The sequence below is a fragment of the Tachypleus tridentatus genome, chromosome 13 (genome assembly GCF_004210375.1).
Source record: "Tachypleus tridentatus isolate NWPU-2018 chromosome 13, ASM421037v1, whole genome shotgun sequence".
NCBI lineage: Eukaryota > Metazoa > Arthropoda > Merostomata > Xiphosura > Limulidae > Tachypleus > Tachypleus tridentatus.
The window spans coordinates 204,014,440-204,086,528 of NC_134837.1; the positions used below are offsets into that span (position 1 = coordinate 204,014,440).

Below are 72,089 nucleotides of genomic sequence, written 5' to 3' on the forward strand. Positions count from 1 at the left end.
CCTCAGTGTGGTATTATTATTGTTAACAACGTTTAGAGACAGCTAGTCAAACGATTGATTCCAGTTATTAGTAGTTAACAACAGGTTTTTTTATTTAAACACTAGTAATTTACCTGCATTTAGCTTAGTAGTGGTTCGGTTTGTTTGTTTTAGCGCAAAGCGACTTAAAATGTTATGTGCGCTCTGGTGAATTAAATGACAAATTTTAGCATTCTCAATCTATAAACAGCTCATTTTTTCTCCAACTGTTATGAGCTGTTATGTGAACTGGACAGGTATTGCATATATGATGAAGAGAGTCCGAAACACCTCTCCCCGATTAAAATTTGACTCTCATATAAGTAAAAGTATGGTCCACAAGATAGTTTTTTTAAATAATAATTAGTTAATAACATGCATGAATTTAAACTTTTCGTTGTAAATTATTTGGAATTTTTAGTTGCTTTATTTTAATCTTTCGTTTTCATATTGCGAAGATCCTGCATCTATTTCCAAGGCTTTGAATAATTAAAACGCCACATATACAAAGGGTTGATAGTTGTCACCAGACGTCGCTAGTGACGAAGCTTTAAGTGACGTAACACTATTTTGGTATCAAAGCAATACATCTATAAGTTCATAAAGAAACAACTTCTGTTGATTGTTTAAAATATATGATTTTACGATTTATGTTCGTACCACTCTGAACACTTAAGTAAACAGAACAGAATCGCATTAGTTTTCAGTTTTTATTTCCAGTACAAAGTGTGATATACACACACATACGTTGTGTGAGATGTTGATTCTAAACGTGCAAATCTCGCTAAACAAAACACGTATTTTATCAACCTCTCTAGATATTCAATCCTTAGTTTTAACACGTATTTTATCAACCTCTCTAGATATTCAATCCTTAGTTTTAACACGTATTTTATCAACCTCTCTAGATATTCAATCCTTAGTTTTAACACGTATTTTATCAACCTCTCTAGATATTCAATCCTTAGTTTTAACACGTATTTTATCAACCTCTAGATATTCAATCCTTAGTTTTAACACGTATTTTATCAACCTCTCTAGATATTCAATCCTTAGTTTTAACACGTATTTTATCAACCTCTCTAGATATTCAATCCTTAGTTTTAACACGTATTTTATCAACCTCTCTAGATATTCAATCCTTAGTTTTAACACGTATTTTATCAACCTCTCTAGATATTCAATCCTTAGTTTTAACACGTATTTTATCAACCTCTCTAGATATTCAATCCTTAGTTTTAACACGTATTTTATCAACCTCTCTAGATATTCAATCCTTAGTTTTAACACGTATTTTATCAACCTCTCTAGATATTCAATCCTTAGTTTTAACACGTATTTTATCAACCTCTCTAGATATTCAATCCTTAGTTTTAACACGTATTTTATCAACCTCTCTAGATATTCAATCCTTAGTGTTACCAGTTCTTCTCCAAGTATTACATTAATAACGTGTGAGCTGTTACCTTTTAGATATCAAAATTTACCTCCGATCCCACAAACACATATACATGAGGACAGTGAATAAAGATCTGAATTTTGAGAATGGGAAAGTAGGGGAGATAAATTGTCTTTGTTTTTCACAAACTGTATGAATTGAAAGACGCACTAGTGATGAGAGTGACTAAACACATGGCAAACAGCGCCATTGTGGGTGTTTTCTAAACTATTTAATATCATACTTTAATTATTAACTGCATATTAAAGATCAATGGTTTCCGATTATGTTCGCCATTAGCTACAGCTGCCACTGTTCGATAAGGAACTTTAATGTATCTATAGGATAAGTTACGCTAAGGCATAACTTAATGTGTTTCTTTCTGTGTTCACATACGTAATTTATATATATATATATTTGTGAGCGAAAACATGTACAAGGCTTTGAATTAAAACAGATAAGGATTTAAAAGTTGTCTTTCCTTTTGTATCTATGAATGAACACAGACAAACCTAAAGATAAGTGTACAGAGAACAAAATACCATTCCTTTCTGTAACTAACTTTCGTTAAAAGCATAAGGCCAGGGGGTGATCTCAAAATGCTCTTACGTTTGTATCGAAGGTTCTTTCTCCCCCCTACTCCTCCATTAAGTGCTCTCATCTACTCGATTCAAACTACAGACTTAAATAACTGGTACCATTAACTACAAAACTTCGATGTTTTTCATAAAGTCACGGTAAATGAAAGACGAGCATGTTTGGAGAATACTGACAATAATTAATATTTATTTAGTAATGAAATAATTGAAAATACAATATTTTAAAAATTGATATATTTAGTTTGCTGAAGAAACCTTAGAAGGACAGGGAGAAATTTCTTTATTCAAACTTTTCAAAAGCTAACACTTTAGGCTTGGGACAAGACAAATTAGCTAAGAATTTAGGTTAAGTTGAAAGCTTCCAAACAAATAGCGTCAACTGAAATCTGGTTGAAAATAATCTTTGGTTAACTTCACTTAAAAAAGGTGACTAACAATATAGTTACACTTAAGACAGTTGACTAAAAATGTAGTATCAGCTAACAGAGTTCACTAACAATGTAGTTATAGATAACAAAGTTGACTAACAATTTAGTTACAGTTAACACAGCTAAATAACAATATAATATCAGTTAACAAATTTGACTAACAAGTTAGTTACAGTTAACAATGCTGATTAACAATATAATATCAGTTAACAAAGTTGACTAACAATTTAGTTACAGTTAACAAAGCTGATTAAGAATATAATATCAGTTAACAAAGTTGACTAAAAATATAGTTACAGTTAACAATATAATTTATTGTAGTATATACTTACAGTTACGTTTAATGTACAGTATTAATAATGTTGATAGGAATGCAATGCTTATTACTTTACAGTTATGTTTAATATACAACATTAATAATGTTCATAAGAATGTATAGAATATTACTTTATAGTTACATTTAATGTACAATATTAATAGTATTGATAGGAATGTATAGAATATTGCTTTACAGTTGTGTTTAATGTACAATATTAATAATGTTCATGAGAATGTAATGATTATTGCTTTAGAGTAATAAACCGTCGATTTGAAAGTGTATTGTTTTCCATGTTACACCTCAATTGAATGAGAAACTGTCAAGACTATGGTTTACACTCAGCTGTTTGTTATATACAGTATTTATTTGAACATTTTCTGTTAAAATTTTTGGTTTTTTTACTATCATGTTTAAATATTATTCTAAAAATGCATCTATTTTTTAACTAACGTCTTAACATTTAAATTTAATTTGAAATAGTTCACATGATTATGTTTTACTGAAGTAAAGTTTTAATAATAGCTCTCAAGTGGAAGAACTGGAAGCCAAGCGGTTACTTTCAGAGTGTTCGCTGGGGTTGTTGATAACAAAGAGGTCAACTGTCTTTGTCAGACAGCCAGCAGTGTGAAACTGTATGAATGTGGTTTTATTTTTCAAAATCTACGAAAAAACTCTGTTTATTTTATACGTGACACGTGGAGATTGCTCTTTCCGATTTATGAGTCAAAGAGAATGATCATAAAAATGCGACATGTGCATGCCCACACGCGCAGAGATGACGTACGTATAACAAAGTAATTCTGATCTCTATTAATTTGTCTGTGAATTACTTTTTATTACTTTGCTTTACAAATTGATCAATTCAATCGGAACAGATAGTTTTTCGATGTATCATTTACAGATTCGTTACTAACATCAATATTATGTTATAGTTAAGAAGTTAGCTCACACGATCCCTTCAAATGTTGTAATGTTTTCAAACGAGACTTACTATTCTATTTTATTCTCCAGAAGGAGAGCAATCAAATTTTCGAAAGCATTCGAGTTACGGAAATATTTCGATACTATATTATTGTTTCACTTCACTGGCTTACATGTAAGTTATATTCATATATAAATAAAACAACAACAATTTTTCATTCGCAAATGTAAAGACCTTTGAAATCACTGATTACTAAACATATGAACGCCTAAAATTTTGACTTGTAGTCATACGCATGGAAAACTACAACTTCCATATAGTTTTTACCGTCTGTGAATACGAAAAAATAATCTTAATATAAAATCCGTTTCGATGGCATGTGGCATACGTTTCTTTTTTGTCATACAGCATTTCAAGGTGACTGTTTTTTGATTATGTAAAACTATATTAAACAATTACGTTATCTTATGTGTATTTTCAGGATTGTTTATTTATATTTCTTTATTTAAGAAAAGCATTAATTGAAAATTAAAAATTAAAGAAGCGCTTGGTAATATATAAGATTGAGTATCATTCCCTTCAGAGTAGTTATTATGGGTCAACAAAGTGAATATATTTATCTCTTACTAAAAGCAGGCGTTAGTTGAAGTATTTATTTTGTTAAAAGAAGTACATTAGACTATTTTTGAAGGGGGTTTGGCAGAAATATATAAGTGGATTTAGGCTAGGATTAACACTATAATACAGGAGGTCTGAGGTTAGGGTTGGCGTTGTTGTAAAGGTGAGTCGAAGTTAGGTTTAACTTTGAAGTATGAGTGGGTTGAGGCTAGGCTTAACGTATATCTGCAGTCGTGATAGTTCGTTCTGATCCCAATTTACCTTCCTGTTTCAAATAGAATGGTAATTAGGCAAAGAAGTATGCTCGAATGATACGAGCGATATATTCATCCTAATAAGCATCGCTGCACTTTTGACGTTGTTCATTGTTTTATAACAATTTATTTTGTGTTTAGACGTATACATTATTAACGTCTACTTTATTTTATTAATTTATTTATTTAAAAATAATAGGAAGGAAAATACATCAATAGATATGTTAACATTTAATTAGGAAGGCAGCTACATCCATAGATCTGTGAACATTTAATTAGGAAGGAAGCTACATCCATAGCTCTGTTAACATTTAATTAGGAAGGCAGCTACATCCATAGATCTGTTAACATTTAATTAGGAAGAAAGCTACATCCATAGATCTGTTAACATTTAATTAGGAAGGAAGCTACATCCATAGATCTGTTAACATTTAATTAGGAAGGAAGCTACATCCATAGCTCTGTTAACATTTAATTAGGAAGACAGCTACATCCATAGATCTGTTAACATTTAATTAGGAAGGAAGCTACATCCATAGATCTATTAACATTTAGTTAGGAAGGAAACTACATTAAGTGATCTGAAGCATTTAATTAGGATGTAAATTGCATCCGTAGATCTGTTAGCATTTAATTAGGAATGAAAGTACAGCCATTGTTTTGCTAACATTTAATTAAGAGGGAAACTACATCGAGTGATCTGTTAACACTTAATTAGGGAAAAACTGCATTCAGTGATCTGTCAACATTTAATTAGGAAGGAAGCTACATCCATAGATCTGTTAACATTTAATTAGGAAGGAAACTACATCCATAGATCTGTTAACATTTAATTAGGAAAGAATGTACATCCAGTGATCTGTTAACATTCAATTAGGAAGGAAACTACCTCCAGTGATCTGTTAACATTTAGTTATGAAGGAAACTACATTCAGTGATCTGAAGCATTTAATTAGGATGTAAATTGCATCCGTAGATCTGTTAGCATTTAATTAGGAAAAAACTGCATCCACTGATCTGTTAATAGTTAATTAGGAAGAAAGCTACATCCATTCATCTGTTAGCATTTAATTAGGAAGGAAAGTACAGCCATTGTTTTGCTAACATTTAATTAAGAGGGAAACTACATCGAGTGATCTGTTAACACTTAATTAGGGAAAAACTGCATTCAGTGATCTGTTAACACTTAATTAGGGAAAAACTGCATTCAGTGATCTGTCAACATTTAATTAGGAAGGAAGCTACATCCATAGATCTGTTAACATTTAATTAGGAAGGAAACTACATCCATAGATCTGTTAACATTTAATTAGGAAAGAATGTACATCCAGTGATCTGTTAACATTCAATTAGGAAGGAAACTACCTCCAGTGATCTGTTAACATTTAGTTATGAAGGAAACTACATTCAGTGATCTGAAGCATTTAATTAGGATGTAAATTGCATCCGTAGATCTGTTAGCATTTAATTAGGAATGAAAGTACAGCCATTGTTTTGCTAACATTTAATTAAGAGGGAAACTACATCGAGTGATCTGTTAACATTTAATTAGGAAGGCAGCTACATCCATAGATCTGTTAACATTTGATTAGGAAGGAAACTACATCCATATATCTGTTAACATTTAATTAGGAAAGAATGTACATCCAGTGATCTGTTAACATTCAATTAGGAAGGAAACTACCTCCAGTGATCTGTTAACATTTAGTTATGAAGGAAACTACATTCAGTGATCTGAAGCATTTAATTAGGATGTAAATTGCATCCGTAGATCTGTTAGCATTTAATTAGGAAAAAACTGCATCCTGTGATCTGTTAATAGTTAATTAGGAAGAAAGCTACATCCATTCATCTGTTAGCATTTAATTAGGAAGGAAAGTGCAGCCATTGGTATGCTAACATTTAATTAGGAAGGAAACTACATCCATTCATCTGTTAACATTTAATTAGGAAGGAAACTACATCCAGTGATCTGTTAACATTTAATTAGGAAATAAAGTACATCCATTAATCTGTTAGCATTTAATCGTGAATGAAACTACATTCGGTGATCTGTTAACATTTAATTAGGAAGTAAACTACATCCAGTGATCTGTTAACATTTAATTAGGAAATAAAGTACATCCATTAATCTGTTAGCATTTAATCGTGAATGAAACTACATTCGGTGATCTGTTAACATTTAATTAGGAAGTAAACTTCATCCCTAGATCTGTTTGCATTTAAGTAGGAAGTAAAGTACATCCATGGATGTTATAACCTACTAGTTAAAGTTTAATATCTCATTATGATTAAATGTGTTTACGAATCGTCAGTAAAATGAGTAATTTCTCGACATGTCAAAGGTCAACTTAAACAACACAAAGTAAATGAATACGATGTTTGTTTCTCTGTTGTACTAACGAACCTATATACACACAATCTACACATCACACCGTCCAGTGTTAAATAAAATTACTCTTCAAATGTTACAGTGTGGAAAGAGTTTTACAAACAAAGTAATAAATCATGTTAGTTAAATAAGTCTATTGTATTTTTATGAATTTTAATTTTTCATTAAATGTTCAAACGTGAAAGAAATCAATAAAAAGTTTTTGAGCAAAATAAATACTACTTAAGGTCATGTCGACAGTTGCTTAACCTTGTATCACGTATGTGAACACTTAGTAACTTGTTGTTACTCGGCACGTTAGATATTCTAACTGAGATCTGCTTTTCTCTAGTGATTCAAAGTTAACAACTGTTTCGTCCCCGTTCTAATCTGCTCGGAAACAGTTTTCTGGTAAACGAGGTGGATTATCAAGGGGTAACAGAGCTCTGAAACTGGTCAGGAAGTCTGTGAAAATCACGCGCAAGAATAGTACTTTATTTCAATGGTTTTGGTAGGTACCAACCTAGACTATCTCCGTCGTTTGTCATTTGCTCATTGGCTGACCGGATCTCTCCAGAAAGTCGTCACTTCTGTAATTGACACTTGTGTTTGAGAAATATTTGAATTTAGGTAGTGGAAGTTTTCAATAGGAATGGTATCGTATGAACACGCGCCCTGAATGATAAAATGAGACAATCACAAGATTAGAGCCCAGGATTCTTGAATTTTAGTAACATATCCACCTTGCAACATTCGCCATCACAGATACTTTGTTTGGCTATTTCACTTTATAATGCATTGACTACCACTTTTGTAATGCGCCTACAACTGCAAGTGAGATGCATGTTAGCTGTATTACATCTTGAATCCTGGACTCTTAAAACCACAGCCCATATCTGGACACTTAACCGTAATTCATTAAGTTTTCACCTCTTGAGTCTATTAATGTTTTCAAGTCTTATTGTGTAGTTACCCAAGTGTCGCTCCTTCTCTTTAATTAGGTTAACTAATGAATTCAGTTTCGTGTAAATAACTTATGTTACGGTCCTTGTGTACTGTTACACTTATGACGTAGTCTGTGTGAAATAATTTTGATTTTTCTTTTTCTTTGGTACCTTGTTCCATTCTAAAGTAGTGGTTGCCACACTTTTGCCGCATCCATCCCCTATAAAATTGTCATTCAACACTTCATCTTGGGAAAAATTGACGTTGGACCCTCATTTCGAAACCACGGGGAGTATTAACACCTCTGGTTAAGTCTCCTGCTAGTATAGCGGTAAGTATACGGATTTAGAATGCTAAAATCAGAGGTTCGATTTCCCTCGGTGGACTCAGCAGATAGTCTCATGTGGCTTTGCTATACGAAAACACACACACAAACAATTGTTGGAACCCCTGTTTCACAGCTCATATTCATGTGTTGTGAACTTTTTAAAAAACTACGCCATCCAGAGATTCTTCCGATATGTGTAACCAAGACTTGCTTTATTCCAACGTGTGTTTTGGTGTATGACAGGGCTACTAAGTACAACATGTCTTTTATCAGAAAGGTTAACGTTTTTAAAACCTATGTAAGAGGGACTGCTAGAACCTTCGCAATTATTTCCTCCGAAAAATCTCTCTGTGGCTCAATGAGAAACTTGAAATTTAAAATGACAGAAATTCGGAAGCTGATCCCTGCGGTGAGAAATTATGTATCCATATGCCAGAAACGGAAGTTCTCTTCCTACTATCCAAATGTCAGTTTCGGTGAATATTACATAGCCATTTTTATTGGACAACAATCACAGTTATACTTTCATCTAAGTACGTTGCTGACCTTTAACCTTCGAATAATTATGTTTCTTCGGTAGATTAAGATTGAGCCCTCCTACTTTTCCTAAAATGTGAATATACTTATTTAAGTTCTTTCATCTTAATAACAGATATAGTGGTTACACTACAAAAATCCGAGGTGTGATTCACTATAGTGGATAGTATAACAGATTGTACACACAATAATTTTTACCACCTTTGAAATATCTATAAGTTTCAGTAAAAACTCACTGTTTTGCTGAGTGTTTTATATAACGAAAATTTGGTTACATGAGAATCGCTTTTAATCCTCAATAAATGTTTCACAACCTAAAATCAAAATACTTACAACTCAGTAACAATTATCACGGTAACCAAAGTAATTAATTCCAAGACACGATTAAACATTATATACGTGACAAAACTCTCAATACTCTCGGTATTTCGAGTATAAAACACTGTTTAACCAAATAAATCAACACAACGAAGTCGAAACCTGTGAAGGATTATATGAAAATTGGTTATGAGTACACCTTAGGCAAAATATAGGCTCTCTTCTCAACATTTGTGATGTCCCCGTACGTCTATCGGTGCGTAGCCCAAGTATGTATCGCCATCTAGTATTGGAACCAGTCAACAACAGCCTCATGTTATTATTATTATTATTATTCTTTTGTATACTTGGTAGTTTATTTTAATTTTAATTAATTATTGTTATTATGTTTTTATTTTATTTTTTCCACCAAGTTTTCAAAGTAGATAAAAGGTTATTAACATTTTATTTTAGGACTAAAACAACAGAGTAAACAAAGTATATAATAGATAAAACGTCATGAAATAAAAATAATCTAATTTATGATATTTCACAGAGAGTTGAAAAGTAGACTCACTGATAAGTTTTTCTATTTATTTTTAACGAATAAAAATATACCAGCTAACGTTTATATCTGTATTGCGTTTTCACTGAGTGTTGTATTTGGTGTAAGTCAGACAAGTATATTGTATATGGTGCTATACAAACACTAGTATAAGACCAAATACAAAACTCATGTTTGTTATATTGTGTGCTACATAAGCAAAAGCTTTATACTTGGTGTTATATAAGCGACAGTTTATATTGGTGTTATACAAGTGCTACTTAAAGTGTTATATTGAATGTTAGACAAGTGAAAGTATCATATTTGGTGTTATAGATTATTATATTGGTTTTATACAAATGGCAGAATTGTACTTGGTGTTAAACTAGTGTTATATTGGGTGTTACACACGTTACAGTTTTGTACTTAGAGTTATATAAATGTTACATTAAGTGCCACACAATTTAATCGTACAATGGTAGAGTATCCTGAACCAGAAGGTGTCTTAGAACTAATCATAATATCTACCAATATTTCCAATTCGGGAAAAATAAGGGTTCAGTTTCAACTATGAACACATGCAGATAGTCCACTCTGATGATTCCTGTTTAACAATAAAAGAAATAGAAAAGTAATACACGTAATTTTAATTGCATTACATTGTTGACAGATGTCTTCAGTGGATCATGTCACAGACACCTGATAACGTTTTTCGATCGTCGAGACTGATGAACACTAAAGGAAGATGACTATTTTTATATATCCTTCTTTATGATGAATGAATTATTTTTGGCTTCAGTTATCTCTTCATCTTCACTAATCACGTGCGACGAATTACGTGGATACATACTCTCTTTGGTAGCCTTAGGGTAATTAGGCTTAGTATTGGAAATATTCCTTCCTCCATAAAGACGAACATTTGTGGACACCGTACGTTCACATTGCAACTTCTGTTAAGCACTATCGACGAGGAATTAGTAGCCTAACAGTATATGTTTCATATTGGAATTTTTTTGTTGTACTTCTTGTGTTATTTAACACAACTTATTTGGAAAGCAATAAAATTATTTTTAAAACTTGTATATGATTCAGTAGAGAGCGTTGTAAGCAAAACAAAACATTAAATCGGAGAAGAATTAGTTGAATCAAAACGCAAAACCTGTTTCTCTTTTATACTACTGTCATTCTGGAACAACACTTTAATTTTTATCGCTGATAAAAATGAAGACTTATTTCTAAGCTAGGAACATAATTTTCATGACAAAAAATCTTAGGCCCGAAATATACTTGAACTCTCAAAAAGATTGTACAGATAGAATAGAAAGTAATTGGTAGAATTAGTTAGTAGTTAGTTTTGATAGGATTTGGGAAAACATTTTGTTTTTGGAATTTTGTTTGTTTGTTTTGACGTTTAATGTTAAACGGACTTTCAAATGTTTCAAATGTTTCTAGTTACAACAGGAACGTTTAACAAACTGCATTTTGTTCTGGAGTTTAAATGTTGTTTCATAGACTATATGCTTTTCTCGTTTTTGCATGTAATTCTGAAATTCGGGAAGAAATAGACAGGTATTACTGATAAATGGTCTAAATTGAAACAAATTAGTTCATTTGTAGTTTTCGAAATTTCACTTAATACACAAAATCGTGTTGACCGTCTGCCAAGTTTCACTTGCGTTGTAAAAGGTTTGAGTAAGTAATCTGATTATTATGGCCTTAGATTTCAGGATGTTTGTTCCATAAGAAGAATCCTTTCTGATTTTGAGATGAACCTTCCATTGCTTTTGATTAATCATGTTCAGACGAAGGTTTTTGTTGTTGGTGTTTTCAAACTTGATTTAGTGCATGAATATTTAAACTATAAGCGTAGCGAATTGACCAGTTCCTCATCAAACTGCCTATTAAAAACAGGTTTTCTCGTTTATCGAATTCCTTGTATGACCCTGAAAAATTCGTGGTTCTGAAACACACTGCGTCACATTTTTAAATTACGTGTTGCCAATCTTTTAGATGGTATCGAAGAATGTCAGGAAGGGCAAAATGGTTGAATAAACTTGGTTGTGACGTCGGCTTTGTAAATCAATCTCTTGTCTAGGAAACATCACACTAAAGATGTTTATCTTAAACCGATATCAAGCAAACAAAAGCTAATATATAAATATATTAATGACATTAGAAGCTAAGTAGTGAGTCCACTGACCTGCTGCTACTACACTATGTTGTTACATGGTTCATATTACCATCATATTTCATGTTGTTATAAGGTTCATATTACTACAATAAAACTCATGTTGTTACATGGTTCATATTACCGTCACATTTCATGTTGTTATAAAGTTCATATTACTACAATAAAACTCATGTTGTTACATTGTTCATATTACCACCATATAATTCACGTTGATACATGATTCTTATTATCGCCAAATAACTAACCTTGTTACATGGTTCATATTACAATCACAGTTCGTGTTATTACGTCTGGAGTAAAAGTACATTGATCCGATTAAAAAGCTTGGATTTTGTGGTTATGGGTCATATTATATATTTCATGAGATATCTCACTCTGTGTTTCTTATATTACTACAACTTATCCAATAAGACTTGATGATAATTACAGACAGATAAATCAAGACTTGATGATAGCTACAGACAAATAATCCTAACTAAAATAAGGCTTTTGCTCCTTTATTGTAAAGTACTTTCAGTTTACACAAAATTGGTCTGTATTGAGATAAGACAAACTTGGTATGGTTTCAGTTACACAAGAGGGAAGTGGATTCCGTTTGTATAAATGTGGTTTCAATATCTGCTTATCATTAAAATTATCACAAGGAACATATTTCCAAATAATAACACATATGTATACAACATATTAATAACATGTTAACAACAGATTAACAATATATTAACAACATGTGTATACAATATATTAATAGCATACTAACAGTATATTAACATATAAACAATATATTCACAACAGATTAACAATATATTAACAACGTGTGTATACAATATATTAATAGCATATTAACATATAAACAATATATTCACAACATATTAATAACATATGAACAATATATGTATACAATATATTAATAACATATTAACAACGTATGTATACAATATATAAATAACATATTAACAACGTATGTATACAATATATAAATAACATAGTAAAAATATATTAATAACATGTTACCAACATATGTATACAATATATTTGTTAAATAACTTTATTATGTCTGTTATAAGTAGTTTCCGTCCTAGAATTTCGTGGTAAAAGTTCAGGAAGTCAACAGTACAGTACATTGACCAATAGAATGTCACTGTCGAATTACATGTTATTTATTAATGTGTGGCCTACCAGATAGACTATAAGTGTGGACTACTAGCTGTTTAACAGACTATCAGTGTGGACTACTAGCTGTTTAACAGACTATCAGTGTGGACTACTATCTGTTTAACAGACTATCAGTGTGGACTACAGGTTCTGTCTTGTTCGTTTCTTCCACTTAGTAAAATGTAAGGGAATTCATCGAGTTTATGAAAATCATGCAATGTTGCGTTAAACATATAACCACATACTCCTCCACTGTAAAGATATTGAACCATTTGTGTGAGTATGTCGACATTAAAATATCGTATTATATTTATACCAAGGAAATGGTTTAAACAATATAATCCATGGTAACAGGTCAGTTAACACGAGATCTCAAAGGTTTAATTTAATTATTAGTTTGTCGGGTAAAAGGCGCTGTTGTAACACGAGTTTTTTTCTACTGTTATGTATATAAAACAACAACAACTTAATGATATATATCTTATATGTACTATAACGTGATAAGCAAAAATTAACAAACTCATTATACATATCTGAAGTCACACAATTTTACCTTCAACACGATATATAATCAGACTTAAGACAAACAACTTTACCTTAAACATGATATATGATAAACTTAAGACAAACAACTTTATTTTCGATACGATACATGGTAGACTTAAGACAACCAAATTTATCGTGAACACGATATACGATAGACTTAAGACAAACAACTTTACCTTCGATATGACTACTTGACAGACTTAAGACAAACAACTTTACCTTCGATATGACTATTTGATAAACTTAAGACAAACAACTTTACCTTCGATACGATATATGGTAGACTTAAGACAACCAAATTTATCGTAAACACGATATACGATAGACTTAAGACAAACAACTTTACCTTCGATACGATATATGATAGATTTAAGACAAACAACTTTACCTTCGATATGACTATTTGATAGACTTAAGACAAACAACTTTACCTTCGATATGACTATTTGATAGACTTAAGACAAACAACTTTACCTTCGATATGACTATTTGATAGACTTAAGACATGCAGATTTCTCTTTTTTTTATACTTCGATTTTTTTTTCCAGAAACAATCAACAATTCCAAAAATTCTCTTTTAGTCACAGCAGGAAAACATACTGAGATAGGTTTTCATTATTCCTTTATTTTGAAAAGTTTTTTCGTCCATAATAATAATACTTGTTACCAAGAAAATGTAGAACATCCGAAATTTTGTTTCTTTTAATTCGATTGACTTGAAACGATTTTCACTTTTTTTGTATGAGTTTCAATGAGACACTTTTTAAGTACATTGAATTTTGACCACCGACTGTTCTTTGACCTCTAGCCTATAAAATTCAACAATACCTGACCTTTAATCCAAATGTAGGTGGATGAACTTGAAGTTTTGGTCTCAATGAACTGTAGGATGTTGCTCTCTTTATCATGGTTTCTAGATAACTATATTTACATGCTGTGTTTGATGTCCCTACACATACAGTGCCGAAATTTCTTCCCACGCCCGTCATGAAAATTGAAGTTTAAGCCTTCGTTCACTGACGTGTCTAGAATGTGATGAAATATCTGCTCTTGTTTAGGTAAGGTAATAAAATACTATCTTATCTTTATAATCATGGTACGGAGTCTGTCTTTGTTTTGTTGTAGCGAACATAAACCATGTATAGTCATAGAAGGTATAACTGTTACCCTAACAACTTATCGTGAAACAACGTAGCATCAGCCACAATTAAAGGGTGTGGCTAAGAGCACGAGCATCCCTCTGGATGTAACCCCAGAGGAAAGGTGGAAACCCCATGAAAGGGCTTCACGTCTTTTCCCTAGTAAAAAACATATAATATTTTTTTAAATTATGTCATTGAAACAGGATACATGTTCTTGGGTTTTTCCAAGGATTTTAGTCTAAAATTTAGTACAAATCACTTGTTCGACTTGTTATTATGAATCCCCAAACTCCTCTTATACAGTGGCTTAATTTATAGTGAAGTGTAAATGACAAACCAAACTTACTGACATATGAAACTACAGCAGTAGATTTATTGACTTTAGATATGAAATCGCAATCTGTCTAGAAATGCAAAATGTTTTGGAAAAGCATGAAATAGGTATATAAAGTATAAACGTAAGAATATAATAATTTCTCTGTATTTGTGTTAAAATCATATATATAAAGTTACAGATATGGTCATATCTTTTATTGTCCACTGTTGATGGTCATCTTCTACTGGCAACTGTTGACGGTTATCTTTTACTGTGCACTACTAATGGGCATCTACCCGCTACCATTCAATATTGATGGTTACCTGTTCAGAGCAGAATAAGGGGTTTGAACATTTTTAAATTACAAGCCCTCAGTGTTAAAACAATTCAAACTACAGTAATAATACTGACTATAAAAGCATTATTGTAAAATGTTTCTACCGGAAATAATATTTTTAAGATAAGCTACAATCTTTGTTTGTAATATTTTTTTATTAAAATAAATCTTCGATTAGTAGCAAGTTATCCTAAAATATTACTCTCAAGCATTCAGATACTTTACCAATCCATCAAAGAAACCTTCCTGTCCAATCAACGTTCTTGTTTCATTCTTAATATTTCTCTCGTTTGCTGCTCGAAGGACCAAGAAAATGTTGGCAAACAACAACTGGTTACGTCGCTACTTGGTGTCGGAGAGGAACCGCCTCCTGATGTGTACGGATAAATGCAAGAAGTGGAACAAGTCAGAGACAAAGCAGAAGGTTTGTGAGATGATAAAATTAACTATCTGATGTATAACAAGTTAAGCTTAACATTTAGAGAGTAGAGACCTGTCTGGACAAACAGAACATTTAGAGAGTAGAGACCTGTCTGGACAAACAGAAGGTGTCGATGTCGAGTGTTAGCCCTGTTCTGCCGCGTATCGTTTTGTAAAACGACTGAACGTTTCCGTAAAGTCAACACACCAAGCAATTCGAGTTGGTCTTCAAGACTGACCAGTAAGTGACGTTGAAGGTGCCATTTTTTTAAGTCTGAGCCTCTGTTATAAGAAGAAATTCAGATTTTCAAAGAAACTCAAATCATGATTTAAAGGTAAGACGTCATTTTGAAACTTATTTATGTCTACACAGGTGGCTGATTTATCATGTTGGTATTCTCTCTATCTCTTTATATTCTCAAAATGTCTTCTTCTCAATCCTTGCGTTGTTTCTTATAAACTGAAGGATCAACAATCCGAGTGTAAAAACATGGGCACTTGGAAGTACTGCAAACACTCGTTAGACCGTGAAGAAAGGGACACTTGGAAGTATTGCAAACACTCGTTAGACCGTGAAGAAAGGGACACTTGGAAGTATTGCAAACACTCGTTAGACCGTGAAGAAAGGGACACTTGGAAGTATTGCAAACACTCGTTAGACCGTGAAGAAATGGACACTTGGAAGTATTTCAAACACTCGTTAGACCGTGAAGAAATGGACACTTGGAAGTATTGCAAACACTCGTTAGACCGTGAAGAAATGGACACTTGGAAGTATTTCAAACACTCGTTAGACCGTGAAGAAATGGACACTTGGAAGTATTACAAACACTCGTTAAACCGTGAAGAAATGGACACTTGGAAGTATTACAAACACTCGTTAAACCGTGAAGAAATGGACACTTGGAAGTATTGGAAACACTTGTTATAGATGTAGTGGTTTGACAGTGAAGACATGGATATTTGGTGAACACTGAAAACATTTGTTATAGTGGAAGTAGTGGTCTAACCGTGAAGACATGGACACTTGGTGAACACTGAAAACATTTGTTATAGTGGAAGTAGTGGTGTGACCGCGAAGGCACGGGAAGTATTGTAAACACTCGTTATAGATGTAGTGGTCTGACCGTGAAGACAAGGACACTTCGTGAAACTGAAAATACTTGTATAGAAAATGTGCACTGTGACAGTAAGGAGTATCGTAAACTAGATAGTTGGATCATCTGTATAATCGTATTCTAACTGTGTGTGTGTGTATGTGTGTTTTTCTTATAGCAAAGCCACATAGGCTATCTGCTGAGCCCATCGAGGGGAATTGAACCCCTGATTTTAGCGTTGTAAATCCGTAGACATACCGCTGTACTAGTGGGAGGCTTCTAACTGTGTAACAAAAAGAATGAATCTCAGGCGTATGGTGTTATCTTAAAGTGTTTCACATTTTGTCCGTAAACTTTGCTTGTTTTAATCTCTTCCTAATGGGAAGAATTATTGAAATAATCTTATGTTTCTTATAACACATGAATCTATAAGTGTTTGTTTACTTCCAAATTCTTGAGAAGAAACTGGCATTTTGTGGTTATTTATATAAAATGAGCAGTGGACTTTAACACAAAGATATTTTACACATAGTGAAATTTTAAAACTTAAAGACTTATTTTTCAAAACTTTCAATTTCGGTAAATTCAGGAACTCGTGCTGCAAGTAACCACTCAGTCTAATTCAGCCTGAGTTTAATAGTTATGTCGTGTTTTAGGTTGGTATTAATATTGAGTTTAACATTATGTCGGGTTTTAGGTTAGAATAAATTACAGGTATATGGATTTGATTAAACTTAATTGCATGTCGATATCTTGTTAAATATTATATTGAAAGATCATCTGTGATTTTTTCTATTCCATGTTTCCAGACAAAGTTGGTAACCAGAGGCTGAGAAGTGACGCAATAAAATCAGAGTTCCTAGTCCAAGACGTAAACAGTGGTAGTACGTCAGATCTCTCAGTCCCAGACGTAGACAGTGGTAGTACTTCAGATCTCTCAGTTCCTGACGTAAACAGTGGTAGTACTTCTGATCTCCCAGTCCCAGACGTAGACAGTGGGTGGTAGTACTTCAGATCTTCCAGTCCAAGACGTAAACAGTGGTAGTACTTCAGATCTCTCAGTCCCAGACGTAGACAGTGGTAGTACTTCAGATCTCCCAGTCCCAGACGTAAACAGTGGTAGTACTTCAGATCTCTCAGTCCCAGACGTAAACAGTGGTAGTACTTCAGATCTCCCAGTCCTAGACGTAGTCAATGGTGATACCTCCGAATTACCAGTTCTAGACTTAGACAATGGTGGTACCTCAGGTATCCCAGTCCCAGACGTAAGCAGTGGTGGCACTTCAGGTCTTACAGTCCTAGACGTAGACAATGGTAGAACTTCCATACAGAGAGGAAACGCTATTGTTTGTGTTGTTACTTGCTACAAGAACAGCACCTGGACTGGGGTCGTGGATGTAAGTGTTATTAATATATCATTAACATTTATTTCCAATAAAAACGTGACGTGTTGAACAACTAATGTCGCTTCGATAAACATCTTATTACCCTGATGTATTTCGATTAAATGTTAATATGGCGAAAGCCAACGTTCTTAAATAATATTACGGGTATCGAAACTTGGTTTTTAGCACTGAATAACTGAAGAATTATATAAGAAAAAGTTGAAAAAAGTTTCTTTCGACAGAAATGTTTTTATCCATCACTTTGCTGAGATCATTCAGTTCCCGAACTTTGCTTTCCTTTCATTCTTACGCCTACCAGATTTATTAACGGCTCCTCCAAGTAATAACATAACAAACTGCTGTTATCACTAAAATTAATAATACATAGAGACAAGAAAAGGTTTTGCTTCTCACTGGCAGCATGTCACTTTCTTCCTTCATCTCTCTTGATTTATTCATTCTCTCTCACACACATATCTCACGGTCTTCTTTCCTTCGGTGAATTCTCGTTTTCTGTATTCCTTTTTCAACCCATGGCCATTGTCTTCTTGACCTTCCATCTATTTGCTATGTCGGATTATAACGTTTTACAACCGAAACAGAGGGCATGTAATCTTCATAACACTGAACTTGGAAAGACGGTTCCTCGCTCCAATCATTTTCTACTCACTTAGATTACTGTAACCCCTGAGACCTTAGAGAGTAACCAAATACCAGTTCATTTCTTACTTCTTTCAACTTCAATCGATGTTTCTGATTTCTATCATGATAACAAATACACTGGTATCACTGACTTATACTATATATGTTAACACACTGGTCTAACGGACTTATCCAATATATGTTAATACACTGGTTTAACTGACTTATACTGTATATGTTAATACACTGGTGTCACTGACTTATTCTATATATGTTAACAAGCTGGTCTAACAGATTTATCCAATACCTTTAATACACTGGTTTAACTGATTTATACTGTGTATGTTAATACACTGGTATCACTGACTTATACTATATATGTTAACACACTGGTTTAACTGATTTATACTGTGTATGTTAATACACTGGTATCACTGACTTATACTATATATGTTAACACACTGGTCTAACGGACTTATCCAATATATGTTAATACACTGGTTTAACTGATTTATACTGTGTATGTCAATACACTGGTGTCACTGACTTATTCTATATATGTTAACAAGCTGGTCTAACAGATTTATCCAATACCTTTAATACACTGGTTTAACTGACTTATAATATATATGTTAATACGTTGGTCTAACTGACTTAAACTGTATATATTAATATACTGGTCTAACTGACTTACACTATATATGTTAATACACTTGTCTAACTTAAACTGTATATGTTAATATACTGGTCTAACTGAATTACAGTTATGTGAAAAAGTTAGGACGCCCTATGAAAGCCTGTGTATTTTTGTAACATTTTGGATATACAAATATTTAATCTCAATTTTAAAATACTGAGAGATTATAGGAATATAACTAAACAATTAAAACCGAAGAAAAGACTCTTCAAGATCTTCTGTAAATGTAATTCTACAAAAATGTATATTCTAACTGAGGAAAAAGTTAGGACACCCCCACATTTATTCCCACTTAAAATGGCTCAACTCACACACAGGTGTATCACACTAGGTGCACATGATTAGAGGATCGTTACTCAGTATTTTGAATGAGGCTTGCCCTATTTAAACCTAAGACATTTAGTTTGGTGTGCTCCTGACTGTTGAAGTGAGAGTGAGCACCATGGTGAGAGCAAACGAGCTGTCTGAGGCCTTCAGAAAGAAAATTGTAGCAGCTTATGAGTCTGGAAATGGACTTAAAAAGATTCCAATAGATTTTGAAATCAGCCATTCCACTGTCCGGAAAATAGTCAACAAGTGGAGGGCTTTCAAAACAACTGCCAACATGCCCAGGTCTGGTCGTCCAAGCAAGTTCACCCCGAGAGCAGACCGCAAGATGCTAAAAGGGGTCTTCAAACACCCTAAAATGTCATCACGGGACCTACAGCAGGCTCTGGCTACTGTTGATGTGAAAGTGCATGCCTCTACAATCAGAAAGAGACTGCACAAGTTTAACTTGCATGGGAGGTGTGCAAGGAGGAAACCTTTGCTCTCTAAGAGAAACATCAAGGCCAGACTGAAGTTTGCCAGAGAGAATGTAGACAAAGTCCAGGACTTCTGGAATAATGTTCTATGGACAGATGAGTCCAAAATTGAATTATTTGGACACCAGAACGGAGAACATGTTTGGCGTAAACCAAATACAGCATTCCAGGAAAAGAACCTCATACCAACTGTGAAGCATGGAGGTGGAAGTGTCATGGTTTGGGGCTGCTTTGCTGCAGCAGTACCTGGACAGCTCACAATCATAGAATCCACCATGAATTCTACTGTGTATCAGTGGGTGCTTGAGGATCATGTGAGACCACATGTACGAAAATTAAAGCTGAAGCGGAACTGGACCCTGCAACACGACAATGACCCAAAACATACCAGTAAATCCATCAAGGACTAACTGAAAACTAAGAAATGGAGAGTTCTGGAATGACCGAGTCAAAGCCCAGATCTTAATCCCATTGAGATGCTGTGGGGTGACTTAAAACGAGCTGTACATCCAAGAAACCCCTCAAATATCTCATAGCCGAAAGAATTCTGCATTGAGGAGTGAGGCAAACTTTCTTCAGACTGATGGATGGCTACAAGAAGCGTCTCACTGCAGTTATTTCAGCCAAAGAGGGTAACACTAGCTATTAGGGGATAGGGTGTCCTGACTTTTTCCTCAGTTAGAATATGCATTTTTGTAGAATTACATTTACAGAAGATCTTGAAAAGTCTTTTCTTCAGTTTTAATTGTTTAGTTATATTCCTATAATCTCTCAGTATTGTTAAAATTGAGATTATATATCTATGTATCCAAAAATGTTAGAAAAATATACAGGTTTTCATAGGTCGTTCTAACTTTTTCACATGACTGTATACTGTATGTATCAGCACACTGGATTAAATTACTTATACTATATATGTTAATACACTGGTCTAACTGACTTATACTATATACGTCAATACGCTTGTGTAACTGACTTATACTGTGAATGTTAATACATAGGTGTAACTGACTTATAATATATATGTTAATACACTTGCCTAACTTAAACTGTATGTGTTAATACACTGGTTTGACTGACTTATACTACATATGTTAACACACTGGTCTAACTGACTTATACTATGTATGTTAATATACTGGTCTAAATTACTTATACTGTATATGTCAATACACTGGTGCAACTGACTTATACTATATATTTTAATACACTTGTCTAACTGACATATACTATATATGTTAATACACAGATCTAACTGAGTTATGCTGTATATGTTAATACACTTGTCTAACTGACTTATACTGTATATGTTAATACAGCGATCTAACTCAGTTATTCTATATACAGTGGTCTAACGGACTTATACAATATATGTTAATACACTGGTGTAACTGACTTATTCTATATATTTTAATACACTTGTCTAACTTAAATTATATATGTTAACACTCTAGTCTAACTTACTGTTACTATATATGTTAATACACTGGTCTAACCGACGGCCTTAACACCTTGTCGTATTGTTCAGCTCGTGTGCAGTATCTCAAAATATTTAAAGGTTGAAGAAAATACGTAAAAATAGTTTCTAGCCTACACTGCTTTCATTGAGAACCTACACAATCTATATTGTTTTTACTGAGAACCTACACAATCTACATTGTTTTCATTGAGAACCTACACAATATATATTGAATTCACTGTGAACTTACACAGTATATATTGTTTTTATTGAGAACCTACACAATCTATATTGTTTTCATTGAGATCCTACACAGTTTATATTGTTTTCATTGATAACCTGTACAATCTATATTGTTTTCACTGAAAACCAACACAATCTTTATTGTTTTCACTTAATATTTGTGTTTATTTTAGTCAAATATATGATCTTTTCACACGTGTTTTGAATGGTTTTATCAGCCATGAACTGTCTGAGCATGCGTTAGGCTTCCCTGAATTATTTATTTAGAACTCTAACTCTAAAATTTTATGTTTTATATCAGCAGCACAGAGAGTAAAGTATCTGTTGTTTTTTTGCACCATATCAAATACTCTCAGTGTTAAGTAAGAAAATATGTCTAAATCAGAAGATAAAAAAACACTTCGTTAGTTTCTGACAAAACGACATGTTTGACTGTTCTCTCACAGACAATGGAATTATTTATAAATAACTTGTTTGTCCTGTAGACTCTTTGGCCATCGTACAGTTGCAGTTACGTTAAAAGTAAAAATAAACTCACCAATTAAACAGAGAAACTGTTAATTTAGCAGCCTGCACGTGGCCTGATGTTGACGATGATGTTGAGAAGTGAGTTCTGTCGTCACTTTACAACCACGTGCCCTTCAGGTAGTCCACATCACTCTTACTCTGTGTAAATGGGGTTTAACTGTTTGTTTGTTGAAATGAAATCATGTAACCATGTATTACCACTTTTAATTTAATCAGAGAAACAAGAGACAGGTAGAGAAATATGCAGACAAACAAAGAGATAGTTGGACAAACAGATAGATAGATGGTACATTATAGGAGAAGTTAGATAAGTAGACAGAATAGATAGATAGATAGATAAGTAGACAGAATAGATAGATAGATAGATAGACACAGACATAAATATATAGATAGAAACTCAGATAAGGTGATAGAATATTAGATGACATCACACACAGATATAGGTAAACTGATTAAACCGATTCTGAAGTGTAAAAACACAGAATCTTTGATAAGGTGAAACACATGCTGTTACTGGTAGACTTCTGAGATGTTTTATTACAGTATTCCAGTCCATTAACTCTAGTTTTCAGATTATTAATAGAAAACATAGTGACTTAGAAAAGTGGCCTATGGTGAGTTGTTATCTTAACCTTGAACGACGTTATTTTAATGTTTAATGATTATTTTGAAGCCTCGAATTACTTTGTCTGTTTGTTTGTAGTTAAGCACAAAACTACACAATGGGCTATCTGTTCTCTGTCCACCATGGATTTAAGCGATTTAACTTCGCAGACATGCCGCTGTGCCACTGGAGACGCTTCGAATTAGTTCAATCACAACCTCGAACAGTTTTCGTGAGGCGAAACAAAATTAGATTCGTAAAGATGTTTTATATTCCTTCAGAATTTCTGTTACATTAATGTACAATCAGTTCCCCGCGTTGTGGCTACAGCAGGGATTAAACTTCGAATTTCAAAGTTATAAATGCTTAAGCTTAGCGTTGATTGACCAGAGATTAGAGAAAGGCGTTTAGTAGATTCCTGCCCCTAATATGATTTACGTCTGTTTATATTAAACCTATAATATCACAGAAAAATCCAATATCAGTTTTCCGGTTGGCTATCTAATCTGTTTCTGTTTTAAAGTATATTTATCGTCTAAAAGTCAAATTTCCAATTCTTTGAGGGTCATCTTTCAATACAGTTAAATGTATGTTAATAGAATAATAATTAATTTTCTACGAATTATATTTTTAACAAAAATATATATGAGTACTTGCCAAAACGATTCGTATAATGTCCGTAATTTTCTTTTAGTGTACGTTGTTTGAAGAACCGATTTCTCAAAAACTCTCTCCTTTAATCCATGTTAATAGCATTGATGCTGTTAACATTTCGACATGTCAGTCCTTCTTAGCTTTGACGACGAACAGATTTCATAAAGATTAATAGAAACCTTTTTTTTTTTTTTTTTAGTACAAAACAATTTCTGTGTGTTAAACAGAAGTTTTTCCTTCGTTGGCGGTGTCTCTAATCGTCATGTATTCACTCAACACCGAAATTCGTTCTGAACGTTGTCTCAGTGTTGTTTAGAGACGTCTGTTTTGTTAACAGTTTTTGGCGATTGCTCAACTTAAAAATGGAAACTTTTTAAACTGTTCGTCGATCCTTGAGGATGTCTGGTTTTGTGTTTACTTCGCAAAAAAGCTTTATATAATATTCCAAATGAATCTGCTTAAACCTAATCAGATAGGAATTTATAACCTATTACCAAGGTAACAACATGTAACCGTAATTTAATAGTTTATTTCTTTAAGGCTACTTAACTACAGTTTTATAACATGTTACTGTAAGTTAACAACGTATTTATTTAAGCCTATTTAACTATACTTTCTAACATGTTACCACAGTTTAACAGTGTACTTCTTTAAGCCTATTTAACCACTACTTATAATATGCTACCACAATTTAACAATGTATTTTTTTAAGTCTCCTTAACTATGACCTTATAGTGTGTTAACTTAACTTAAAAACTGCGTCACTAGGAGAAAACACTTTCAAAAATACACTGGTCCTGATATTAAAACGGACAAACATAATTGTCTCTCGGCCAGCTAAGAACACTGTATCTTCCACATATAGACCAGATAAAAAAACAACAAGAATCCCGTTACCACGATCATACTGACACACTTTAGTGCTTGCATTTATTGAATCAATAAAGAAACTAAACGTTATTTTACCAAAACTTCACACTTCCATGTTTTCTTAACACTCACTGTTTCTCCAATTTCATCGTTAACGAAATTTCGAAAGTTCTCATTATATATTCACAAAACACACTCAGAAATATGCACGTATGGCCATTGTCTCAACTGCAGGCACTAGGAACCGACAACAGCAATATTATCAAATGATTTTCTACTGGAAGTAACCAAGTAACCAATTATTAGTAGCAACGTTCATTCCAGGATAATATAACATAATAATACAGCTAGTACATGTGTGTGTTTAGAAGTATTATGAATGGAAATATAATACTGATCTATAAGTGTTAGTGATGTGTGTTGATTTTGAGAAGTGTTATCAATCTAAACATAATACAGATCTATAAGCGTCAGTGATGTGTGTTGAGAAGTGTTATCAATCTAAACATAATACAGATCTGTAGGTGTCAGTGATGTGTGTTGAGTGTTCAGAAGTGCAATGAATCTAAATATAATGTATGTCTGTAAGTGTCAGTAATGTATGTTGATGTTGAGAAGTGTTATGAATATAAACATAATGCAGATATGTAAGTGGCAGTAATATGTGTTGATGTTGAAAAGTGTTATGAATCCAAATATAATACACACTTGTAAGCGTCAGTGATGTGTGTTGAGTGTTGAGAAGAGTTATAAATCCAAATGTAGTACAAGATCTGTACGTGACTGGTAATTCATCAAGTTAGAATGACCCGTAATTGACTGATCATATAATTTATAACACTGAAAAAAAAACAATGATATGGAGAGAAACACAGACTGTAAAAGCAACAACAAACAAACAAAACATTTGTTATAAACGCGGGACTGGCTCTATTTAAATGACCGAAACTCTTTGACTAATTACAACTGTAAAAAGCAAAGATAACTTTTGATGATCGATCAAGTGCTGTAAATAATTCTGCTGTGAAAACGTAGCATGCCTTGTCATAAAGTCACTTGTAGCATGTCTTGTCATAAAGTCACTTGTAGCATCCCTTGTCATAAAGTCACTCGTGGCATATCTTGTCATAAAGTCACTCGTGGCATATCTTGTCATAAAGTCACTTGTAGCATGTCTTGTCATAAAGTCACTTGTAGCATGTCTTGTCATAAAGTCACTTGTAGCATGTCTTGTCATAAAGTCACTTGTAGCATGTCTTGTCATAAAGTCACTTGTAGCATGCCTTGTCATAAAATTACGCGTAGCATCCCTTGTCATAAAGTCACTTGTAGCATCCCTTGTCATAAAGTCACTCGTAGCATGTCTTGTCATAAAGTAACTTGTAGCATGCCTTGTCATAAAGTCACTTGTAGTATGTCTTGTCATAAGGTCATTTTCAGCATGTCTTATCTAAACGTGACTTGAATTATATGTCGTATTTTCTAAAAGTGACATGTTTTCTGTTGTCTTGTTCTGTAACACTTGTGTCGCTAAGTATCATTATTAATCGTAATTATTCTAAGCAAAACTTAAAACGTTTTATTTTCAACTGAATGCTAATATTGTTTCTAAACATTTACAAAATTACGATTTATTTCTACTATAAGTCTCTGATAACGCTACTGAAAACATATCAGTGGTAAGATATATTAGACATGTGTGAAATAAGTTTTGCACTCCTTCTGTTACTAACCGTAATTATTACTCACTTAAATAACCTATTTTGTTATTCTTTGTTTTAATTTTGCTCAAATCTACCAGAGTTATCTGTACAAACCGTCCCTAATTTAGAAGCCAACATCTACCAGAGTTATCTGTACAAACTGTCCCTAATTTAGAAGCCAATCTGTACAAACCGTCCCTAATTTAGAAGCATCTACCAGAGTTATCTGTACAAACTGTCCCTAATTTAGAAGCCAACATCTACCAGAGTTATCTGTACAAACCGTCCCTAATTTAGAAGCCAACATCGTCCCTAATTTAGAAGCCAACATCTACCAGAGTTATCTGTACAAACTGTCCCTAATTTAGAAGCCAACATCTACCAGAGTTATCTGTACAAACTGTCCCTAATTTAGAAGCCAACATCTACCAGAGTTATCTGTACAAACTGTCCCTAATTTAGAAGCCAACATCAACTCTTCAACTTCTCTTTCACCAACGAAGTGAAAGAAGGACTAACAGACACAGCTGAAAGAACAATTATATTAATAAGTTACGGGATTCCATAAAATTCGTTAATATATCCGTTGCGATAGGTCCATGATTTTCTTTAATCTTACCTCCTTTGTTATGATTAATCAATATGCTTTTGAAATTTACAGTTTCTGCTGTGATTAGTCGATCAGTATTTTGACGTCTTTCTATTGGACGAGTCATGAAGTTAAATTTGGAAACTACAACATTCGTTTATAAATTTTAGTTGTGTGCTTGATTTTTGAAAATAAAGTTATACTTAGGAAATTACTAATAATATTTCTATTATAAATTGTTCTAAGAAAAATAATTAATTACTTTTATTTTTATTCGTTGTACTAAGATTTAATTAGTAACATATATAATTGTCTGTAATGCGTTATACAAAGAAGAAGAATTAATGGCATTTAAGTCTGTTATGTATTCAGTACCTAATTAAGAACTAAATTGCTCTGAACCTAATTATGGTCTCGTGTTAAGTTGAATAATCTTCGATGGTACTGCCCTCTACAATGTATCTAGTTAATTGTGTAAATATTTGTAACTTATATAAAAAGTCTTTAGACACAATCTTATCAGATTATAATATAGAAACAAAATGTACGTGAACTACCTATCCAAACACAGATACCTGCTCAACAAAACGCCCCTTTATCAGTATCTTGGCGCGTTCCAACCGATAGCTTTAAAACCGAATTACCCTAATAACACGTTTTACGGAGCGTTCTCTGTGTTTTCGTAGCCAATGTCGTTGGAACTGCAAATAGTAACGCCTTTCTCGAAACGCACTGTGTAATTACCGATGATGTGATAAAACTAGTCGCATTTAAAAGTGGACAAAGCGCCGTATAAAATATTCTTCCCTCCTTCGGTTCTTTCTGCCATAGGCGTAGACCTACATCTGGAAATTATTTAGTTAGGGTTAAACTCGAACACAGTAGCATTCTTTGTAATTATAATTATCAAGTTCAATAGATGAATACTGAAAAACCGACTATCCAAGTAATTATGTAAAGTACTTATTAATAATTACAGATTAATCATAATTATTAATAAATACTTATTAAAAACAATCATTAAAACTGAAAATCAAACCGATCCTCTCTCGTGTGTGCTGGTTACTTTAGGGTCAATGACCTCTCTTATTTCTAGCTTACAATAATACAAAATATTAAATTTTAGCATTTAAATGTCACTGTTAGACTAGTAATTTTTGCGGTAGATCATTCATATATGTTAGTAGAAAATTTTACCATTTGTGATGTAAAATGTTTAATGTTCTATACAACCAACGACAAAGTTATACAAATAGGTAACTGTTACTTGTTTAATGTTCTATACAACCAACGACAAAGTCACACAAATAGGTACACCCTTGTGCAAATTAATTGAAACAAATGGTCATTTTACAATATTTTCAGCATGGAGGCCGGTGTAGGCTCGCTGGACCAACTGATTTCCTTTAATAGTCATTTTTTCACACAGATGGCATTCTACACTTGGTATAGAATATTTAAAGGACTTGTAAGGTTACAGAGTCGACATTTTCAAAGCAGTTATTACTCTCAAAGTTTAAATGACCCCAGTGTAACAGTTAACGTCACAACCACTCAATCTTCATGTAAACTTTATTTCTAATCAGTATTATCTAGTTAATGTGGGGGGGCATCCTTAATAATACTAAATGTAAATATTTCACCGTTTGTTCTTGGGTTCTTCCAGAAATTATGTTAACCTTGATTCCTTGAACTAGCCGCCTTCTGACCTGTGAATGCTTAAATATTCAACTGATAGATTGCCGGAGAGTGCGCTTGCGCATAACGCCGATGTGACTAACACTATAACACTGCAGCTTTAGTTCCAAACAAATTATACCTACGAATGTTTTACGTGACTCCCTGATTAAGTATAAGTGTGGATAAAATGTCTAAGAATAGAATAAAGCTGAAAGGAAACTTACAATATAATATATAGAGAGAATTTTTAATTTCAACCAATTAAGAATCGTTCCAGGTTTCGAAAAGAAAATATTCATATCGCTACATATTCTTAGTATTTCAATGAATGTAGTGATTTTTAAAAAATAGGTTTTTCAATTTTATGTTTACTAATATGTGGTGTATCAGTGTTTCATAAATTTCCAACTTTCCAATACTAGCCCGACTTCTGCACATTAAACCAACACAAGACATGTTTATTGTTATCTAGTAAACAACACTCTCTTACGTCTTCATAAGAAAGTAGTAAACAACACTCTCTTCATAAGAAAGTGAAGTATTTATTCACATGTTACTTTACAAAATCTTTGTTAAGTTTTTCATTGGTTCCACCTTTAAACTTGACATATTTACATTGGTTGTACGAGTGTATGTTTATCTTTATGCACTTCCATTTGTAAAGGTATCTACTTACAATGGTTGTAACAATGAAGTTTTGTCTTTACGTGTAGGTTCTTAGGGTGGCAGGGGCTGGACATCGTTAACAACCCTCATACCTACTTGTTAGGCACCCAGCCCTTGTGTAGTCAAGTAAGTGGACTGTCCAAAGGTCAGTTTAAACTTTGCTTGCTTTACTACGACCATATTCCCTTCATAGCCAGAGGAGCCAACTTAGCCATCAGCGAGTGTCATTTTCAGTTCCGGAATAGAAGGTGGAACTGTACAAGTATAACAAATACAACCAACGACATAGTTATACAAATAGGTAACTGTTACTAGTTTAATGTTCTATACAACTAACGACAAAGTCACACAAATAGGTAACTGTTACTAGTTTAATGTTCTATACAACTAACGACAAAGTTATACAAATAGGTAACTGTTACTAGTTTAATGTTCTATACAACTAACGACAAAGTTATACAAATAGGTAACTGTTACTAGTTTAATGTTCTATACAACCAACGACAAAGTTATACAAATAGGTAACTGTTACTTGTTTAATGTTCTATACAACCAACGACAAAGTTATACAAATAGGTAACTGTTACTTGTTTAATGTTCTATACAACCAACGACAAAGTTATACAAATAGGTAACTGTTACTTGTTTAATGTTCTATACAACCAACGACAAAGTTATACAAATAGGTAACTGTTACTTGTTTAATGTTCTATACAACCAACGACAAAGTTATACAAATAGGTAACTGTTACTTGTTTAATGTTCTATACAACCAACGACAAAGTTATACAAATAGGTACACCCTTGTGCAAATTAATTGAAACAAATGGTCATTTTACAATATTTTCAGCATGGTGGCCAGTGTAGGCTCGCTGGACCTGCTGATTTCCTTTAATAGTCATTTTTTTTTCACACAGATGGCATCATTAGCTGTGTTTTGCAGTATGGTTGATCTATTTTTGGGATATATGATGAAATTTTGAGGAATATTACGTCATTCGAAATTGCGTTAGAAGAGCAAGGAGAACCAGTCAAAAAACAACTTCTCACCAACTCAATGAAGAAAAAACGGTATCAATGGGGTGTGAAATACAAGAACTGGATGCAGGAACAATGGAGGAAGGTGTTATTAAGTGACGAGACTCATTTCTTCGTACAGGGTAAAAGAAGTCTGAATGTTCGCAGATCTCCAGATGAGAAACTTCGAAAATCTCACATCAATCAGCTCATAAAACATCCTTTGAAGAAGATGTCTTGGGGCTTTTTCAGCTACTATGGCGTCGGAGGCTTACATATTGTAGAAGGTATGATGCGAGAACCACAATACATCGAAGTTTTGCAGAGCAGAGTTGTTCCAGAATTGAAAAAGAGATTTCCAGATGAATCTGACATTTTTCAGCAAGATCTGGCTCCGTGCAACACATCGAAACTTGTGAAGAATTTTATGACTACAACGCGAATAAAGGTGCTGGACTGGCCTGGAAACTCTCCGGACTTAAATCCTATTGAAAATCTTTGGGCGATTTGTAAAGAAAGACTCCGGAGAAAAGACTGTACTACAAAAGATAAGCTAATTGAGGCCATAATTGAGGTGTGGTACCGCGGTCCAGAAATTAGTAAAGATTTTAGTCAACTCGTGGACTCGACGCCAAAGCGGATTAATGATCTTCTGAAAAATAAAGGCGGTCATATCATGTACTAATTTGCGAGTAATTTTTGGATTCTCAGAAATAAAACGCAAAAAAATTGAAAAAATCGTAATTTTCCGTCTTGTTTCAATTAATTTGCACAAGGGTGTAACTATTACTAGTTTAATGTTCTATACAACCAATGAGAAAGTTATGTAAATAGGTAACTGTAACTAGTTTAATGTTCTGTACAACCAAAGAGAAAGTTATGCAAATAGGTAATTGTTACTAGTTTAATACAACCAACGACAAAGTTATACAAATAGGTAACTGTTACTAGTTTAATGCTCTATACAACCAACGAGAAAGTAATACAAATAGTTGATAGTTGGACCTTTCCCACATTCCTTATCATGCTAAAAATTGTTCCAACACTTGATGTGACAATGTAGTAATTATATAACTCGTACTACGACCAGTGCTCAAACACTTGGTGTGACTATATAGTAATTACGTAACTTGTATTACAACCAGTGTTCTAACACTTGATGTGACTAAGTAGTAACATTGTAACCCTTAAAGAACTCTAAGATCAACTTGTTCTAGTAACTTCTGTTACTGTGTAATTGGTTTCTTTCCTTTCTTAGCTAGCAGGGAAGCGGCTTTTGTCCATGCCGTCACTGCTGCTGGGGTCGTCTACAGTGTTAGTCGCGGGTGTCGGGACGGACAACTTGGTGGCTGCGGGTGTAGTCGCGCCGCCAGGCCTCACAATCTTCACCGCGACTGGGTATGGGGAGGTTGTGGAGACAACATTGAGTATGGGTACCGGTTCGGAGAAGGATTCGTTGACGTTCGGGAACGAGAAAAGAAGATCCACCGTGGATCCACGCAGCACGCTCGGAAATTAATGAATCTCCATAACAACGAAGCTGGTAGAAGAGTGAGTACTTGGTTTGCTATTGTTCTGTCGACAGTAAAACGAAGAGCGACGCGCGAGCTCAGATATTTATGTTTAAGAAAACAAAAAACAGGCTCTTTGTAGACATTCCTTAAGTTTATCAGATTTAAGACAGGAACAAAGACGCTATAAAAGGATTGGTGATTTGGTTCTTAATGGAAGGCTTACCCGTTTTTGTTTTTTTTATCTGTGTTAAACTCTTTAAGCTTTATAAGAACAGGTGTATAACGCCTAAATTGGCGAAGCCTCAGAGACTTAGCGTAATTGAACTACATTCGTGCTTTGCATAAACACAATTTCAGCTAACCAGGGTGTGGCAGCAGCCGGTCTAATAAACTCTGTTATTGAGGGGAAGACACTGTCAGCAGTTGGCTGAACAACAAACAAAATACGCTTGAAATGTTATTACCTTTTAAGTAATTTTCTTAGTGCGACCTATAATGGGCGAGATAATGATATAGTGCTAAAAATATTGTGTTCTTTTTTTTTGTTTAGCTTTCTATACGAGTTCCAGCCCATAAAATTATTGTCAGTTTCATTCACAGGGTACGTGTCTATTCAGGATAGGATGCGATCCTGATTTTGACTATCATTTTGTAGACTCTAAACAATATTACGACTGCTTAAACAGACATAGCGTCATACTTGGATGTTTTGTCACTAGGATAAATAATTAGATAACTTTAACGTCGGATACAAACAATATCGGCCTGGCATGGCCAAGCGCGTAAGGCGTGTGACTCGTAATTCGAGGGTCGCGGGTTCGCGCCCGCGTCGTGCTAAACATGCTCGCCCTCCCAGGCGTGGGGGTGTATAATGTGACGGTCAATCCCACTATTCGTTGGTAAAAGAGTAGCCCAAGAGTTGGCGGTGGGTGGTGATGACTAGCTGCCTTCCCTCTAGTCTTACACTGCTAAATTAGGGACGGCTAGCACAGATAGCCCTCGAGTAGCTTTGTGCGAAATTCCAAAACAAACAAACAAACAATATCCATCACATTTAGTTCAAGTAAACCATTGTTGGTGTTGTTAAAAGAAGTTACAAAATAACGTATAAATGAAACCACATATTAAAATGATCATAAGTTATAAACCATTTAAAGGTAACCAAACCTTAAGAGATGGTACAGGGTATTCCAAAAATTATTACTCGAACTCTGTCTATTAATAAATATTTAATTACGTGTTTTTATTTCGGGACCTTCCACAAAGTGTAATACTGATGTAGATTTTCGGATGTTCGTGGTTTATATCGATAAACATACCCTAAAAAACACAACAAACCTTAATATTGTATTATTGAAAGAAACAAAAAAGATAATTTTCCACAAAAGTAATTTCAGTTTACAATATAATATACTGTGGCTTAACAAAATATCCAAAAGTAATACCAGTTTAGAATACAAGATACTGTGGTTTATCAAAATATCCAAATTGAATTCAAGTTTAGAATATATGATGTCATTGTTTACGAAATTATACAAAAGTAATTCTAGATTAGAGTATAAGATACTGTAGTATTTCAAAATATCCAAAAGTAATTCAACTTAGGAATATGAGATACTGTGGATTACCAAAATATCTAAAACTAGTTACAGTTTACAATAAAAGATAGTGTGGTTTACCATAATATTCAAAACTAATTGCACTTTAGGGTATAAGTTAGTGTTGTTTACCAAAATATCCAAAAGTAATTCCAGTTTAGAGTATAAAACACCTTGGTGTACCAAACTTTACAAAAGTAATTTAGGTTTACAAGATAATGTGGTTTATCAAAATATCCAAAAGTAATTCCAGTAGTCACTTTTTTTTGTTCGTTGGCCCGGCATGGCCAAGCGTGTTAAGGCGTGCGACTCGTAATCTGAGGGTCGCGGGTTCGAATCCCGGTCGCGCCAAAGATGCTCACCCTTTCAGCCGTGGGGGCGTTATAATGTGACGGTCAATCCCACTATTCGTTGGTAAAAGAGTAGCCCAAGAGTTGGCGGTGGGTGGTGATGACTAGCTGCCTTCCCTCTACTCTTACACTGCTAAATTAGGAACGGCTAGCACAGATAGCCCTCGAGTAGTTTTGTGCGAAATTCAAAAACAAACAAACAAACAAACTTTTGTTAGTCTTGAGAAATTATTATTTAAGGAATAGGTATTTTTGCCGTGATTTTGTGTGGGTTGGAGTCAATACCCTACAACAATCAAACTAATAGTAAATAAAGAAGGTGTCTCATGTGTCACAGAACCAGTAGGAACCCTTTTTATACAACTGTATTTAACGTGTCACAGAACCAGTAGAAACTTTTATAATATACTGTGTTTAACCTGCCATAGATCCTGTAGGAAACCTATATGTCACAAATGTGTCTTATGTATCACAGAACCTGTAGGAACCCTATATAACATAACTCTGTCTAATGTGTCACAGAACCAGTAGGAACTAGCTGTGGCTTACGTGCATAGAACCGAGAGGAACCCTGAATAACCCAATTATATCTTACGTGTCACAGAACTAGCAGGAGCCCTGTATAACCTAGCTATGCCTTAGATGTCACAGAACCACTTATTGGATTGATTTTTCCTTGCGTCATAAAACGTAAGGTGATTATAAAATAATGAAATGAACCATTCAAACCCTTAGATCTCTCGACCACTTCTATTTACTATTTTATACTTAGTGTTAAGTCTCCTGTAACGATATTTCGTGGATCGTGTTCTCCGTATATAAACAGACAACAATACAACAAACTTCTCAAGCACAAAATCTAGTCTTACGACATGGCGCGAGCCTAAAGACGGTGACTTCATGTGTCGTCATTTAACCAATAAATATTCCTCATATTAAAGGAAAAGAACTAGTTTAGAGTTATTAGTAGAAACTGATGAATTAGTAGGCTAAGTTATGATGTAACATGTGACATGACGATACGGGTTTTGCTGGAAAATTTAATCTATAGCCTTCAACAATTACTCAATTAGCTAAAAACCTTTAATCATTCCATATCCGTTTTATTTATTGGTGAATCACTAGTGTAGCAGTCTGGACAATTTCAGTACTGGTGGAACCACATTTAATGTTTTGTTAAAGAATCTATGGACTGTCAGGTTGGTCAGTCTAAAAATTGGTAAACCCACAACTAATAAATTGTAAAAGAATCTATGGTCTGTCAGGTTGGACAGTCTAAGAACTGGTAACCCAACATTTAATGTTTTATTAAAAATTATGATCTGTCAGGTTTTACAGTGTAAGAACTGGTAAACCCAACAATTAATGTTTTGTTGAATAATATCTGGTCTATCAGGTTGGACAGTCTAAGAATTGGTAACACAACAACTAATATTTTGTTAATTAATCTATGGTCTGTCAGGTTGGACAGTCTAAGAACTGGTCAACTCACAATTAATGTCTTGGTAAGGAATCTATGGTCTGTCAGGTTGGACAGTCTAAGAACTGATAACCAAAGAATTAATGTTTTCTTAAAGAATCTATGGTATGTCAAGTTGTACAGTGTAAGAACTGGTAAACACACAATTAATGTTTTGATAAAGAATCTATGGTCTGACAAGTTGTATGGTCTAAGAACTGGTAAATCCAACAATTAATTATTTCGTAAAAAATCTATGATCTGTCAGATTGGAGAATCTGAGAACTGGTAATCCCACAATTGATGTTTTGTTAAGGAATTTATGGTCTGTCAGGTTGGACAGTCTAAGAAGTCATAAACCCAATAATTAGTGTTTTCTTAAAGAATCTATGGTCTATCAGGCTGGTTAGTGTAATAACTGGTAACCAATAATTAATGTTTTGTCAATTATCTATGGTTTATCAGGTTGTTCAGTCTAAGAACTGGTAAATCCAAAATTAATGTTTTGTTAAAAAATCTATGGTCTGTCAAGTTAAACAGTGTAAGAACTGGTAAACCCACAACTAATATTTTATTAAGCAATCTATGTCTGTCAGGTTGGACAGTGTAAGTACCGGTAACCCAGAATGTAATGTTTTGTTAAAGAATCTATGGTCTGTCAGTCTATGACAGTCTAGCAACTGGTAACCGAACAAGTAATGTTTTGTTGAATAATCAATGCTCTGTATGGTTGGACAGTTTAAGAATTGGTAAACCCACAATTAATGTTTTTTGAAGAAATCTATGGTTTATCAGATCGGACAATCTAAAACTGGTCACCTAACAATTAGATGTTTTGTTAAATAATCTATCGTTTATCAGACAGAACAATTTCAAAACTGGTAACGCAACATTTAATGTTTTGTTAAAGAATCTATGGTCTGTCAGGTTGAACAGTCTAAGAGCTGGTAAACCCACAATTAATGTTTTGTTAAGGAATTTTCGGTCTGACAGGTTGAGCAGTCTAAGATCTGGTAAAGACACAGTTAATGTTTTATTAAATAATCTATGATATATCAGGTTGTTCACTCTACGAACTGGTAATCTCACAATCAAAAATGAATCTGAGAATGGCTAGTACGGGTATTAACACTCTTATTGATAAGGAGAGACCAACGTTTTCGCCTTCCTAGGTAATCTTCAGGAAAAGAAAGAGAGAGTTTCCAAGTGGCCCTTGCCGGACACACGTGTTGGGGACGAGAGTATAAACGGGTATGGGATTGTAGAGAGCGTTGTAGTTGGATGTTAGGTTATTAATTAGTATGGGTATAATGGTGTTCCTTTATATTGGTTTTAGTTGTTGTATAAGTAAGGCTTCTTTGATTTTGCGTTGTGTATGTTTGGTTCCCTGCTTAATATCTGTGTGTTTTCTAGGGTTAATCTGTATTTATCTGATTTGCAGTGTTTAAAAACGTGTGAAGGTGTTTTTCTTGTGTTCTTTGAAATTAGTCCCCATTTTTCTGCTTGTTTCTCCAATATAGAAGTCGTGATAGTTGTTGCATTGTATCTTATAAATTATGTTGGTGTTGTGTTTGTCAGTGTAGTTTTTACATAGTATAGACTTTAGTTTTGTGTCTGGTTTTTGAAATAATTTGGTGTTAACTGGAATGCCATATTTTGTTGCTAGTTTTTGCCAAATGTTGGTTAATGTTTCGCTGATGTCTGGAACATATGGTATCCAGCAGTGTAAGGTTTTGTAGTTTATTGTACCTTGGGATTTATTGTTATTGGTCTAGCTGTATGTGTATAATTTTTTCCACCCCTTTTTGAGGAAATTTGTTGATGCTGATGAAGTGTTGTTTTATTTTGTTGATTTCATCGTTAATTTTATCGGATGAGCAGAGTTTTGTGGCTGTGTTTATTTGGTTTATTAATATGTTGAGTTATTGTTTTCCTTCATGTGCTGAATCCCAGGGAATGTATAACAGTATCTAACACAAACCTATTTGTGGATAGTTGTGTTATTTCTTACTTGCTTATGTTGTAAAAGTACAGAAATTGGTCATTATTCCCTTCAAACTTTGCTTTTGTGACCTGGATAATGAAATATAGAAATTAACCTATTTTATATGTAAAAATGGGCAGATTTGCACATTTTCATTTACATAAGGTCTAAATAAAACAACATATGAATCAAGATTTACATGTATTTACACTAAAGTTATACAAAAATGTTTAGAAGTGAGTGGTTTTTCGAGATTTGCGACTGCAATGTAAATCACTTTCACATATCAGCCCCCAAATATAGTCTCCCATCATGTTTTCGTTATACGCTCCCACGTCACAAAAGCAAAGTCTGAAGAGATAAATAGGTCTTTTCCATTTACTTCAGGCATAAGCAATTGGGAAATAACTTTCTACCCAGGAACAAGAAAAGTAAAAATTTTTGTTAAATGGTGTAATGTGTCATATTTTGTTACATAGTGTAATGTTTCACATTTTGTTACATGGTCTAATGTTCCATATTTTGTTACATAGTGTAATGTTTCATATTTTGTTACATAGTGTAATGTTTCACATTTTGTTACATGGTCTAATGTTTTATATTTTGTTACATAGTGTAATGTTTCATATTTTGTTACATGGTGTAATGTTCCATATTTTGTTACATAGAGTAATTTTCATATTTTGTTACATGGTGTAATGTTCCATATTTTGTTACATGGTGTAATGTTTCATATTTTGTTACATGGTGTAATGTTTCATATTTTGTTACATGGTGTAATGTTTCATATTTTGTTACATAGTGTAATGTTTCACATTTTGTTATATGGTGTAATGTTTCACATTTTGTTATATGGTGTAATGTTTCATATTTTGTTACATGGTGTAATGTTTTATATTTTGTTACATGGTCTAATGTTTCATATTTTGTTACATAGTGTAATGTTTCATATTTTGTTACATGGTGTAATGTTTCACATTTTGTTACATAGTCTAATGTTTCATATTTTGTTACATAGTGTAATATTTCATATTTTGTTAGATGGTGTAATGTTTCATATTTTGTTACATAGTGTAATGTTTCATATTTTGTTACATAATGTAATTTTCATATTTTGTTACATGGTGTAATGTTCCATATTTTGTTACATAGTGTAATGTTTCATATTTTGTTACATGGTGTAATGTTTCATATTTTGTTACATGGTGTAATGTTTCATATTTTGTTACATGGTGTAATGTTCCATATTTTGTTACATGGTGTAATGTTCCATATTTTGTTACATGGTGTAATGTTCCATATTTTGTTACATAGTGTAATGTTTCATATTTTGTTACATGGTGTAATGTTTCATATTTTGTTACATGGTGTAATGTTTCATATTTTGTTACGTAGTGTAATGTTTCATATTTTGTTACATGGTGTAATGTTTCATATTTTGTTACATAGTGTAATGTTTCATATTTTGTTACATAGTGTAATGTTTCATATTTTGTTACATGGTGTAATGTTTCATATTTTGTTACATAGTGTAATGTTTCATATTTTGTTACATGGTCTAATGTTTCATATTTTGTTACATAGTGTAATTGTCATATTTTGTTACATGGTGTAATGTTTCATATTTTGTTACATAGTGTAATTTTCATATTTTGTTACATGGTGTAATATTTCATATTTTGTTACATGGTGTAATGTTTCATATTTTGTTACATGGTGTAATGTTTCACATTTTGTTACATGGTGTAATGTTTCATATTTTGTTACATAGTGTAATGTTTCATATTTTGTTACATGGTGTAATGTTTCACATTTTGTTACATGGTGTAATGTTTCATATTTTGTTACATAGTGTAATGTTTCATATTTTGTTACATAGTGTAATGTTTCACATTTTGTTACATGGTCTAATGTTTCATATTTTGTTAGCATAGTGTAATGTTTCATATTTTGTTACATAGTGTAATGTTTCATATTTTGTTACATAGTGTAATTTTCATATTTTGTTACATGGTGTAATGTTCCATATTTTGTTACATAGTGTAATGTTTCATATTTTGTTACATGGTGTAATGTTTCATATTTTGTTACATGGTGTAATGTTCCATATTTTGTTACATGGTGTAATGTTTTATATTTTGTTACATGGTGTAATGTTCCATATTTTGTTACATGGTCCAATGTTCCATATTTTGTTACATGGTGTAATGTTTCATATTTTGTTACATGGTGTAATGTTTCATATTTTGTTACATGGTGTAATGTTCCATATTTTGTTACATAGTGTAATGTTCCATATTTTGTTACATGGTGTAATGTTCCATATTTTGTTACATAGTGTAATGTTCCATATTTTGTTACATAGTGTAATGTTTCATATTTTGTTACATGGTGTAATGTTTCATATTTTGTTACATGGTGTAATGTTTCATATTTTGTTACATGGTGTAATGTTTCATATTTTGTTACGTAGTGTAATGTTTTATATTTTGTTACATGGTGTAATGTTTCATATTTTGTTACATGGTGTAATGTTTCACATTTTGTTACATGGTCTAATGTTTCATATTTTGTTACATAGTGTAATATTTCATATTTTGTTACATAGTGTAATGTTTCACATTTTGTTACATGGTGTTATGTTCCATATTTTGTTACATAGTGTAATGTTTCATATTTTGTTACATGGTGTAATGTTTCATATTTTGTTACATGGTCTAATGTTTCATATTTTGTTACATAGTGTAATGTTTCATATTTTGTTACATAGTGTAATGTTTCATATTTTGTTACATAGTGTAATGTTTCATATTTTGTTACATGGTGTAATGTTTCATATTTTGTTACATAGTGTAATGTTTCATATTTTGTTACATAGTGTAATGTTTCATATTTTGTTACATGGTGTAATGTTTCATATTTTGTTACATGGTGTAATGTTTCATATTTTGTTACATGGTGTAATGTTTCATATTTTGTTACATGGTGTAATGTTTCATATTTTGTTACATGGTGTAATGTTCCATATTTTGTTACATAGTGTAATGTTTCATATTTTGTTACATGGTGTAATGTTTCACATTTTGTTACATGGTGTAATGTTTCATATTTTGTTACATGGTGTAATGTTTCACATTTTGTTACATGGTCTAATGTTTCATATTTTGTTACATAGTGTAATGTTTCATATTTTGTTACATGGTGTAATGTTTCATATTTTGTTACATGGTGTAATGTTTCATATTTTGTTACATGGTGTAATGTTTCATATTTTGTTACATGGTGTAATGTTTCATATTTTGTTACATGGTGTAATGTTTCATATTTTGTTACATGGTGTAATGTTTCACATTTTGTTACATGGTCTAATGTTTCATATTTTGTTGCATAGTGTAATGTTTCATATTTTGTTACATAGTGTAATGTTTCATATTTTGTTACATGGTGTAATGTTTCATATTTTGTTACATAGTGTAATTTTCATATTTTGTTACATGGTGTAATGTTTCATATTTTGTTACATAGTGTAATGTTTCATATGTTGTTACATGGTGTAATGTTTCATATTTTGTTACATGGTGTAATGTTTCATATTTTGTTACATGGTCTAATGTTTCATATTTTGTTACATAGTGTAATGTTCCATATTTTGCTACATAGTGTAATGTTTCATATTTTATTACATGGTGTAATGTTTCATATTTTGTTACATGGTGTAATGTTTCATATCTTGTTACATAGTGTAATCCAGTATGGGTGATATTTCTGTTTTGAATTGTGTATCAGTTCTAGTGATCTTTAGGTTAGGAAATGCTATTTGGTTAGTTTTTTCCTGTTCACAGGTGAACTTAATGTTGGGATGTATCGAGTTAACGTAGTTGAAAAAACTAAGTCTGTGTTGTGTAGGTGTGAATCCAGCAATTGTATCATCAACATACTTGTACCAGTATAGTAGTAGTCGGTGTAAGGCTGAATTGTTCACTTGAGATTCAATCTGTGTCATAAAAATGTTGTGTAGAACTGATGACACGGGATTCCCAATACTTAAGCCATTTATTTGTAGGTAGGTTTGGTTATTGAACATAAAGTTAGTTTTGGTGGTAGTGAATTCTATAAGGGTTGCTAATTGGCTGCTGGGGATGTGCATCAATGGGTTGGGGTTTCTAGATTCAAAGAACACGAAAAAAACACATTCACACGTTTCTGAACACTGAAAATCAAATAAATACAACATATCCATAGAAAACACCCAAATACTAAGTGGAACAGCAAATATAAACAAACGCAAAATCAAACAAGCCCTACTTATACAACAACTAAAACCAATATTAAACAAATATGGAGGAAAACCTTTGTACCGATACAAAGTAATAAACTAATATCCAACTTCAACGCCCCTACAATCCCGTATCCGTTTATACTCTCGTCCTAAGACATAAGTCCGGCAATGATCATTTGCTAACCCTCTCTTAACCTAAAGATGACCTAGGAAGGTCGAAACGTTGGTCTCTGTTCATCAATAAAAGTGTTAATGCCAATACCAGCAGTTCTCAAATACATTTTTATTTCCACAACTAATGTTAAAGAATCTATGGTCTATCAGGTCGGTCAGTGTACCAACTGGTAATCCTACAATTAATGCTTTGTGAAAGAATCTAACGTCTGTCAGGTTTGTCATTATAAGGACTGGTCAGCCCACAATTTGTGCTTTATTAAATAATCTATGGACTGTCAGAATGGTCAGTGTAAGAACTAGTAACCCAACAATTAATGTGTTTTGTTACAGAATCTGCAGTCTATCAGGTTGGTCATTCTAAAAACTGGTAAACCCAACAATTAAAGTTTTGTTAGGAAATCTATAGTCTACTAGGTTGGTTAGTTCATGAACTGGTAACCCAACAATTAATGTTTTGTTGTGTAATTTATAGTCTACTAGTTTGGTCAGTGTAAGAACTGGTAAACCCATCAATTAATGTTTTTGGGGGGAATCTATAGTCTCCTATGTTGTTCAGTGTTAGAACTGGTAAACCCAACAATTAATGTTTTGTTATCAAATCTATGGTCTGTCAGGTTAGACAATCTAAGAACTGGTAACCCAACAATTATCGTTTTGTTGGGGAATCTGTAGTCTACTAGGTTGGTTAGTCTAATTGCTGGTAAACCCAGCAACTAATGTTTTGTTAAGGAACCTATGGTCTGTCAAGTTGGATAATTTAAGAACTGGTAGCTGCACGTCTATTATATTTCATTTTGTGCTAACACGTAAGCTAATCGAGTGTGAGATTATAAACTTTGAAATATGGTTTACGTTACATATGTTATATGACTTTGCTCTAACGCCTATAAATCTATCAAGAATGAAATAGTAGAATATTTACCGATTGGACCTCTGGTGGTGATTAATAATAAAGCAGGCGTTGTCTTTGTCACGATCACGAACTCATGAAGGTATGGGCGTACTGTTTTGTTACTGATTATTGTTTTCCATGTACTGGTTCATTTCAGCTATTTGTGGTGATTTGTAAATTCATAAAGATGTGTTTAAAGTGCATGTTCAAGTAATTACTTGGATGATAAAGGATGCTCACGGAATGCCTCGGGATACTGTTCAACATTCACTTCAGGTGCATCCACGTTAAAAAATTCCGTAGATCAAATTATTGTAACGATATGACGTCTAGCGAAACGTCTAGGGAAGAATGTCATGTTTAGAAAATTACAAAACAGACACCGAGAACACGAAGCAAATGTGAACATCTAATGCAAAAAATAAAAATTAACAAAAGAAAAAATTCAAATACAAAACCTACCGGTGATTCACAAACAAACCTAAAGACGAATAACGTTAAAATTTGTGTCTCGATACCCGTAGTGAGAGGAAAATAGCTAGATCCTTGTGCTCAATAAAAACAAAACTAAATATAAAAATAAAATCGTTCTATTATGCATTTGGTAGCCGCCTTGAAAGAAGGTAAACATCCAATATCTCCAACACTTTATTCCTAGTTTTACACTGTGGTGATTTAACGTGATGCACCGTGTAAAAGATCTACAATCTAGAAAAGAATTGGGATGTTAATTTTCTCTACTCACTGGACGTATTGTGGTGTTAACTTTCTCCATTCACAAGAAGCAAGGTGATCTTAAATTTCTCTACTCACCAGAAGTATCCTGATGTTAATTTTCTCCAATCACCAGATGTTAACTTTCTCCACTCACCAGTAGTATTGTGATGTTAACTTTCCCTACTCATTAGAAGTATTGTGATGTTAACTGTCTCAACTCACAAGAAGTATTGTGATCTTAACTGTCTCTACTCAATAGAAGTATTCTGATGTTAACTTTCTCTACTCATCAAAGTATTCTGAGGTTACCTTTCTCAAATTAAAACAAGTATTGTGATGTTAACTTTCTCTACTTACCACAGGTATTATAATGTTAACTTTCCCTTCTCACCAGACGTTTTGTAATATTAACTTTCTATACTCACCAGAAGTATTTTGATGTTAACTTTCTATACTTAGCAGAAGTATTTTGATGTTAACTTTCTCTACTGGACAGAAGTTTTGTGATGCTAACTTTCTCTACTTACTAAAAGTTCTGTGATGCTAACTTTCTCGAATCACAGGAATATTTGTGATGTTAACTTTGTTTACTCAACACAAGAATTGTAATGTTAAATTTCTGTACTTAAGAGAAGTATTGTGATGCAAACTTTCTCCACTTACTACAGGTATTCTGATGTTAACTTTCTCTACTCACCAGAAATATGTTAATATTCTCTTCTCACCAGATGTTCTGTAATATTAACTTTCTATACTCACCAGAAGTATTTTGATGTTAACTTTCTATACTTAGCAGAAGTCTTGTGATGTTAACTTTCTCTACTCACCAGTAGTTCTGTGATGTTAACTTCATCTACTTAGCAAAAGTATTCTTATGTTAACGTTCCCTACTTAGCAAAAGTATGTTGATGTTCACTTTCTCTACTCACCAGAAGTATTCTCATGATAACTTTCCCTACTTACCACAGGTATTGTGATATTAACTTTCTCTACTCACTACAAGTATTCTGATGTTAACATTCTCTAATTACCACAACTGTTGTGATGTTAACTTTCTGTTCTCGCCCAAGTATTCTGATGTTAACTTTCTCTACTCGCCAGAAGTATTTTGATGTTAACTTTCTTTTCTCACCAGAAGTATTGTGATGATAACATTTTCTACTCACCAGTAGTTCTGTGATATTAACTTCATCTACTTAGAAGAAGTATTCTGATGTTAAATTTCTCTACTTATCAAAATTATGTTGATGTTAACTTTTTCTACTCACCAATAGTTCTGTGATGTTAACTTTATCTACTTACTAGAGGTATTCTGATGTCAATTTTCAGTACTTAAAACAAATGTTGTGATGCTAACTTTCTCTATTCGACAGCAGTATTTTGATGTTAACTTTCTCTACTCACCAGAAGTATTTTGATGTTAACTTTCTCTACTCACTAGAAGTATTCTGATGTTAACTTTCTCTACTCACTAGAAGTATTCTGATGTTAAATTTCTCTACTTACTATAGCTTTTGCGATGTTAACTTTCATTACTCACTAAAAGTATTCTGATGTTAACTTTCTCTACTCAGAAGAAGTATTCTGATGTTAATTTTTTCTACTCGCCACAAGTATGTTAATGTTAACTTTCTTTACTCACCTGTAGTTCTGTGATGTTAACTTTATCTACCCACTAGAGGTATTGTGATGTTAATTTTCTGTACTGTAAACAAATGTTGTGATGTTAACTTTCTTTATTCGACAGAAGTATTTTTACATTAATTTTCTCTACTCACCAGAAGTATTCTGATGTTAACTTTCTCTACTCACAAGAATTATTCTGATGTTAACTTTCTCTACTCGCTAGAAGTATTTTTATGTTAACTTTCTCTACTCACCATAATTATTGTGATGTTAACTTTTTCTACACGCCAGAAGTATTGTGATATTAACTTTATCTACTTATAAGAAGTATTCGGATGTTAAATTTCTCTACTTACCAAAAGTATTTTCATGTTGACTTTCTCTACTTAACAGAAATATTTTGATGTTAACATCAAAATTCTGATATTAACTTTCTCTACTTACCACAGTTGTTGTGATGTTAACTTTCACTACTCGCAAAAAGAGTTTTTATGTTAACTTTCCCTACTCACCAGAAGTTCTTTAATGTTATCTTTATCTACTCACCAGAGGTATTCTGATATTAATTTTCCCTACTTACCACAAGATGTGTGATGTTAACTTTCTGTACTCGCCAGAAGTATTGTGATGTTAACTTTATCTACTTAGCAGAAGTATTCTGTTAATAACTTTCCCTACTTAGAAGAAGTATGTAGATGTTGACCTTCATTACTCACCAGAAGTATTCTAATGTTAACTTTATCTACTTGGCGGAAGTATTCTGATGTTTACTTTCTCTACTCACCAGAAGTTCTGTGATGTTATCTTTATTTACTAACTAGAGGTATTCTGATGTTAAGTTTCTCTACTTACCACAAGTGTTGTGATGTCAACTTTCTGTACTCGCCCGACGTATTGTGATGTTTACTTTCTCTACTTACCAGAAGTATTTTGATGTTAAATTTTTCTACTCACAAGAAGTATTCTGATGTTAAATTTCTCTACTCGCCAGAAATATTTTGATGTTATGTTTCTCTAATGAGTAGAAGTATGTTGATGTTATTTTTCTCTACTTGGCAAAATCTTTCTGAATTTAACTTTCTCTACTCACCAGAAGTATATTGATATTAAATTTCTTTACTTACCACAAATATTGTGATGTTAACGTTCTATACTCGTCAGAAGTATTTTCATGTTAACTTTTTCTAGTTATTAGACGTTCTGTAACGTTATCTTTCTCTACATAGCAGAAGTATTTCGATGTTAACTTTCTCTACTTACCACAAGTATTCTGATATTAACTTTATCTACTAACTAGTAGTATTCTGATGTTAACTTTCTATACTTACCACAAGTATTGTGATGTTAACTTTCTCTACTCGCCAGAAGTATTTTGATGTTAACTTTTTCCAGTCACCAGGAATATTTTGATGTTAACTTTCTCTACTTACGAGCAGTATTGTGATGTTAACTTTCTCTACTTACGAGCAGTATTGTGATGTTAACTTTCTCTTCTCACCAGAAGTATTATGATGTTAACTTTCTCTACTTACTATAAATTCTGTAACGTTAAATTTCTCTACTCACCAGAAGTTTTGTGATGTTAACTTTCTCTACTTACCATAAATGTTGTGATGTTAACATTTTCTACTCACCAGAAGTGTTGTGATGTTAACTTTTTCTAGTTATTAGACGTTCTGTGATATTAACTTTCTTTCCTGACCAGAAGTATTCTGATGTTAACTTTCTATACTTACAACAAGTACTGTGATGTTAACTTACTCTACTCACTAGAAGTTCTGTGATGATAACTTTCTCTACTGAGCAGAAGTATTCTGATGTTATTTTCTCTACTTAGCTGATGTATTCTGATGTTAACTTTCTCTACTCACCAGAAGTATTCTGATGTTAACTTTCGCTACTTTTTACAAGTTCTAAGATGTTAATTATAACAAAGAACCGTAACTGGTTAAATGAACTAAGAAAAAAGAAAGAAGGTCGTTTTAGTATTCGTTTGATTCATGTTATAAATCAAACATGATAAAATGACTGTGTAATTTTTCTCTTATATTCAGTGTAATTATGAAATTATAACACAGTAAAAATATTTAATTGCTGCGCGAAGTGTTCCATCTTTTAGGTTCGAGTGGAACGAGTTTTTAGAAGGCATTGGTGCATATTTATATGCACAATTTATTGGAGGCTAAACCTATTAGTGGTACTACCTTACGATACAAGTGTAAAAAAAGAAAATATTATACATTTACAGGATTAGTTCATCAAATATTCTTGGCCACCCTGCGTGAGTACAGTGTGCTGTGAAAAGTAATGTTAAGTTTTGTTTCGAAGTAAACAGGGCATCGTAGCTTTTTGATAAATTTATAAATTCAGCAACACCATGATCGCAGAACTCACCTTGAAACAACATCAGCATATGACTACTTCTTGTACTAAGTTAAATACTTTATCAGTTTTGGATGTTGTATGAATATAGTTAGTCTATTACGACAGAAGACATACGGGGTTATCTTTTATAACCGGGGTGGGTGGGCAACTCCACGCCACTGGTCACATGTGGACAGTGGATAGCACAATTTTGGTCAGCTCGGGTTTGGGAATCAACTTTTCCATCATTTATTTTAACGCTAGTTTGGTAATCAGCAACTGCATTGCCTAACGTCATCGCTGATGTTGCGCGCTTCATCACTGACGCAGACTCCGTCTATTATGTAACGTCAGTCTGGTTTAAATGCTCATTTCTTTTTTAATTTCGCGCAGAACTACTCGAGGGCTATCTGTACTAGCCGTTCCTAATTTAGCAGTGTAAGACTAGAGGGAAGGCATCTAGTCATCACCACCCACCGCCAACTCTTGGGCTACTCTTTTACCAACGAATAGTGGGATTGACTGTTACATTATAACGCCACCACGGCTGAAAGGGCGAGCATCTTTGGTGCGACCGGGATTCGAATCCGCGACCCTCGGATTACGAGTCGAACGCCTTAACCCAGATTCTTGTTATCGAGTGTTCGTTGTTTTGCATGCGCTTGCTTGTTTGTTTGTTTTGGAATTTCGCACAAAGCTACTTGAGGGCTATCTGTGCTAGCCGTCCCTAATTTAGCAGTGTAAGACTAGAGGGAAGGCAGCTAGTCATCACCACCCACCGCCAACTCTTGGGCTACTCTTTTACCAACGAATAGTTGGATTGACCGTCACATTATAACGCCCCCACGGCTGGGAGGGCGAGCATGTTTGGCGCATGCGCTTGCAAACATATTTTTATTGTGCAACTTTCAAGTGTTTAAATATATTTTGTTTCTAATACCATAATATGGATAAGTGGATAATTCGAAAACGAAAGAATCCAGATGTTGCTGAACTTTCAGAAAATAAAGACAATTTAATTAATTCTGGTGTTACTGCCGAAAATAGAATGGCGCGTGACTAGAAAAACATGAAACGAGAATTTAATGAAAGTTGGAAGTCGAAGGTTGAACAGATTGAAGTAAATAATAACCCAGTGTGTCTTTTGTGTAATAAAGTGTTTAGGAATAATAAAGTATACAACCTTAAGGAACACCTGAAGAATTTTTACAACGAATTTGATGTAAAATTTCCAGTTGATAGCAAAAATTGTATGGGTGAAATTAGCCGTCTGAAAGCACAACTTCATTAACAAAAGGAAGGTCTAAAAAGATTTTTATCATCGATAGAACTATTTATATAGTATAGCAATAAAGTAGCTTGGATTGTAGCTCGTAAAAGAAATCTTTTTCTGATGGTAAACTAGTAAAAGAAATATTGATTGTGATCATTGAAACTGTGTGGAGAATTATGATTCAAAAATGAAAGATGATATTCTTCAAAAGGTAAATGATTTGCAATTAAGTCGAAGAACAATTGTCCGAAGAATGCTAGAGTTAGGAAAAGACAACTAAAAGACTGTTGGTATTTTTCTTTAGCACTATATGAATCAACAGATGTTAGTGACACTGCACAGTTGATATTTTGGGTTCGATAAGTAACTTCAGATCTTCAAGTGAGGGAAGAAATGCTTGACATTTGTGGATTACGAGATCAAATATGTGAAAAAAACATCTTTGAAAAATTTCTTGAAATGTGAAAAAAATTCAATCTGGATTTTAAGAAACTGGTTTCTGTCACAATAGACGGTGTTCTCGCCATGACTGGGGTTTAATTAGGATTTGTTTCTCTTTTGAAGCAGCATTTAATTGAAAATAATGTAAAGCCCACGCTTCCATCTTTCCATTACATTTTGCATCAGGAAAATGTATGTGCTTAGATGTCTAAAAGTGATGAAATGAAAAATTTGATAGACAGTATAGTAAAAATTGTGAATTATATTAGAAGTGGAAGCTCTCTCATCTATCGACAGTTTGTTGAGTCTTTGAAGAAAAGCAGTGATTGTACTTTTGATGTTCGTACTAATTTAGCAAATGTAAGATGGTTAAGTAGAGGAAAAGTCTTGGAACGATTTACTTACTTATTTCCTCAAATAAAAGAGTGTCTATTGAAACAGGTAAGATTGAAAATTTCCCTGAACTTGAAACTTTGTCATGGCAGTGTGGTTTATACTATCTGTGTGACATGGTGGCAACTTGAATAATTTGAATATGAAGCTTCAGGGAAGAGGTAAAATTACAAGCAAGCAATTACAGTCTATTCATGAATTTCAATTAAAGCCAAACCTCCTTGTGGAACAATTACAAAAGAGTGATTTGACACATTTTGAAAAGTTGAATACTTTTCCAGAAAATAATAAGGACTGTGATTTCTCTCACGCTGAAGATGATCTCTAAATAAACTGGATCAAAAATCTATCTCAAAAATTTGAATAACTTTTCTTCGAATTTGAAACTTTGAAATTGATATTCGAATTTTTGCATGATCCATTTCAATTTGACTAAGGAAATTTCAATAAGGAAATTACATCTTTTTTGTCTTTGGATAAGTATGGATTCGAAGACGAGATTGTTACCCTGTAAAGTGTAGAACACATAAAAGGTAAACAAAAATGTTCTATCATAGAGATGTGGGTCACTATTCTGATAAATGAGAGTCTACCAAAGTTAAAGATAGCAATTTCAATATTATTTTCCATGTTTGGATCCACGTGGATGTGTGAGTCAAAATTTTCTACGTTAGATTTTCTCATGCCTAGATACAGATCTCGGCTTACTAACATAAATTTATAGACAGAATTAAATTGCTCAATGAGCACAGATATTAAGCCAAATTTCTCAAAACTTGTTGATGAAACTCCCCATCAATTTTCACATTGAAGTTTAGTTGAAATGCAATTATTTTGAATAAACTAACATATTTCTTTTTTTTTTTTTTTTTTTTAATAGTATGGCCAACGTTGTTTTCATTAGCCACAGTTGTAGCCACTTCGAAAAATAAGATGCCCATCCCTGTTCTAGAACGTCGATTACTAAGTCTTTAACAAGAGCTATCTTCTTGTGAATCTTCTAGGACTTGTACCACCTACCCCTTATAGCGCTCTTCACGTTGCTTATTGAGGCTTATTATACACGACAAAACAAATACGGAGTGAGAGGTCACTATTCAGAGAAACACGACAAAACAAATACGGAGTGAGAGGTCACTATTCAGAGAAACACGACAAAACAAATACGGAGTGAGAGGTCACTATTCAGAGAAACACGACAAAACAAATACGGAGTGAGAGGTCACTATTCAGAGAAACACGACAAAACAAATACGGAGTGAGAGGTCACTATTCAGAGAAACACGACAAAACAAATACGGAGTGAGAGGTTACTATTCAGAGAAACACGACAAGCCATTACCATACATAACATGCTTTAAGTGGATGTTTACACTAGAAATGACACACAACTACCACATAAAATATGGCTTAACTACAACATATTTGCGTAGGAAATGACACATCACTACCACATAGAACATGCCTTAACTACATATTTACATAAGTAATGACACACCACTATTATATAAAATATGGCTTAACAACACATTTACATAAGAAATGACACAATACTACCATATAGAACATTCCTTAACTACATATTTACATAAGTAATGACACACCACTACCATATAAAATATGGCTTAACAACACATTTACATAAGAAATGACACAATACTACCATATAGAACATTCCTTAACTACATATTTACATAAGTAATGACACACCACTACCATATAAAATATGGCTTAACAACACATTTACATAAGAAATGACACAATACTACCATATAGAACATTCCTTAACTACATATTTGCATAAGAAATGACACATTACTACCATAAAGAACATTTCTTAACTACATATTTACATAAAAAATGACATACCATTACAATATAGAATATGCCTTAACTACATATTTACATAAGAAATGACACATCACTACCATATAGAACATGCCATGACTACATATTTACATAAGAAATGACACACCACTACCATATAGAATATGTTATGATTATTTGGTCCATATCTCTAATGTTGTTCTTGTCTTATGATATGATTTTTGGTTCATATCTCTGGCGTTGATTTTCCCTTATGTTATGATTATTTGGTTCCTATCTCTGACTTTATTCTTTTCTTATGTTATGATTACTTGGTCCATATCTCTGACTTTATTCTCGTCTTATGTTATGATTATTTGGTTCATATCTCTGATTTTATTCTTGTCTTATGTTATGATTATTTGGTTCATATCTCTGACTTTATTCTTGTCTTATGTTATGATTATTTGGTCCATATTTCTAAGTTTGCTCTTTTCTTACACTGTGATGAACTTGTCGTATTTTTTCATATATGTTGTTCATACTGTTGTCTAACTTCTTTCAGGTGTAAGCATCTGTGACGAAGGAGAGAATGTGTCACAAATATATTCTGATAAAGGTCGACTAACGAGTCATGTTCTTCTTTCTATAAATCAATAAATTACGTTTTTAGTTACTTCTAAGCATGTGTTTTATGCTCTAGTATCTTCGATCTTCTTCAGTATTCTTGATTCATGAGATTTCTCTTATACATTCTTTTTTTACATCGTTTATTTGTGATTTCTGCTCCTTTTTCAAACACTAAGGTCTAAACCGTAAGTAGCGTAGCAGTTGAAGGCCTAACCGTGTGTGGTGTAGCAATACAAGGCTTAACAATGTGCATTAGTTAGGTGGTTAATAATACGTGATGAAATAGTGGAATGTTCATACTTTTTTAAATACATTTACAACAAGCTCTGACAAGCAGACAACTGCGTCATTGTTGGAAACCACACGTGTCCTTCCATAAGCCGAAACGACCAGAAACAAGGCTTACGTTACACAGTCTGTGCACCCTTGTCTACCCGATTAATATGAGTAATTACACGATTCTGACATTGTGTAATTGTGTAACCATCCTGGGAAGCAACAGCCTTCAAAACGTCAAATCAAAGAACAGCTACAAATGCTTCCTTATCCTTAGGTTAGAGAAAAAAAAACACACACAAAAAACACGAAGGGGTGAGCGTCACATACAAGTTGTTTTTTCTAACCACCTCCCATGCTTCGTTAATACTGGTACCCAATAACAGCCTTTCTTTTTTCAAACTTCTATTTATTTTGTTTTTGTTACTCTCTATGTTGGGTCTCCTTTTCGATGTTTAGTTGTTTTTCTCTCAACCAATCCATTTGTCTATCTATCTTTAACTCAAGTGGTGCTTTATATTTTGGTTTCTAAAAGATCATTTATTTTAACATCAAGAGGTATGTCACTAAGCCTCGAAGTTTTTAACACAACAAGATATTTCTTGGTACGTTCAGGTGCTGAAAACATATATTAGTATGGAAGACTAAACCAGACAAACGTATTAAAACTTTGAAATTTCTTTAAGTAATGATAAAACTAACAATGATAAAATATACATATTCAAGAATAAGAAAATTTAAAAAATAAACAAGATCTCTCTGTTACCGGTTTATTTCTTCTAGAGACTGGACTAGTTTAATAACCCCGATGGATCTCCCCTGTCCAGTTGTGACAGGAACTATCGGCAGGTGATTACACCTTGTGATATTTATTTTATATAAATATCTTTTTTTATATATGTTATTGTCTTCCCTATACAACACATCCTTTTACTGTTTATTACACAAAGGCCTATTTGTGTTCTGCTCACCATGGGTAACCGAAACCTGATTGTTGACGTTGGAAACCCACAGACTCGTCGCTGAGTCACCAGGGAGCACGATGGTTCATAGTAACCAAGTTTGTGAATGAAAGAACGTACCTCTTATCACCAACAATAAGACTCTTCTCCTCATTCATTTCATATTCTCTATTCATATAAACATACCTTATTTCGTGGTTCTGCATGTTGCTTGTTAACACACATTACGAATATCTCATAGCTGTCTCTACTTCCATACTTCCGTTACAATAATAAGATACCGATCAAATAAGCAAATACTGTTTATCAAATATGTAGTACAGTGTGTGTTTTATGATATCACACTGTTCGTTCTGTAGTCCCAGTATCAAACCTGGTTACCATAACAACGAATCTAACTATTGCAGAAAAACACAGAGGTTCATGAAGTCTTGATACAAAACAAAAAACCAACAGTTTGAACGTTTTGAAAGGTGAACCCTTATTTTTGTTCAGGGTGAAACTGTTTACCTCTGAAGCACTCGGGTTATAAGGTTTTATCTCTAAGTGTCTCATTATATAGTTTCTACTCGGAATACAACGATCACATGATTCAGTTCTTCCCCTCCTGACCTGGTTACCCTAGCAACGATTGTTTGTTTGGAATTTCGCACAAAGCTACTCGAGGGCTATCTGTGCTAGCCGTCCCTAATTTAGCAGTGTAAGACTAGAGGGAAGGCAGCTAGTCATCACCACCCACCGCCAACTCTTGGGCTACTCTTTTACCAACGAAAAGTGGGATTGACCGTAACATTATACGCCCCCACGGCTGGGAGGGCGAGCATGTTTAGCGCGACGCGGGCGCGAACCCGCGACCCTCGGATTACGAGTCGCACGCCTTACGCGCTTGGCCATGCCGGGCCATCCCTAGCAACGAAGAAAAGATGTTTCACATACAACCTTCAATGTTATTAGTAGTCTGAATGAATTATCGCTCGATTCACTTCCACAAGTAATCGTGCCACCCCGCCATCTCGTGGCTACTTATAGAACTGACAGTCAGAAATACTACGATTTGAGCTACACATGGGAATGTTGTAACACGTGATACCGCTCTACCAAATCACTCTGGTGCATCAGCGATAAATGTGAGGGGTTATAACTGTAATATCGAAGTTTAATCCCCGTAGTGAATACAACATATACTCCGTTGAGCAAAATCAAAATACATTATATCAAGAATTACGTATTTTTGACGTCTAACAGAGAGGATGTGTTTAATCACTACAAGTGTTGGTCGACCTACTCCCAGATGGAACTGTATCACTATTTGTCTATTATGTCGAGCTTCGTTCATTAAGTTATCACCTAACTTATATCTTTCTGTGGAAATATAATTACCAATCTAGATGGTAGAAAATCATCCTTAAACCACGGATAATACTCACACCATAAATAGTCCAGATCGTCGATGAAACCTGTACTTAAAGTGAAGATTAAAAAAAAAAAGATAAACCGTTTGAAACTAAACTCGAGGCGTCTGAATGGAAGAAACGTAACACAAAACACTTTAGAAATAAACAGTTTGAAATTATCAAACTCAGATACACACTTCCCTCTCTTTCCTTAAGTGGACTCCGCCCTTCTCTCTGTTTCGTTAAATGAACTCTACCCTTTTCTCTGTTTCTTTAATTGGACTCCAACTTCTCTCTGTTTCTTTAAATGGACTCCAACTTATGTCCATTTCTTTAAGGGGACTCCAACTTCTCTCAGGAAGAACTTAATGGGCTTTAGTGTTTCATTAGTTTGTCAGATTCTCGTGTAGATATTTATAGTTATACTACCAAACTTTAATAAGCTCAAAAACTTCAACCAACTACAAAACTTGAACTGATAAGTGAGAGAACAGGTGGGTTAACTTTCATAGTTTTATTTACTACCGTTTGGAAGGTGGGTTAAGTATGTTTGTTTTTGAATTTCGCACAAAGCTACTCGAGGGCTATCTGTGCTAGCCGTCCCTAATTTAGCAGTGTAAGACTAGAGGGAAGGCATCTAGTCATCACCACCCACCGCTAACTCTTGGGCTACTCTTTTACCAACGAATAGTGGGATTGACTGTTACATAATAACGCCCCCACGGCTGAAAGGGCGAGCATGTTTGGCGCGAAGGGGATGCAAACCCGCGACCCTCAGATTAGGAGTCGCACGCCTCAACACACTTGGCCATGCCGGGACAGGTGGGTTAAGTTTCATAGTTTTAGTTGCTACCGTTTGTAAGGTGGGTTAAGCTTAATAGTTTTAATTACTAATGACTGGTGATAAAATCAGGTGTTTTATGGACAATCTGAACCTGATGTTGTAATTTTATTGTAAAATATTACAATATAAGTGTTCTAGCTTCCAGGACATTGTTAACAGGTGTTGACTGATGATAAAATCAGTTGGTCTATGGACAACCTGATAAAGAATATAGAAATATAGGTGGCGTAAAATATATGAATTTCTCCGGATTTTATTTACATCATAACAGTGACCGTTGAAACAGAGCGCCCTTGTATGATAGTAATACATAAATATCTTTTAATTCTCTTAGCACGAAGTATTATCAGGTCTTGATTACTGTTAATATATATTGATTAGAAAAGTTTTCCGTGGAATTTTCCACCGAATATTTTGGTTCTGAAACATGAAATACCGTTTTGCCTAGTTAATATTTGTTGGTCTTATTCGTATATCCACACTGCTATTTGTTTATTTCTGGTTACGTTACAAACTCAATATACGGAGTAAATCGGTAAAGGTAGATTAAGCTTTGTAAAATTTCAACACTGTCCAAGGTCAGTCTAGTATATAAGAACCTGTCTATTTGAGAAGATTAATTAAGGTGGACGAACCTGCAATCACATAATAAATCACTTTACATACCGCATTCAAAGTTAGCTTTAATTTTTATCTTTAATCTAAAGCTATCAATTAAACAGGTTTTTCTACTATTCTCTGAATGGATATTTTTTTAATATATAATACAGGCTATCATTCACAAGACCCACGTCACGTGCAAGTGTCACGGAGTTTCTGGCTCGTGCTCACTGATCACGTGCTGGCAACAACTGGCATCGTTTCGAGAAATAGGAGATCACCTTAGAGACAAGTACGACGGCGCGACTGAAGTTGGTATCAACCGTAGGGGGAAACTGCAGATTAAAAACCCGAGACATATCCTCCCAACCAGTGCCGACCTGGTGTACCTGGATCAGTCACCGGATTACTGTTTGGCTAATGAACTCACTGGTTCGTTGGGCACACGGGGGCGCGTGTGTAACCGGACTTCACCATCTACCGACGGGTGTAACTTGTTGTGCTGCGGTCGAGGCTATAACACGTTTAGTGCTTTAAAGAAAGAAAGATGCCACTGTAAATTTCATTGGTGCTGTTATGTAAGATGTAGGACATGCGTACAACGTGTTTACCTACATACCTGCAAGTAAAGCAGATATTTCATATTTCTATTGCCCTTGCCGTATGTATCACATCTGTGCAAGAAACGCAGTCCAGCATTTATGTTTTAGGATTTCACGATAATCAGATCATTTCAGCACATGAGGGTTGTTGTTGGTATTACCTTATAACAGATGTTTAACTATTAGTGTAGATGGGTTTAATATTATATTTGAACTACAGAGATTTAGCGACTTAAAAATATCCATTTGTGAGAGGCCTGACAACGGCGTTGTGACGTTAGAAATGTACTGATCATTTAGTAACTTGTACAAGGTTCAATAGGCCTAACACTAGTGACTCACTGTAGGTCAGATTAACTAAATTCAACAGGTATAAACACCAGTGACTTACAGATCAGGTTAAATATAATTTAAAGCGTCTAAACACTAGTGACTTGTTATAGGTCAGATTAACTATAATTTAACAGATCTAAACACTTGTAACTCACTTTTGGTCAGGGTAACTGTGATTCATAAGGCCTAATCATTGGTGACTTGCCATAAGTCAGTTTAATTCTTTAGCAAGGCCAGATTAACAGTTTTATTGGCCCTTGGCTTTTCCACTTATAGAAGCCCTCTCGAGACAGAACTTTACGTGCAATACATCTATAGTCATAGCTTGAGACCCCTAATTAGCGTGAGGCCCTGGACTTCAGCCCAGTAAGCCCATGTCTTAATACTGGGTTGTTCCTCAGGCCTAAGGACTAATAACTCGCTGTAGGCCAGGCTAATGATGAATAATTGGGCTGTGTACAATCACAAAGTCTCCTTACGTTCTGAATACTTATGAAGTTTCAGCTAATTCTTTGTTACACGTACCGAAAGACATAACCGAATACTGACGTATGTAGGTTTCGGTAACTTCTGATAAACATGTATACATGTGACAGATAGTGAACAATTGTGGTTAAAAGTGAAAGATAGTAAACACTAATGGTTACACGTTAGAGATGGTGAACACTAATAGTTACACGTAACAGTAGGTGAACAGTAGTGGTTACACGTTAGAGATGGTTGAACGCTAATGGTTACACGTGACAGAAGGTGAACAGTAGTGGTTACACGTTAGAGGTGGTTGAACACTAATGATTACACTTAACAGAAGGTGAACAGTAGTGGTTACACGTTAGAGATGTTGAACAATAGTGGTTAAACAGACAGTGGAACATTTCTTTCACATAAACTATTATTGGTTAACAATAAAACTGATGGTTACGATGTTTTGAAATATCTTTAACTCGCGTATTACTTTATTTTTATACAGTAATTTGAATAACATGGAGAATGAATAGTGTTAATATTTTGTTCTTGTGAATTGTTCGGCTCTACATACAATATATACTATCCACCACTATAGGAAGCTTGATCTCAATCGAGAGTTGCTAATTCCTCAAAACCGGTTTAACTAAGTGACAGGTAGTAAATCTAAAGTTGGGCTCCAACTTATTTACTTATTTACTGATATTACTTTTCCCAAGATTTTTAAGGAGTCCATCAAAAGTAGCTCATTTTCTAATATTTTTCCTTTACTTTATAAACTAATGATCTCAGGAGAAAGTACGTGCTTGACTGGTAGGATTTTCTTTATTTCTGTTTCAAGTGATTCTTTTTGGATATTTTGGTAAGAAGAAGCTATTTTGAAACTGACTGGATGTACAACTTTCTTATGTGACATCATGATCATCAATTTTTAAATGTTATTTTTAGTAACAGAGGAAATTGATACACGTTATGTTACTATTTCAGATCGGTTTGAAATGCCATTTTTATCGAATCGAAGTTCCCACCACTACCACTAGTGGCTACACGATAAGTCTGAAGAATTATAACGTTAAAATAATAATATAAAGAATGAGAAATCTCTGTGTTCAACAGTGATTGAATATTCCTGAAATACTGTTATTGAATAGCACTAGACAAATGTAAAAAAAATGATTAAAATGTGAGAAATGAGTTAGAAGTGCAGTAAGAACGTCTCTATATTATTTGCAAGAAATGAGGGATGGCCCAGAAAGTGTAACATTCCGGTAAAACTATTTACTCCTTATAGTATTTGAATGTTGTTAGACACTTGCCTTTATTTCTATATTGAAATATATATATGCTGTAATATATATATTACAGTATATGCTGTAACAATATAATGGAAGTCCTGATTATGGCAACAGGAATAAAACTTGATAATATACAGTATGTGCTGTAACAATATAATGGAAGTTCTGATTATTGCAACAGGAATAAAACTTGAGAATGTACTATATATGCTCCAACAATATAATGAACGTCCTGATGATCAAAACTGGCATTGCAAAAAATAATTTACTTGTAAATTTATCAACATATAGTTTGTCATTCTTATGTCGTTTTATTTATTTGGGGTCAAGAGCTTAGGTAAATGAATGTCAAATGATCAATATTAGTTGCATGGTTCATTATATAGTTAAACTGACATTTAATATAAATGTCTCACTAATTAGTCATATTAGAGTTTATCGAAATTTCTGACCTATTTATTGATGTAAAGGATAATCAAATGTATAAGTAAGTTATCTGGTAAAAATATTACGAGAAATGTTTTGGAAAAATAGTATAGTAGTTATAATGAGTAATGATACTGAAGTAATGATGATATGAAATAGTATAGTAGTTATAATGAGTAATGATACTGAAGTAATGATGATATGAAATAGTATAGTAGTTATAATGAGTAATGATACTGAAGTAATGATGATATGAAATAGTATAGTAGTTATAATGAGTAATGATACTGAAGTAATGATGATATGAAATAGTATAGTAGTTATAATGAGTAATGATACTGAAGTAATGATGATATGAAATAGTATAGTAGTTATAATGAGTAATGATACTGAAGTAATGATGATATGAAATAGTATAGTAGTTATAATGAGTAATGATACTGAAGTAATGATGATATGAAATAGTATAGTAGTTATAATGAGTAATGATACTGAAGTAATGATGATATGAAATAGTATAGTAGTTATAATGAGTAATGATACTGAAGTAATGATGATATGAAATAGTATAGTAGTTATAATGAGTAATGATACTGAAGTAATGATGATATGAAATAGTATAGTAGTTATAATGAGTAATGATACTGAAGTAATGATGATATGAAATAGTATAGTAGTTATAATGAGTAATGATACTGAAGTAATGATGATATGAAATAGTATAGTAGTTATAATGAGTAATGATACTGAAGTAATGATGATATGAAATAGTATAGTAGTTATAATGAGTAATGATACTGAAGTAATGATGATATGAAATAGTATAGTAGTTATAATGAGTAATGATACTGAAGTAATGATGATATGAAAATAGTATAGTAGTTATAATGAGTAATGATACTGAAGTAATGATGATATGAAATAGTATAGTAGTTATAATGAGTAATGATACTGAAGTAATGATGATATGAAATAGTATAGTAGTTATAATGAGTAATGATACTGAAGTAATGATGATATGAAATAGTATAGTAGTTATAATGAGTAATGATACTGAAGTAATGATGATATGAAATAGTATAGTAGTTATAATGAGTAATGATACTGAAGTAATGATGATATGAAATAGTATAGTAGTTATAATGAGTAATGATACTGAAGTAATGATGATATGAAATAGTATAGTAGTTATAATGAGTAATGATACTGAAGTAATGATGATATGAAATAGTATAGTAGTTATAATGAGTAATGATACTGAAGTAATGATGATATGAAATAGTATAGTAGTTATAATGAGTAATGATACTGAAGTAATGATGATATGAAATAGTATAGTAGTTATAATGAGTAATGATACTGAAGTAATGATGATATGAAATAGTATAGTAGTTATAATGAGTAATGATACTGAAGTAATGATGATATGAAATAGTATAGTAGTTATAATGAGTAATGATACTGAAGTAATGATGATATGAAATAGTATAGTAGTTATAATGAGTAATGATACTGAAGTAATGATGATATGAAATAGTATAGTAGTTATAATGAGTAATGATACTGAAGTAATGATGATATGAAATAGTATAGTAGTTATAATGAGTAATGATACTGAAGTAATGATGATATGAAATAGTATAGTAGTTATAATGAGTAATGATACTGAAGTAATGATGATATGAAATAGTATAGTAGTTATAATGAGTAATGATACTGAAGTAATGATGATATGAAATAGTATAGTAGTTATAATGAGTAATGATACTGAAGTAATGATGATATGAAATAGTATAGTAGTTATAATGAGTAATGATACTGAAGTAATGATGATATGAAATAGTATAGTAGTTATAATGAGTAATGATACTGAAGTAATGATGATATGAAATAGTATAGTAGTTATAATGAGTAATGATACTGAAGGTAGTTATAATGAGTAATGATACTGAAGTAATGATGATATGAAATTTCTCCTGGAGGAAGAAAGAAAAAAGTGAAGAATTTAAAAGGAGAAAACAAACTTCTTTTTCTTAATATATTTGTTAATTTTTAACCTTTTTTATAGACTTAGGTTTCTATCCTAGTAATAATCCACTGAAATTCTTATGTTATGTTTATATATATTTTAGGTAATGTACCTTGTAGTTTAAGAAATAAACAAATACTGTTGAAGGAGAATAACACAGAGATATTTCACCTTTGAGATCAGATGTCTTAGACATCCGAATACATAAATAACCTGTAAATTAACCTCCTTATTTATACTTCAACATCAGAATACATGAATAACCTCTATATTATCTTCCATATTTACACTTAGGCATCAGAATTTATGAATAACTAATAAATTAATCTATATATTTTCACTTATACATCATAATATATAAAAAGGTATACATTATCTTTGTATTTACAATTATCCATCAAAATATATGAATAATCTGTAAATTATTCTCCATATTTCTACTTACACGTTGGAATATATAAATAACCTCTAAAGCATCCTCCATGTTTACACTAAGAAATCACAATATATTAATAAACAGGAAATTATCCTTTGTATTTACACTTATACACCAGAATAAATGAATAACATGCAAATGATCCTTTATATTTACACTTATACATCACACTATATAAAAAAAACCTGTAAATTATCATTTGTATTTAAACATAGACATCAGAATATATGAATAATCTGTAAATTAACCTCCATATTTACACTTACAGAATATAAGAATAATCTGTAAATTAGTCTCCATATTTACACTTACAGAATATAAGAATAATCTGTAAATTAGCCTCCATATTTACACTTACAGAATATAAGAATAATCTGTAAATTAGCCTCCATACTTACACTTACAGAATATAAGAATAATCTGTAAATTAGCCTTCATATTTACACTTACAGAATATAAGAATAATCTGTAAATTAGCCTCCATATTTACACTTACAGAATATAAGAATAATCTGTAAATTAACCTCCATATTTACACTTACAGAATATAAGAATAATCTGTAAATTAGTCTCCATATTTACACTTACAGAATATAAGAATAATCTGTAAATTAGCCTCCATATTTACATTTACAGAATATAAGAATAATCTGTAAATTAGTCTCCATATTTACACTTACAGAATATAAGAATAATCTGTAAATTAACCTCCATATTTACACTACAAGAATATATGAATAATTTGTAAATTAGCCTCCATATTTAAACTTACAGAATATAAGAATAATCTGTAAATTAGTCTCCATATTTACACTTACAGAATATAAGAATAATCTGTAAATTAACCTCCATATTTACACTTACAGAATATAAGAATAATCTGTAAATTAGTCTCCATATTTACACTTACAGAATATAAGAATAATCTGTAAATTAGCCTCCATATTTACACTTACAGAATATAAGAATAATCTGTAAATTAGCCTCCATACTTACACTTACAGAATATAAGAATAATCTGTAAATTAGCCTTCATATTTACACTTACAGAATATAAGAATAATCTGTAAATTAGCCTCCATATTTACACTTACAGAATATAAGAATAATCTGTAAATTAACCTCCATATTTACACTTACAGAATATAAGAATAATCTGTAAATTAGTCTCCATATTTACACTTACAGAATATAAGAATAATCTGTAAATTAGCCTCCATATTTACATTTACAGAATATAAGAATAATCTGTAAATTAGTCTCCATATTTACACTTACAGAATATAAGAATAATCTGTAAATTAACCTCCATATTTACACTACAAGAATATATGAATAATTTGTAAATTAGCCTCCATATTTAAACTTACAGAATATAAGAATAATCTGTAAATTAGTCTCCATATTTACACTTACAGAATATAAGAATAATCTGTAAATTAGTCTCCATATTTACACTTACAGAATATAAGAATAATCTGTAAATTAGCCTCCATATTTACACTTACAGAATATAAGAATAATCTGTAAATTAGCCTCCATACTTACACTTACAGAATATAAGAATAATCTGTAAATTAGCCTTCATATTTACACTTACAGAATATAAGAATAATCTGTAAATTAGCCTCCATATTTACACTTACAGAATATAAGAATAATCTGTAAATTAACCTCCATATTTACACTTACAGAATATAAGAATAATCTGTAAATTAGTCTCCATATTTACACTTACAGAATATAAGAATAATCTGTAAATTAGCCTCCATATTTACATTTACAGAATATAAGAATAATCTGTAAATTAGTCTCCATATTTACACTTACAGAATATAAGAATAATCTGTAAATTAACCTCCATATTTACACTACAAGAATATATGAATAATTTGTAAATTAGCCTCCATATTTAAACTTACAGAATATAAGAATAATCTGTAAATTAGTCTCCATATTTACACTTACAGAATATAAGAATAATCTGTAAATTAGTCTCCATATTTACACTTACAGAATATAAGAATAATCTGTAAATTAGCCTCCATATTTAAACTTACAGAATATAAGAATAATCTGTAAATTAGCCTCCATATTTACACTTACAGAATATAAGAATAATCTGTAAATTAGCCTCCATATTTACACTTACAGAATATATGTATAACTGTAACTGATCCTCCATACTTACATTTAGACATCAGAATATATAAATAACCTCTAAAGTATTCTCCGTATATACACTTAGATATCACAATATATTAATAAACTGGAAATTATTCTTCATATTTACACTTACACATTGTAATACACGAATAACTGTAACTTATCCTCCATATTCACACTTAGAAGTCAGAATATATGAATAACCTGTAAATATGTTTCATATTTACACTTACACATCAGAATATATGAATAACCTTTAAAGCATCCTCCATATTAACACATAGACATCAGAATACATAAATAACTTGTAAATTATCATCCATATTTACACTTATGAAGCATAATATGTGAATTATCTGTAAATTATCATCCATATTTACACTTATGAAGCATAATATGTGAATTACCAGTAAAGTATCATGAATATTTACAGGTAGACATCAAAATATATAAATAACCTGTAAATTATACTTTTTATTTACATTTGGACATCAGAACAAGTGAATAACATCTAAAGCATCCTCCATATTTATACTTAGTCATAAGAATATATAAATCTCTAAAGTATTCTTCATATTTATACTCAGATATCAGAAAATATGAATAACCTGTAAATTATCCTTTATATTTACACTTAGACATCAGAATATATCAATAGCCTGTATATTATCATCCTATCATCCATATTTACACTTCGACGTCAGAAAATATGAATAACCAGTATATTATCTTCAATATCTAACCTAAGACACCAGAATATATCAATAACCTGTAAATTATCCTTAATATTTATACTTACACATCAGAATACATGAATAACCTCTACATTATCCTTTGTATCTACACTTATAAATCAGAATATATGAATAACCTGTACATTTTCATTCCTATTTAAACTTATACATCAGCATATATGAATAACTGTAACTTATCCTTTCATGTTTACACTTAGACATCACGATATATGAATAACTGTAACTTATCCTTTCATGTTTACACTTAGACATCACGATATATGAATAACTGTAACTTATCCTTTCATGTTTACACTTAGACATCACGATATATGAATAACTGTAACTTATCCTTTCATGTTTACACTTAGACATCACAATATATGAATAACCTCTAAAGCATTGTCCATATTTACACTTAGACACTTGTCTAAGTAACGTTACGGAACTCTCACAAGTGACCATATTGTGTGTGTTTTATAACAACAGAAACAGTAGAGCATATTGTGTGTGATGTAACAATATATACCTTGTGGCTTATTGTGCGTTTTTTATAACAATAGAATGAGGCTTGTTGTGTGTTTTGTATAACAAAATAAACAGTGGGGCATGTTGTGTGTGATATAACACTATATTCAGAGGGTGCTTGATGTGTGTGTGATAAAACAATAGAAATAGTGTGGGTGATAACGTGATAACACAGAGCTTACAAACAGGAACTAATATACAGGAAGACGTGACAAGAGAAGACTTCGTTAAACAAACTTATATACAGGAATCAAAAGAAAAATCATTCAGCTACATCGGAACTTTTTTCAGTTTTCTTCACAACATGTATAAAAACGTTATATAGAATTTTTAGTGGTTTTTGTAGTTGAATAAAAACATTACCTTAGCGTAGAAGTTGCTTGTGTTTGCAGAATATATGTGTATCTATAAATTCTTATTTATATTTATACATTATTCTCTAAGACTACCAATGCCTTCAGGTGGCGCCACTTCCTATACATTTTTGTCGAAAAACCGAAAATGTTCCGTGACAAAACGTTGCTTTTTATTTTAAATTGATGCGTTCCAATTATCTTTTAAAGAATCACTCGGGCAATATAAGATGACACAAAATTTAAGATTTATACTACATTTAACTACCGCCATTAATGTAAATAAGGAGCCTTTAAATATAGGTTTTGCCTTGGACATAAATTTCGAAGAATAATAATAAAAAGAAAAACCCAATTACGTGTTGTTTTTAAAGAATTCTGACACACATTTTCACAGAAATGTCTGTCTGCAATAGCCTCCCCTAATTTTAATTTAATAGTACATGGTTTACTAGAGTAACTAGCTTTTTTGTGGTTTTACTTATAACATGCAACTGGGTTGACAGACGTCTTATTTAAAAACATCTCAAACTTGTTTAGAGGAATTGTAAGAAAATAAACAGCGTTAAAGGTATTAAATTTAAAACAATTTTTTGTTTCCATATGTTATAACAGATGTTTAAGTTCAGATGATAAATGATATTTGAAAGTGAAAGAAGTATGGCCAAAGTTTGTTTAATTATTTCACTTGTTAGCTAAGCCTTTGTGAAATATACGAGCACATCGCGTTAACTGTAACTTGAGGCTTGACTATAAATGTTAAACTTAAACATGCCAAGACGTCTATGGAAACAAATTAAACAGGTTGTATTTACTTCAAATTAAGGTTTAACTATAAATATTAGGCTTAAACTTACCAAGACGACTAGGAAAGCAAAGTAAATGGCTATTTCTAAATCTTTGTCACATTTGTTCTTATTGTTTTTAATAAATACACAAAATTAATTTTTCATTTAACATTGTTGTTGTTTTTAATTTCGCACAAAGCTATAGAAGAGTTATCTGCGCTAGCCTTCTCTAATTTAGTAGTGTAAGACTAGAGGGAAGGTAGCTACTCACTACCACCCACCGCCAACTTTTAGGCTACTCGTTAACCAACGAATAGTGCGATTGACCGTACATAATAACGCCCCCACGGTTGAAAGGGCAAGCATGTTTGGTGCGAGAGGCATTCGAACCCGCGACCCTCAGGTTACAAGTCGAACATCTTAACCTACCTAGCTATGCCGGACTTTCATTTAATACACTTTAACTGTTATTGTAGTGTGTGAACCAAAGATAAAACAGAAACTTATTAAAAGTCATATTTTAAATACAGGTATATCTGTCGCATCATTTGTACAACTGGCGTGAATATTTCACCTTTTCTCAGTGGCTCTACGATAAATCTAAAACATTATAACGCTTAAGTCCGGGTTTCGATACCAGTGGTGGGCACAGCACGAGATAGCCCATTGTGTAGTTTTGTGGTTAACAATAAAACAAACAAATTCTTTTTTTTTTTAATGGAAGCCTCTTTCGCTACGTCCTTCGACGGAACAGTAATAAGTTCAAAGACTTTCAACGCTAATACCTGGTGTTCATTTTCCACACTGTGGACACAACAGATAGCTCAATGTAGCATTGTCGGAAACAAAAGTAAGTATACCACCCTTTTCCCTATTTTCAAAATTGTAATTTCAGATGCGATTTATATATTCTTACAGTCACAGTTGCATGAACCCATAGTTTGAGCACCATAGATTTAAATTTTAGACGCTGGGAACTTTTATTATTTCTGTTCTTAATGATTTTGTTCTTTTATCAAACACAAACTTTTATCATAATGAGCATGCGTGAGTGAGTTTAAATTATGAAAAACAAGTGTGATAGGTTTATGAACTACTAATATTTACTAATTAATAATTTCAGGGATATTATGACCCCCTCCCAACCAAGAAAACATTCAAATGTTACCTAGAGGTTTGTTTGGAAAATATATATTATGCATAAACTACAAATTAAATCCTAGTTACCAACGAAACGATGCAGCTACAAAACCGTGTTCTAATATTATCATAAAACTTCAAAGAAAATAACATACAAAAAAATTCATGTTTATTCATTATTAATTGGTGACACTAGATAATCCTTTAGCACGTTAAAGACCAGGATTTGATTCTCATTGGTGGCCAGAGAAGATATTCCAGTGTCACTTTGTTTTAACGTTTAAACCAGTGGTTCCCAAACTGTGCGCCGCGGGATATTTCATATTTTTGTTCTGTCGGACACCGCGCGAACTACTAGCTCGAGGTAGTTTACAGTTTAAGCATTAGATCGCGCTAACATTCTTTTCGTTGACGTTATCTAATTTTTGAGATGTGTTTTTGTTTACTTGTACTTTCGGCTACGCCAGTAACTTTTCGAACTTTCTCATTTCTTAGATTTTGTATATAAATACCTGTCGATTCTCCGGATCTGTCAGTAACCAATATAACTGAAGGGTGTTGTGATCAAGTGTCTGCGAGGTCTAGCGAAGTTCAGTGAATTATTTCGTTGATTTTTAGTCCTTGTGCATAAAAATGGAAAGAATTTTGAACATTAATGAGAAGTGTGGGAGTGATGAAAAGATGGGTGAACCACAGACCAGTGGTAAAGTTATGAAGAAACGGAAATATGATGACAGTTATCTAGATTTTGGTTTTACTTCAGTAGATGTCAATCATGAAGAGTGTCTGTAGTGTGTATTATGTCTAAAAGTTTTAGCTCCAGAGCGCATGCTTCCAAGTAAACTAAGAAGCAACTTAGAGACAAATCATTCTAGCATGGCTAATAAAACCCGTAATTATCTTCCCAGAAAGTTAAAATAACAAAAAGGTATATTTTTGAAACAAGCATCAATACCAAGCAATGCTTTGCTAGCATCCTACAAGGCAGCATATAGAGTCGCAAAATGTAAAAAAATCTCACACCATCACAGAAGAACTAATTTTTTACCGGCTGCATTGAATATGGTGAACATTATGGTTGGTGAATCTGCAGGAGGACTGATTTCAAAGGTGCCTTTGTCCAGTAATACTATCAGCCGTAGAATCCAACACATGGCCAAATACCTCAATGATCAGCTAATTGAAAAAATGAAAGGGAAGTAATTCAGGTTACAGCTTGATGAGGTGATGGATCGTAACAAGGATTCTCGTTTGATTTACTACACATGGTTCATGGATGATGACAAAATTGTGGAAGATGATCTTTTGTAAATAAAATTATCGCTGTAGGTACAAAGGCTCAAGACTCGTTTGAGATCCTTGACACTTTTATGTGTGAAAACAACTTAGACTGGATTAAGTGTTTGTACCGATTATGGTCGCTTTATGTTCAGCTGTTATAGAGGATTGCAGGCACTCATACAAAGCAAAGCTCTTGATCACTGTGGACTCACTATATAATCCACAGGGAAGCCCTTATGTTAAAGCACCTGAGTCCTCCGCTGAACCTTGTCCTGAAAAGTGTGTTAAAAGTGGTGAACTTTATAAAAACTCGGCCACAGAAGGCGAGGTTTTTTAAAAAAAACTGTGTAAAGATATGGGATCTGAGCACACATCTTTGTTGTACTGCTGTAGCTCGCGATGGCTCTCCCGTGGGAATGTACTGACCCGTGTGTTCGAATTACTCGAAGAAGAAGAAAACGAATGTGCTAAAAACTTCTTGGATTTTTGTCAAAATTAACATACCTGTGTGATATGTTAGAAAAACTGAATGCGTTGAATCTTTTTCTGCAGAGAAGCAACGCACATTCTGAAACTCGCAGAGAAGGTTTCAGCCTTCAGAAAAAAGTTTGTACTATGGAGAAGAAAAATGAATGAAGATAATGACAAAGACTGTTTCCCTCTGTTGTAGCAGTTTGTTACATCCAATGAAGTTGATTTGACTGATGAACTAAAATCTTTTTTAGAGGAGCACCCCACACAGCTCAGTGACTGGTTTGAAAATTACTTTACAAAAGATATGGAAAAGTTTGCATGGATCCAAGACCCATTCAAGGCTAAGGCCCCATCTGAATTTACCTCTGCAGAAGAAGAAAATCTTACTGAGCTGTCTTGTGACAAGACTTTAAAAACAAAACTTTAACAGCATTGAACTAACTGGGTTTTGGATATCAGTGAAAGATGAATATCCGCTGCTAAGTGCTAAACCTCAGCGAATCCTAATTCCATTTGCGAAACCATATATTTGCAAAGCTGGGTTTTGACGGTTGCTGCAACAAAGAGCAATTACCGAGAGAAAATCAATGTAGAACAGGAAATGAGGGTGGTGGTGTCCAATTTGATTCCTAGATTTGAGAAGCTGTACAGTGTCCAACAGACGTACACATCTCATTAGTAATTGTTGTTATTTAAAACTGAAATAAAAATATTGTTTTTACTTTCAATTTACATGTATTATTCTTTCAAACGGCTATTAAGTTGTTAGGGCGTAAATTAAGTAAATTATTAAGTATTGAGTTGTTTGGAATTAACTACTTAATAAACGGAACTGTTAGCTTTTTCTTTTTGCCTTGTGACGCCGTGAAAAAATTGCTGCGACACTAAAAAAGCTGTGAACCGAGAAATTTGGGGGCTACGCTGCTCTGAACGATATACAAATCAAGCGACACTATAAATGTTGTGGCGCCACCTGTTAGGAACTATAAATATTTTAATACTTTAAAATTCAGTATTTCAATGTATATGACAACAGTAATGGAAATACCCGAGTGTAAATATTATGATAAATACATGCGTTAAAAATACGACATACACGTGTTTGTTTGTTTTTATTATATGGATTATTTATTTGCATTCTGTCCACAGGGAAAATCGTACAGTGGATTTTTTCATTGGAAGTCCGTAAACTAAACGCAGTCTGACACGTTTCGAAAAATTATTTTCATCCATAACTCTTTAATTTTTAGTACAAAGTTTTATTTTAATAAAAAAAACCCACAAAAATAGACAGATGTATTCTAAAGCCGGCTGGTATGGGTATTAGGGCTTTAATTAAAATGAAGTAGAAAACTTTGTTAACCTGAAGATGACCTCAGAAGGTCGAAACGTTGTTTTAATACCCATAACAGCTGTCTTTAGAATTTATTTTTACTTCAAGTGGGTTTATCGTCATCTCGAAATAGACACATAAATCCTCTTACAGCTTCCTATACAAAAACAAAAATAAACGTACCTTTTTTTTTCTTATTAAAAACTGATTCTTTTATTTATTTATTACAATAAATAGAACTACCTGTACTGTTACACATCCTTTATAAAACGTATGAAATGTAAAGTCGATAGAAGTATATATGTATCAGTCAAAAATGGAATAACGAATTAATCCAAAAAGTTTCTTTGTTCTGAATTTCGCGCAAAGCTACACGAGGGCTATCTGTGCTACCTGTCCCTAATTTAGCAGTGTAAGACTAGAGAGAAGGCAGCTAGTCATCACTACCCACTGTCCACTTTTACCAACGCATAGTGAGATTGACCGTCACACTGTAACGCCCCCCACGGCTGAAAGGGCAAACATGTTTGGTGTGAGGGGATTCAAACTCGTGATTCTCGAATTACAAGTTGAGTGCCTTAACCACGTGACTATGCTGGGCCAATCCAGAAAGTAACGAATAAAATTATTTTTATTTATTTGTGGAATTTCGCTTGGACTTTCTGCACTAGTTGTCTCAAAAGTTACTAATATACTAGAAAGAATTCAGCTGGTCATCTACACCTAGCGCCACCTCTTAAGTTATTCTTGTACCAACGAATGGAGGAATGGAAAGTAACTTTATAACGCTCTCATGTTTGATGACAGGATTCGACCATATTTAAACATTAAGATTAATCTAATAATATTTTTAATATTCAAAGTAATACTATGGTTGAAAACGAATACTTAATTTTACACAGTTCGTAGTTGAACATATCTTTAGTTCATAGCTCTTTTAATATCATATATCTTTCCTCGTGTATTAATAATTTTGAGTGATTACATTAAAGTGTTTTTACAGTCGGAAACTATATAAAATAGAATACGAGGTTATTATAATAATTGGTTTGGTACACACATTCCTAAAATTAGAATAAATTATTTTGGTTTGAGCACAAAAGCACATTGAGTTATTTGCTGTGACCACTATGAGTTATCAAAGTCTTGATTTTAGCGTTATAAGTCTATAAACTTACCGTTAACTGAAAGGGAGAGGGGGACCAGAATAAATTAAATATAACATATCCTTTACAGTTTATGGTCGGAAGATGGCATTACTATAGCAAATGTTTATTCAAATCTTTAATAAACGTAAAACTGAATATATTAACTTATAAATCTATAAATAAGTGTTGTCCTAAAAAAAACAGTATATCTATCAGTAATATCATAAAAAACAATTAAAAAACTGCAGGCTACAAGTTTGGTTTAGTATTTTGTTGTGCTAGCAATAAACCCCCATCCAATCACATGAAACCAAAGTAGGCCATGCAAGTGGAATAACTCAATTATTTCTCATATTATGTCGTTGTTTCTGACATTTATCTCTCTTAACCTCATATATGATATTATTGCAGTTTATTTATAACAAGAAATTACCTGTAAAATAAATACAGTTAGTAACGATTAGCAAACATTTTACACGTGTAAGTATGAGTCTAATATTTTTCCCCCTGGACTAGTCGCACTCAGCACTATAAAGAAGTTGTATAATTAAATCTCTGAAAGGTCAGCTACAAGATCCGTTGTTTATCGTAGGAACAAAAAGAAGCCTTTTACAAACGGT

At 32.9% G+C, this 72,089-nt stretch overlaps 1 protein-coding gene and 1 long non-coding RNA gene across 3 annotated transcripts; both read left to right on the forward strand.

Moving 5' to 3' along the window:
* The first annotated feature begins 15,554 nt into the window (after positions 1-15,554).
* LOC143238964 (uncharacterized) lies at positions 15,555-17,934 on the forward strand. 2 transcript variants are annotated; one of them, XR_013020862.1, is made up of 2 exons: positions 15,555-16,057; positions 17,629-17,934. It is a non-coding gene; the product is annotated as an uncharacterized LOC143238964 (long non-coding RNA). The 2 variants fall into 2 exon arrangements; XR_013020860.1 differs by having other exon boundaries at positions 15,557-15,726.
* A 2-nt stretch (positions 17,935-17,936) lies between these two features.
* LOC143238963 (protein Wnt-5b-like) lies at positions 17,937-58,790 on the forward strand. The gene is made up of 4 exons (XM_076479642.1): positions 17,937-18,216; positions 29,390-29,643; positions 31,618-31,910; positions 56,109-58,790. Exons 1-4 carry the CDS (start codon positions 18,131-18,133, stop codon positions 56,565-56,567), a joined length of 1,092 nt encoding a protein of 363 aa, XP_076335757.1. The 5' UTR covers positions 17,937-18,130; the 3' UTR covers positions 56,568-58,790.
* The last annotated feature ends 13,299 nt before the right edge of the window (positions 58,791-72,089 follow it).

Coding starts and splice junctions, on each gene's coding strand:
- LOC143238963 (XM_076479642.1), top strand. CDS start 18,131: ATGGTAGAACTTCCATACAGAGAGGAAACGCTATTGTTTGTGTTGTTA. Junction 18,217..29,389: donor CCTGGACTGGGGTCGTGGAT/GTAAGTGTTATT, acceptor CTTTACGTGTAG/GTTCTTAGGGTGGCAGGGGC. Junction 29,644..31,617: donor CGACATAGTTATACAAATAG/GTAACTGTTACT, acceptor TTCCTTTCTTAG/CTAGCAGGGAAGCGGCTTTT.